The sequence below is a fragment of the Phalangium opilio genome, unplaced genomic scaffold, assembly GCF_054372755.1.
Source record: "Phalangium opilio isolate 3A_F unplaced genomic scaffold, DU_Popi_V2 ptg000009l_1, whole genome shotgun sequence".
In the NCBI taxonomy this organism is placed as follows: domain Eukaryota; kingdom Metazoa; phylum Arthropoda; class Arachnida; order Opiliones; family Phalangiidae; genus Phalangium; species Phalangium opilio.
In genome coordinates this window covers 6906953-6967900 of record NW_028324146.1, presented here as the reverse complement: position 1 = coordinate 6967900, position 60948 = coordinate 6906953, and the positions used below count along the sequence as shown (strand labels likewise).

The 60948-nt window shown below is 36.6% G+C and overlaps 3 protein-coding genes and 1 long non-coding RNA gene across 4 annotated transcripts; 1 reads left to right on the top strand and 3 right to left on the bottom strand.

Annotated features, from left to right (window-relative positions):
• Positions 1 to 13624: 13624 nt before the first annotated feature.
• Positions 13625 to 17303, bottom strand: LOC149713588 (uncharacterized). Its single transcript, XM_089849334.1, has 3 exons — positions 17298 to 17303; positions 14865 to 15044; positions 13625 to 14133 (listed from the first exon to the last, which is right to left on the bottom strand). The coding sequence occupies exons 1-3, from the start codon at positions 17301 to 17303 to the stop codon at positions 13975 to 13977; spliced, it is 345 nt and encodes a 114-aa protein (XP_089705460.1). The 3' UTR covers positions 13625 to 13974.
• Positions 17069 to 26001, bottom strand: LOC149713586 (nose resistant to fluoxetine protein 6-like). Its single transcript, XM_089849333.1, has 10 exons — positions 25386 to 26001; positions 25102 to 25257; positions 24648 to 24741; positions 24488 to 24580; positions 24068 to 24239; positions 20467 to 20546; positions 20228 to 20401; positions 17990 to 18113; positions 17617 to 17791; positions 17069 to 17163 (listed from the first exon to the last, which is right to left on the bottom strand). The coding sequence occupies exons 2-10, from the start codon at positions 25250 to 25252 to the stop codon at positions 17069 to 17071; spliced, it is 1158 nt and encodes a 385-aa protein (XP_089705459.1). The 5' UTR covers positions 25253 to 25257; positions 25386 to 26001.
• LOC149713587 (uncharacterized) lies at positions 18675 to 19274 on the bottom strand. The gene is made up of 2 exons (XR_016369284.1): positions 18994 to 19274; positions 18675 to 18925 (listed from the first exon to the last, which is right to left on the bottom strand). It is a non-coding gene; the product is annotated as an uncharacterized LOC149713587 (long non-coding RNA).
• A 15978-nt stretch (positions 26002 to 41979) lies between the features above and the next one.
• LOC149713585 (ATP-binding cassette sub-family C member 1-like) lies at positions 41980 to 54857 on the top strand. Its single transcript, XM_089843965.1, has 10 exons — positions 41980 to 42066; positions 42223 to 42382; positions 47144 to 47301; positions 47377 to 47514; positions 48235 to 48316; positions 48420 to 48586; positions 48934 to 49109; positions 49465 to 50035; positions 53652 to 54439; positions 54516 to 54857. Exons 1-10 carry the CDS (start codon positions 41980 to 41982, stop codon positions 54625 to 54627), a joined length of 2439 nt encoding a protein of 812 aa, XP_089700091.1. The 3' UTR covers positions 54628 to 54857.
• Positions 54858 to 60948: the final 6091 nt, after the last annotated feature.

The following is a 60948-nucleotide window of genomic DNA, read 5'->3' as shown; positions in this document are numbered from 1 at the left end:
CCCGACAACAGCGTGAAAAGTAAGTAGAAGGGAACGTTGACGCTGCTCAGGTCCAAATCAGCCGCGCTTTTCATCGGTCTCTTCCAAGTGACATGCCCATATAAATGACGCATCTCAAGATCCAGATAGACCAACGCTTGCGTTTCGAATAACGGTTCCACGCTGCAATAAAACATTCCTCAAGCCCCTTAATTATTTTACGATAAAATTCATACCGACATCAGTTGGACGAGCTCGTGAATGATGGGGTTGTTTTTCATCCAAGTGGCGTTGAACATGAGGTGCAAGTATTCGAAGGCCAGTTCTTGTTGCGAAAAGTAAAGTCCTCCGTGGCTCAGAATGAATTCTTTATTCTCGTAATCGAAAGTCAAGAATTGTCCCAAGAACCAAATCAGAAAAGTGTCTCTCGTGATCAGAGCTTTTTCTCCAGAAAGAAGAGGAATGTACGCTTCAAGCGCAAAATATTCCTCAGGCTTGGTGTAAATATTCTCCTTATCCAGCGCGTCAAGCCATTCTTTAACAACTGGATCCCGCGTTGCCTATATAAATACGCAACAATGACTTCCAAAAGGAGAATAATTTAACACGGAAACGTCTATTTACCAATACTTTCAGATATTCGAGGGTTCCAGATTCCTCGAACATGACAGGTGGAATTCCCGATTTGATCAAGTCCAAGAGAGTGTCGATGCAATTGTAGCTTTCCGTCGTGAACTCCGTGCGCAAGAAACAACCCAAGAAAAACAGAATGAAAGTCACTCCGATCAGCCACGACGAAGCGAGCAGACGACGAGTAACGTGCGGCAAAATGGAGGGAATAGCTGTAGGGAATGTATTTATGTCAGTTTAAAGCGCTAGCCATCTTTCGTAATGGGATGGTATCCTTCGCTAATTGGATTGTGGAAATCCGAAGTAATGGGAAATTTCTTTATCAAATGTAAACGAGCGCTGGATTGCTTACGTTCGGCGCACAAGAGCGAGGCGTTCTCCCAGACATTTTCCAGGGATTCTTGGGCCAGCTTCTTGACAACTTTCTTAGTGGGCAACGATTGGTATTTGTTTGTTACGACGGAGTGAATGACGAGCAAAAGTGACAGAAGCATCAAGGTAAACACCATTAAAATCACCACCTAATTAAGCGAAGAATTTAATTCAATCAATTGGGAAGCGAGTCGATTGCAAAATTTACTGGAGTGTCCATATTTAAGAAGGACAAGGATGTAGACACGACTCTTTTGGGAGAGGCCGACACGATAATCATCCTAGCCGTTTCGAACACCGGAGAAGGACTGAAATACTCCTGGCGGCCATCGAAAATCGTGAGAGGCCCAGGAATCATGATAAAATTTGATTTCTAAAACCAGAGTATAGATTAACAGGCAAACTCGTACAGTTAAATTAAATTAGATCTGATTTATCTTTCAGTTCACTTACGTTGAAAGCATTTGGCTCATTGTATAGGTTGGTAACATCGTGAAAGCTAATTTTATGGTCTTCGTAACATAGTCTAAATCATCGACAAAATTGTGTTACTATGAGATATAAAGGTAAGCTTAAAATTGCCCATAAATTATCTAAAATAAAATTCCTTTCAGGGAGTAATTAACATCTCAAAGAATATAAGAGACCATGCATTTGGTTGCTTGTGAGATGAAGGGTTTCTTGTTTACGATTCGAAAAGAGTTGAAAACCGATTAGATTACTCAAATTTTTTAAAGTATAAACAAAAGCTTCTCGATTATAGGTTAAAAATTCAAAATTAATCGAGTCGCACAAAGCAAAGAATTTGTCGATTATTCGTGGACAAATTTGACCGAACTAGCTAGCGAGGACTTAGACGCTAGCAACGCAATTCTTTCTCGCTCTAGTCTCGACACAATTTAAATTTCAATGAAATTCAATGTAATATGAAAAATACCGCATGTTGAAGGACCGTTTTAGATATTCAGCTATAAATATGTAAGATGACTTTGCACGCTCCATCCCCCACGATTCCTGACAAGAAATATTTAAACATTTTTTTCCACGAAATAAAATCATTCTCCAAGACACGCCACCGGATGTCCATAAACTCACCGTAATTGTCGTCACATTTAGTGGAGTTTCCTCGGCGTACCTATAAAAAATTATTTTCCAATCGACGACCACATTAAGATTTTTAATAGACAAAGAATTACTTGTATTTAAAATATCGGTTATTTCCAAGAAATTTAAATGGATTCATTGTCATTTTGGGTTCTACTTAAATGCAAGCGTGTGCATTGCGAAACCTCTGAAGGCTGCAAAGTGTAGCTGATTGATAAGCGATTGTTTATACTATCATACAGCGACAAAAAGAGTGTGTTAAGTCGTAATAAAATACATAGGATTAGCTTAGACTCTCTAAACTCAAACAGAAATGTAATAAATGTTATTTTTTGTTTGGACATTTAATTCACTTGATGGATTTAGTAACAGCATAAGTTCATAAGATATGATCCATAAGTATGACGCTAGCAATACTTCGTAATGCTAGAGACTTACTAAGAGCTAGTTCAAGAACGACAAGCGACAATTGCAGACTACACTCTGTGTTGCTGACTTTTTTAAACTGGACATTAGGCCAGCGACCTCCCTGTCCTGTAATAAATAAACTGGTCCATGACACGTCAGGGCACGTTGTCTGCTAAACTAAAGAAATGGATAATTAAAATAGTAGAGTTAGTGTCTGAACTCTGGTTACCCTTGAATTTTCTTAGTGGTCCCGTGGACCCCTGACCCCCCTCCGATTTAATTTTTAAACTGGTCCAGGCAATTTTTAAACTGGTAATTTGCCCTGTGTCACCGCCTTATTTCCCACGCTGGTCGCAGTCCATCTTTTATTTAGTCTGTCCTATCCTTTGACAGCGCCGCACCGTGCGTCGCTTTAAGAGAAATTTATGACTTTTCTCCAACGTTACTTCATGACAAGCTCTCTCAGTAACCAGTGACAAGCTTATTGAACATATCTTATGAACTCACGGTAAGAGACTCTAATTGTTGGTTTTAGTAGAAATAGGATGAGAACTTATTCTTCTTCTGGTTTAAGTTAGCCTCTAGAATAAACTTTCGCGTAAACTTTTAAGTGCGCGGTTTTAATCCAGGATACTACTGTCGAGGTCAATCAACGCTTTTAATTTGATAAGAGGCAACTTAAGGCTCTTTCAGATACGATCCAACTTTTCGACTCAGCTTGATGGGTCAACTCGACTTGAATCAACTAGTTGGATCGTGTGAATAGACGCTGGATGTGTTGAATCACCAAAAAAGTTGGCAAGGAAAAATTGGACCAGTGATCCAATTTTTGCTGACTCAACTTTTTAAGTTGATTTCTCCAGCCAATCGAACTGAATTACAAGAAAAAAGCCTTTTTCGGGGGTTATTTCGTAAGTGCCAAGGTAGGTGGAGCTTAAAAAGTTCCATTTGGCGGTAAAAGTTTAGTCGTGTGAATAGGAAATATTTAATTCACTTTTCCCTTCAAAAAATGGGCAAGTTGATACAACTTTTTGACCCATCGAGCTGAGTCAAAAAGTTGGATAGTCTGAAAGAGCCTTAAGTGTTCATAAATTTGCTAGAAACTTAAGGGTAAGGTGAAGACAAAATTAACAAACCTAGAATCGATAATATTTTAAGAGATCTCAGAGAATAAGTACAATTATGGCATCAAATCATTCTCGACTTGTACCGTAGGAGAGTTTTGGTATAACGCGTTATTATACTACTCACTCGCACTTACTAAACTGTTGCTGGGGTTCAAAACGAATCGCGGAAAAATTAGACGAAATCTGGAAGCTTGACTCAACAATGAAATTTATTAATTACTGTTATAGTTATTAAACGACATCTTAGACCCGGAAAATCTGTTTAATAGTTCTAAAAGTTTTATCGAATCGAGATTGGCTAGAGTTGGACATAGAAGAGAATCCGTTAAGTACGGAAATATTCACCCTTTCAAGATTGAGTTCTATTAGAAGCAGGTTCATATTACATGTCATTTAATGATACTACGGTTGGATGATTTTTGAACAAAGTTAGTTAATTATCCTCCTAATGGAGTAAGTTTATTAGCAATTGAGCTTGGGTTTAACTTAATGGTTTCAAGCCTCCTTTAAAATAGAACGTTTGAACTTTGGTAAGGAAATTCGATATCAGAAACCAAAACTTACTTTACTAGTTTAAAACTGAAGTCTAATTTTAACTTTAAATTTAGCTCGAAATGTCAAATGACTCGTTTTTAAAATCCAAGATGACATTTTACATTAAAATAAAATAAATTTTATTGACCATTTGTAATAAATTTCGATTCTATCTGCGTAGTTTTATGTTACAGCCGGTTATTTGTATTTTGTCGTGCAAGTCAAAGCGTTCACGAAGACGACGGTCAAACTAATCAATCAACAAATGTTTGAAACGAAAGTAAGATGATATAGTTTGGATATTGACGAAGCAGAAAATTTTTTATTTACAATATAATCTTTCAACTTTTAAAAGAAAATTCAACATCCCTAACTTACTTTGCTAGTGTGAAATGAAGTGTAATTCGAGAATTAGCTGGGAATTAAATCAAGTATCATTTTGTATTTGAATTGGTAATCGATCGTTTCCACGAATTTCAAATTCTAAAAGAGTAATTTTCAAGTTTAAATCGGTAAACTACAACCGTACTTTTTGCCTAAACCCAGTTCTGATTCAGGTAAGACAATTAAGTCAGTGCTAGAAGTTCCATAATTAGGTTCACACTCGAGTGAAAATTGTAAATTTAAATCTTAATGACATCATTAGCCATAATTGCATATTTAGTAAATATGTTTGTGGAAATCCTCTGTTAGAACTCCAATAAGGAATTTATTTAATTTTTTTATACGTTTAATTTGTAATGAATTTTATAAGCTTACTTTATTAACACCATTAAAAATAGTAGTTTAACATCCCTTTAAAAATATAACTTTGAAATAAAATTGTCACTAAAATATTCGGTCTTGGTTTATGATATACTGAAATTTTAGCTAGAAAAATATACATAGAAAGAAAAATCTGTATAAACCTATGACTAACCAAAATACCCAAAACTACTGTAGAGGATGAGGAGCAAACTCTCCTAAATATTATAAGAAAATCCAGAGCGTTATAATATTTGTAACCGAAATGACGTTCTAACGAAGCTCTCTATAGAGAGTAAATAATAAGAAAGAGTTTATAAATTTTTGAAGTTTTACAATGTTTTCAATAATAAACTCTCTAACTCATCCTGATCTCATCTAATTATAAAATCCTCCTCTCGACTGGATGATATTTACATCCTATAGACCGGCCAGGGATAGATTTAATTTTAGAAGTAGGAATGGAGAACGGTTTATATTTACTTCAGTCCGACTCATAGCCTAGTATAGAGCCCCGCCCTTCAACACGTAACGAAAAGTTTAAATTATCTTATTGGCTCACTTATACTACGTTTTGATGAAGTGGCTGACGGTAACGGCGAAAAATACGTAATTCCATTTTTCCTCTGTTGCTATGACCCGCCTTATCTTTCATATACCCCGTCCCGTGGAAGGGGTCGTGGGACTTTGACGCGCTCAGATTATTCTGTTCTCCATTCCTACTTCTAAAATTAAATCTATCCCTGGACCTGCTTTAGGGTTAATTATGCTCTATGCCATCATTTACAATGGTAATCCAAAATGAGCTGACTGGAAACAAAGGGTTACTTTGCTGCTAGTGGAATTTAAGTATTTAACTAACTTTTTGTCTGAGGAGTATTTTGCTTTAAATACGCTCTTAACATTGACAACTAGCTTTTTGCCAAAAATATCAAGAGAATCAGGAAATACACGGAAAAGTCGGCGAGTAATTTGTTTCTGATATAGGGTTGGTACCGGTAATTGGGAACGATTCTAAATGTGAACACTTTTTCTTTAAAATTTTGTAACTAATTTTTGAGCGGCTCAAACTCCTTTTAAAAGGGCTCAATTTGTAGATTGAATATCGAGGATTACGATAAAAATGGTTAGAATATTGTAGGAATACATGGATGAAAGATACGGACCATTATACGCACCAACTCGGACTAATCAACTTAAGTTGATGCCAATTTTAGGTGTTTCTTAATACAGTACCATCGGGGAATAAGCTTTAGCAAGAGTTACAATAATCCCACGATAGCAAAACTTTAACCATTAGATAGATCACGTTTTTCGCTATAAAATTGATATTATAATCAGAGCTGTGCTAATTAATTAGTTAGCTAATTTAATTTCTAATTAATTAGCAACATTTACTAATTGAAAATGGTAATTGAATTTTAATTACCTTAGTGCTAATTGAGAAGTAATTCTAATTAATTAGTATGAATAGGAAAGGTAATTATCTAATTAAAATGTAATTAGATTTAGGATTAACTAATTAGCCAATTTGATTTTCAATTAATGTTTTAATTTAGTAAAAACTAAAAATCGAGGATTTAACTCTTGATTCATCTATTATTTGAATATGAAAACGGCCTTATTATATCGATGTGGAAACCTTAGTGCTACTCTAAATATTTCAGCTCCTCAAAACATGAGAGAATACTAGTACTAGTAGAAAATTTCGTAAATCGTATCTGTCCCATTTCGAAATTTCGACTGTTTTTCCTACTCGAATTTATAGCAGTGCCCATGGATTTACTACTCAGAGTCCATTATAGGAACTGTGGCAAGAAAATGAAGAAATGAGACAAATTTTAATATGACGGAAGGCTCTAGGCCTGCCTCACTTTTCGTGAATAATTCACGGCTTCCGTACCCGTTTTTCAATGGCATTACCAAAGTACTAAATCCACGGGCACTTTTAAACTTTAATGTTTACTTAAGGTTTACTTTTTTTCCTTAATTAGACAAGTAATTAATTAGTAAATTAGTAATTCTAATTAATTAGTTTGATAAATAAATGGCTAATTTCTAATTGAATTTAATTAGTTTCCATGTCTAATTGTTAATTGGCTAATTAATTAGTTCATAAATATTTACCTAATTGCTAATTCTAATTCAATTAGTAGTCAGCTAATTAGCACAGCTCTGATTATAATCTCTGAGTTCGATTCGGAATTCGATTCAAAAATAGAGTTGGAAAAAACCAAGTAAAAATTGCAAATGTGAACACGACATATCAATGTTAATTAGAATCATTTTTAAGCAATTTTACTTAAATATAAAACGTAACAGTGGTATAAAAAACCTACTTTCGGATAATATTAACTTCAAAATACATCATTGACCCAAAAAAATACTCAAATTTCGCGCCTTTAGTAAAGTTATCAATTTATCCGTAAGAGGGCCGTAGCTACCACTACTTATTGGGCGGGAAAACGGCAAACCGAGTCAGCTGTTATGCTAGGGACTGAATAAAATGTGACTTCTCAACGTATTATTGAGCATTTTGACTCAGGTATGGTTTTCAACTATATTATCCAATTATTACTTATGAAATCTGCGTAAACTTTAATCTAGGTGCATGAATTTAGGCCCTACGTATTGGTAGCTTTTTTCCTAGGACCTATTTTTATTCCTCCCATTTGATTAGCATTGGTGTTCCCAATTGGGTCCCGCGTTCACTATTTAGGGTCAGGGTGTTTACATTTACCAGCGACTGTTCACATTTGGGTTCCTCTAAGGGGTTTTGGAAATAGGATATTGTGCAAAATTTAAAAGAGTTAAAAAGCTGAAATCATAGCGAATTGTGTCTAAAGAATCATATTTCATGTCCTGAAAGTTTCAGGTGTCTAACGTTAGCGCCACCGAAGTTATTCAAAGATTTGTAAAAAGTGTTCCCAATTACCAGTACCAACCCTATATATATATTCTTTTTGAGGCAACCCTGAGCAGGATGACCTTATGCACATATTTCTGTACGTTTCCATGACGGTGTCTTGATGCTCGTGAATGAGTTGCTTCCGGTGATAGGCTAAGATTAATATGATGGTCTAAATCGGGGCGGACTAAGGCCGAGGGAGATTATGATATTTCCCGTCTGGAGCTTAGCTTAAAAATCGATGACGCATTAAGTCGCTTCAGATACTAGGGTTGGCAAAGCGCGGCTCTGACCACGCAACGAGATTTCCAGTGAAATGAAACCAGTTATTAGATATTATAACAGCTGGTTAAAAATGTTGTATAGGCTGGGTGTTGTTACACCAGTTGTTTTTACAATCATAGGTATGGCTAACGAAAGATAAAATGTTTCTACTATTATGTTGGGTTCAGGTTCGGTTGGATTAAGTTGGGTTGAGGATTAGTTAGTCTTAGGTTATACTGGAACGAAAGATGTGTTATAACTTCGATATCAAACTTTTGGAAACAGTCAACCATATCAGTTACAAAACCTTGTCTTGAGCAGGAAACTGGAGACGGGATCGTGAATCTTCCTAAGTTTGGGAATATTCTTATCAGTCAGGTGCGATAGAGTATTATAAAGCTCACACAGTATGGGATACGCGTGTTAATCACCGCGCTACTTCTCTCACAGAGTGTTATCAAGGCGTTTTAACAACTAATAACAAGTTGTAAAAACCAAAATATTACCTCTCCGTGTCAAGAGGAGGACTACTACCACAAACTTATTAACCTTGATGTAGAATTATTTCCCTTTGAAAAGGCCCAATTGTCTACGCCTCAGCTGTTAACTCTATATTCTCATAGCCAGGAGCAGATGACAAAGGAGTCTCCGACGCTAGCTTCCACAATGTAGAGGGCAATGGGATCCGTGAACGTCACGATTATTAACAAAAATCTATACGCCAGTGCCACCTCTCGTAGGAAATTTGAGCTTTATTTTCCAACCAATAGCGTGGCTGCAAAGTCTCGAAAAGAGATCTGGGAAATCACGTCTGGAGCCTCTCTTTAAAAAAACGTATCGTCTGCTTATAATTAGCCTAGGCTTTAACGAGTATTAGAGTTAAACAGGTCATGCCGGGAGTGTGGCGCACTCCTGTAAGCCAAGCTTCTGGGCGGCAAAGTTTGAGGGAATAAGACACATGTCGGTGATCCTAACGTGTAGGTGCCGACTGCCCCGTATCCGCCGGAGGTAACTTGACCCCCACACCCCTTCCGTCAACTCCTCATTTCCTTCCCTGATTAATCACACACTGAAACCTGATTAATCGCATCCTTGTCGCGGACGTGAGAGCCCAATTTACATTGAAACCCCACGAAGAAGAGTTAAACAAGTTGGGAAACCAAAATAAACCTCTCCGAGTCGAGACGCAATCAAGAGGTTATTTTTAAATAAATATAATTGATAATAATTATTTTAATTGTCATTAATTTACCTTAATTCTAGTTAAATCGATTTAACGAACTTTATTCCTCAAATCATTTTAAACAAAGCTATTGTTTACGATTGAATTCAAGCGTATGCCTCTATCTTTAACAATTTTTGGGAAATTTAGGGTAAATAAAGCGATTGATTCACAATAAATGATATGAAAACCCGCAATTGCGTTAACCTTTGGTGGAAGCCTTGCCACTGAGAGGCTAGACGATTCTCGTAACCCTAGTCTAACGCCGCGTACTTCATAATCATAATCCTAACGATGGGAGTAGGAGCCAAAAATTGCTATCTGCGAACACGTTTGCTCCAATTTGCCAACTGCGAACGCGGTGAGACACACACTAACACGTCCATTGCAATACCCTATCCGTGACGTCGTCATCACTCGGAAAGGTAAAAATTAAGTACGAGTAGTTACCCGGGACTTCGCGCGCGTATAATCGAAATATGTTATATTAATATATGTATTATAGACATTATAGTTAAAATATATAATCAGCAATACATAGTTTTATTTAACTTGCAATTTTCTGTGCCTTTCTGCTTGAATTAAAGAGCAGATGTAGAAACCGCCCATTATATTTGAACTTAGGACGAGCGAAGTGACACTAAGGTAGCTATCAACCTATTCGCGACGAACCCGAATGTTAACAAGTCCTCTAATATGCCTCGTGTGAAAGAGTAGACCAAAGACTTGATTTACAAATACGAAGATTTTTGCATTAAAATCTTGTTTTATCAAGATAAAATAGAACATGGGTCAATATTGCATTGTTTTTTGGGGGCCAATCAATGTTTGGGAGCCCGTATCTACGTAAATGAATGTTGTTGTCACTTTCCAATCAGTTTAATCAGAAGTGAGATGATACAAGAAGTACTGAGCTAACCAAATTCTTCACTCGGCGAAAGTGAATATTCTTGATAACACAAGAACGGTTGGCCATCTAGTGGCGGTTTCAAAATTTCCCCTCCAAAACGTGAGACGCTCGCGGTGGTAGACGGCCGAACTAGATTCAAGGAGCCAGGCCAGTGTTCCGCCGCTTTAGGTTGAGGGGAAGGGGGTGGGAAATTATTTGGAACTCGACCAATTTTTTTCTCTCTAGTTTTAGCGCGTGGGAAGCGGCATAAAATCCTCAAATTTGTTCACTAGTGCCAGGATCTACTATCAATGCTAGAGCCCTTCACTTCTAGTCTCATCTCACTTCTGGTTTAATCCAAAGAATACACCCTCAATTTCATGGCAGACTTTTAACTAATCTAAATTTTTCAAGCTAATATTAAGATGTTGTTGAACATTACGAAATAGATCTACTATTATAATGGTTAAACATGTGCCAGCAAGCTCAAAAGGTACTTGTAAGAGAGGAGCCGAGAGAAGTTTTTGAAAACGTTTTCTTCAAGCTCGAATTTTTTATAAATTTTCACCTATACAGATACATTTTACATGTAATAAAGTAACCTCGTATATGAATCACGCAATCTAAGCGCGAGTTTACGTAGAGCAGAATATCCTTTACATATTAGTAATTACACTCTTGTAAAAACCTGTACACCTGTCATGGCCTTGTTTAACTTAATTTTTGAATACAACTGTATAGATTTGTAGACGTAATGCAAAATAATGAGCTTAGCTCGATTTTCGACTTAGATAAACTATGGAACTGCTTGATCTGTCGCAGCTTAATTCTGTGAGACAGAATGAATTGCTATACTTTAATAATACCAACAAGACGGCCCAAGGGCTCGTAATAGTAGCCATATCGTACGAGTGAATAGCGCCTCTATACCCTACCCTAATGAGGGGATAACCCCTCTATACCTTACCCTAATGAGTGAATAGCGCTATCTTTTTCAGTGCTTAAATGATGTACCGTGCATAAAATCAGAGTTAATAGCCCCTCGATTCCCTACTCTAAACAGTGATAAAATTATAACCGTATAAATTTACTTATGCTGTAATTCTAATATTCCGGCGAATCGAAGAACAGATAGTTTTAGTGATAATCCCCTCGATGAGTTTACAACATAGACTTATGCCGATTCACACTTATCGCATATTATAAATTTCTAACAAGGACTTATGCCCAGAAACTTTTGAAAGAGAAAGTTTAGTTATAGTGATTACGCATTTTAGTGATTATCCCCTCGAATTACCTTTAGCAATGCTAAAATGATCAAACGCATAACGCTCATTTAACACTATGTTAGCTCTATCTAAACCCACATTTAAATTAACCGCCAAAACGTTCCAGTCTAACATAACATAAATGACGATAGCTACCGAACGAGAACGAAACACATGAGGAGCGCGGTAGGAAACGGGGAAATCGTTATCTATTTAATTAGCACATAAATAAAAAGAAAATAAATATAAAAACCCCAAACATACAAATTCATAAGTATCCGACCCCACAGATAAAAATTCAAAAGTATCCGACCCCACAGATTAAGAGGTACCCCACCCCACATCACCCAGACATTTTAGAGATAAAAATAAATAATAAAAAACTCGAACTTTCTATCAAATCTCCATGGTTCAATGGTAGAATGTCTGTCTATTGCGCCAGCGACCCTGGTTCGATTCCCGAGTCTGACCTGAAAAATTTTTAATTAAAATTAAATCTCTAACCGAGCCCAGTTACCCCAATGGGTGGGTTGTGGTAATATAAAGTTCCTTTTAAGCTAAAATCTGACGATAACGAAAGCGAAAACTCCGGCCACAAGTACTACTACTACTACTACTACTACGGCTCGGGTCAAACTAAGAGCCTATCGTATACTACGATATGGCTAAAAACGGATTTATGTACTAAGAACGTTGGATCGTAGCTTTAGCCTGTTGTACCATACTCGCATACTTTATTGAGAAACTTCGTCTGCTTATATTTTGACTCCACCTACAAATTCTGTATATAGCGACTTCTAGAGATCGAAAATGTCATTCTTATCTCTATTTTCGTGGTTAAGTGTTTTTTACCGTAATTGCGCCAGTGGTAAAAAAGCAAAGTGGACAACAATAACTCCCGATTTAGTGGAATTAAGTTTTAAAGTTTAGAATCTAAGTAATTGATGTTGAACAAAAACTAGATACTTCAACAAGTTGGGAAAACCAAAATATTACCTCTCCGTGTCAAGAAGATTATATAAACTTAAGTATCCAATGAAAACGTTATTATGTTTCTGAGTTGGGGTTTCCCATTTTTGTTGTTGTTTTGAAAAATATATCGCAATGCACGGGCCTTGATAGATATAGGAGGCAATGAATGAAATATATCGCAATGCACGGGCCTTGATAGATATAGGAGGCAATGAATGAAATATATCACAATGCACGGGCCTTGATAGATATAGGAGGCAATGAATGAAACATATCACAAGGCACGGGCCTTGATAGATATAGGAGGCAATGAAGGAAATAAATCGCATGCACGGGCCTTGGTAGATATAGGAGGCAATGATAATCTCTCTCTTTGCACGAGAGGTTTATCTTTAATATTTAAATAAATATAATTATTTTTAATTATTTTAATCTTCAATAATTAACATTAATAATAGTTAAATCGTTTAAAATAAAGTTATACCTATTATCATCTCAAACTTTGCTAATATAGACGTTTAAAGTGAAGGGTACCCCTCTTGCCCGCTTTTTTCAAATTTGGGGTATATATACGATTCGTTTCCATTATAATAGTAAGGAAAAAGCGCAATTGCGAAAACCTTTGGTGGAGATCCCACCTTAGGGAGGCTAGACGTTTCTCGTAACCCTAGCTGATCGCCGCGTATATCCTAAAACCAAACGATGATAATGGAGTAGAAGCCAATGATACAGATTGGTGTCTATGTGGAATAGACGGAAGACCAGTGGATGGTGGTGTCAGAAGCCAGTGTAAGTGCAGACTGGTGTCTATGTGGGATTGACAAAGAACAGAAAATGGTGGTAATTAGAAGCCAGTAAGAACAGCCTGCTGTCCGTGTGGGATGGACAAAGACCAGAAGATGGTGGTGTGAGAACTCAAGTAGAGGAGTGACTGTGAAAGCAGTTCGGAAATGGCGAACACGTTTGCTCCGATACGCAAACTGCGAACGCGGTCACGTGGGTGTAACAACGGACAGACAGACACACAGACACACACACAGACACACACACAGACAGACACACACACAGACAGACACACACACAGACACGGCCGTTACAGAACCTCTCCTGGACTACGTCACACGGAGAGGTAAAAATGAAACATCAATTATTTATATTCTTAACTTTAAAACTTAATTCCACTAAATCGGGAGTTATATCGCATTGTTGTCCACTTTGCTTTTTTACCACTGGCGCAATATCGGATAAAAATATTTAACCACGAAAATAGAGATAAGAATGACATTTTCGATCTCTAGAAGTCGCTATATACAGAATTTGTGGGTGGAGTCAAAATATAAGCAGACGAAGTTTCTCAATAAAGTATGGGAGGATGGGTAGTGAATTTGCTACGTTCAACGTTCTTCTTATATAAATCCGTTAATTAATATTACTAATATAATACCCCTTTAGACTTAATTGATTTTTATTCAGTATATTATTGATTAAATACGTTGGGAACCATTATAAAACACCCCTGGCGTTATGGGTACACAATAATAATTGGTTCAGGTCTATACAACTTTCCCATTTTCGTTCAATTCCTCATATTTCGGTTGTGTTTTGATTGATCTGCAAAGCTTGATTATTCTCGCCATTGGTAATTCGACGAGTAATGCCAGAAAGAAAGATAAAATATCCAACAAAGCAAGATATCCGAAGAAATCTCTGAACTGAAAAATTAAGAACATATTAGCCGGGTCCAATCATAACCATATTTATACCTCTTCCTATTGTTTCAACACGAAAAAAATTCTGCTAACACTATTTTCATCGTGATTGATGTACTTGATTCAGCTTGGATGGATCAAGGAGAATAGAGGTAAGAGGGAGTGGAAAAGAGGATGGGCGACCTGTGGCAATCAAAGACTCCCATTGAGCACGCTCCTACCCTTTGGTAAGCGATTGTTATGTGCTGGCGTGTAGCACCATTGTATGACAACAAGCTCCTTGTTTTAAAACAAAGGGTGGCTCCGTTGGTTCCCTTAAAGATAATTTTTCAACTACACAGTGGCTAAGCTTGGTAAAGGTTAGTTTAGCCAAAGTCAGGAACCAATCAGACCTGATGCACTAGGTCTGATTGGTTCCCGCCTTTGGAAAGATAAAATTCGTGTCCAGAAAGCTAGCCGGAATGCTAGGGGTGGTAATGGAGCCACCTGTTGCTTTAAGAGACAGAGGACACCCCACCAAAACTCTGAGAATGCTGATAGGACTTGCCAGCAACCTTGCTTTTTGGGGCCTGAGATTACACAAGTACGATAATGGATCAACCCCCCTTCTATATGTGCTCACTCTTTATTTAACATTGAAGATGCTTATTGGAGGTTGCCAATATTTGACTATCGTTTTAAAGCTAGACCCTAGACCTAAAGGATCTTGGATTAATTTGTTCGAATGTTCTTACCAATGTACCATAACTAAAGTGATTAGGCGTGTCAGTCTCAACCTTGTACACCGTTATTACAATAGGATGAACCCTTACAAAAATCTTCTTAAGAGTTCTAAAGGAATTTCTTTGGAACCCTACGGAGCCCTTGGGAACATTTTCTAAAGAAACTATTTCCAAAGACTTCCATGGAATTTCCTAAAGAATTCTTGAGATAAATTTCCAAAGAATCTCTTGGGATTATATTCTAAAGAAATTATTTTGGAATTCTAGAGATAAATTTCCAAAGAATGTCTTGGGATTATTTTCTGAAGACGTTCTTTAGGAATTCTAGAGATAAATTTCCAAAGAATGGCTTGGGACCATTTTCTAAAGAAATTCTTTTGGAATTCTAAAGATGAATTTCCATAGAATGTCTTGGGATTAATTTCTAAAGAAATTCTTTAGGAATTCTAGAGATAAATTTCCTAAGAGGTCTTGGGATTTTTTTCGAAAGAAATTCTTTAGGAATTCTAGAGATAAATTTCCAAAGAATGTCTTGGGATTACTTTCTAAGGAAATTCTTTAGGAATTCTAGAGATAAATTTCCAAAGAATTTCTTGGTATTATTTTCTGAAGAAATTCTTTAGGAATTCTAGGGATAAATTTCCAAAGTAGGTCTAGGGTTGTTTTCCAAAGAAGTTCTTTAGAAATTCTTGAGATAAATTTCCAAAGAATGTCTAGGGAATATTTTCCAACGAAATTCTTTAGAATTCTTGAGATCAATTTCCAAAGAAGGTCCATGGTTTATTTCCAAAAGAAACTCGTTAGGAATTATTGAGATAAATGTCCAATGAAGCTCTAGGGTTGGTTTTCCAGAGAAGATCTAGGGTTTATCTTCCAACGAAATTCGTTTGGAATTCAAGAGATTAATTTCCAAAGAAGGTTTATTTTCCAACGAAATTCGTTTGGAATTCAAGAGATTAATTTCCAAAGAAGGTTTATTTTCCAACGAAATTCGTTTGGAATTCAAGAGATTAATTTCCAAAGAAGGTTTATTTTCCAACGAAATTAGTTACGAATTTTAGAGATGAATTTCAAAGGGCCAGATATATTCCAATTATGCTTTACATATAATTATCTCAAAATATTTTTACCCAAATTGTTTAGCTAAAGTTTTCCTCGATAGACATTAACTTGATGGTTAAAAAAAATTAAAAACGTTTCACGAAGGCTTGTCCCGTAGCTAAGGCTAGGCAAGCCCTGAAATGGAATGTTATATTTACCTATTTTTTTATTATATTTTTTTTTGCCTTCAATAATCCTTGAGGTGTTTATGTAAAGGATAAAATAGATTAAAAGTAAAGTAAGAGTAATTAAAATCGTTATGTTTAGATTTACAGGGAATCTAAGCTGTCAGTCGGAATTTTTGCTTAATTCTCTTATGGCATGTTTTATCTTTATTTCGAGCGTAATTAGAGTCCAAAATAAATATTTTTTAAAAAACATTGTAGAGGAAATTAGGTTAAACGCGTTTCTGATACTCGAAAAACTCTCAGTGAATATACATTATTAAATTTAACAACGACGTCTGTATCTACTGCTTGGCCGTTAAAGCCTCCAAAACCCACTTAGTACCCCATACAATTGCACAAGGTTTAAAACTTTCTGCCGTTTACGGATGTTTTTAAGTCGATTAAATGTCTGACTTTTAAAGCAACTTCCCTCTCTATAAGGGGTGTAGTTCAGCATATAAGAACTACACTTCCTGTATTGGGATATGGTTCTGCATGTAAGAACTATCCTCGTTTCAAGTGGCTAAATTAGTTTACCCACTTCTCTATATATTTCCCAATAAAATTCCAAAGATATTTCCCATGAAAATTCCAAAGATATTTCCCAAGAAAATTCCAAAGATATTTCCCAAGAAAATTCCAAAGATATTTCCCAAGAAAATTCCAAAGATGTTTCCCAAGAAAATTCCAAAGATATTTCCCAAAAACATTCCAAAGATATTTCCCAAGAACATTCCAAAGATATTTCCCAAGAAAATTCCAAAGATATTTCCCAAGAAAGTTCCAAAGATATTTCCCAAAAAAATTCCAAAGATATTTCCCAAGAAAATTCCAAAGAGAAAATTCCAAAGTAATTTCCAAAGAAAAAGAGGCCAATATTCCCCAATTTCCTAAAGAACGCCTTAAGGATTTTCAAAGAAATTTCCCAAGGAATTTTCTTAAGAGTTCTTAAGAAGATTTTTGTAAGGGAATCAAGTAGGTACAATATGTCAGCCGGCTTAAAGGAACCCAAACTTTCAAGGAAATAAGGGCATCAGCTGAGCCTGCATGGAAAGAAAATAATAATTTATTTTTAAGCTTGACCGTTCCCGGGCTTGATAGTGCTCAGAATTCTTCTCTGGTTAAAGTTAGTTAACAATATTCATAAAGTATTTATCTTTATTAATATTGTTTAAACCTCCATTCGGAAATCAAGGGAGATACTGTTCAATTATAAAAAACTATATACTGTATATGGGAAGTCATTTGAAATGATGAAAACAAAAGTCATTCGACTACACTGAATTGGTGAAGTTCGTGGATTTTAGAAATTCGTTGTTGACGTACTTACTAATATAAATACAAATATAAAAGTTTATCTTTCATTCACGCGAATCTTTTATACCTCTGATTAAACTTATCGTGAACATTTTTGGCGAAAATCTAGGTATTATACAATGATTCAGACTTTTTCGATCACTATTCACCCACCAATTTGTCAATCATAAAATACTTACATCCGTGATTTGTTGAACAAGCAAAAATGACCCAAGCGACTCCAGTGGCCCATATACTCCTCGAAAATGTATTAAACAGCGTGTTTATAATTGGTCCATGGTCAAGAAAGTAAAGAATATAGACAGGTAGAAGAAGAGCGAAACAAGAGAGTGTCCATCCTGACAGCATTTGCTTCTGGTAATTTAAAAGAGACGTTAACAGTCTAAAACAATTCTTCATTTATCGCATCGAAGGATAACTTTGTGAACTTAATTCTGGTATAGTAGAATACATTACTAAATAAATTAATGCTTCAAGTAGAAAATATGTTAAATTGCACTTGTTCCAAGTTCGGATTCTACTTTCAGGATAATAGTAAATGCGTTAACTTACTCTGCTCAGTTTGTTCCCAGATTGTTCAACAAATAACAAAACATATCCTAACAAAGACCCAATAATGTACGTTGGAATACGATATTGTGGTTTAATGTAAACAGTATCAAAGTAATTATGCGCTCTAAAAAGGAAATTAAAAAGTAGATCAAAATACTGAGATATTTTGGCAATATTTAAAAAACCGTTTATGCAAAAAATTTATTTGACTTTGGCTTGTTAGATCCCTTTTCATATAACTAATATTAGGTTTTGTGGGGATTCGTGTATTGAGGCAGAAATAGTGTCTGCGGTTTGAACAACTTGTTTTTTTTTTGAAACGGACCCCGGGTATGTAGATCAGACCAACACCTTCCTTTGTGGACTACCCCAATACTGCCAACGGATGACTTCACCATACAAAATTATAGACCTCTAATACAGGACCAGGGGTAAATAACGAAAGGAGTTAGAGACGCTAGCTTCCGTAGTGTAGAATACAGTGGGACTTTCAAACGTAGACACAGAAAAGAGAAAACGCCTCGGTCGCGCCGTCTATAATTCAAAATAAGTATGATATTTTCCAACCAATAGCGTGGCAGCAAAGTTTCGAAAGTCATGCTGGGATATCGATTTCCTCCTGTCTGCTAGTTTTCGTCTGCTACTTTCGTCTGCTAGTGTTCGTCTGCTTACGACTAAGTGACAATTAGGCTTAGAGTAAAGTTTATTCATTAAGGTGCACTTGAATTAGAAACATGCAATCTTAAAGTTGGTAAATTCCTTTTTCGATAATGAAATGGAATTAAAGTCGTTTTTGCATCCTTCAATACAGTTTTAGTTGTTTTAATTTCTTTAGTCACAGATACAGTCGATGATCCTGATCCCACAGTTCCCACTGGCACTGACTCGGAAAAATCACTAAGCCTTAGCTCACTGGGCCGACTCTGTAACCGCGCACTTACGGCAAAATGTTTGAACACATTTTGAGGATTTCCCCGGCTTCAAATTGCAAATTGTTGACTTACCTTTCTTCTTTAAATCGCTGTTTACTCGCGATTGAATATAATAACTATATTGGGTTGATTTATGAGACGACTTCACAACATCGACACCCGCCATTTTACTTTACCCAGAATACCTTGCGGTGCGAGATTTTAAGGCAAAACTTTTAAGGTTCTGGTCTTATTTACAATACAGTTCCAAAGATGGCACTACGTTAGTTACAAATTCTATGACGTTTCAAGGTCCCACTGTATTCTACACTACGGAAGCTAGCGTCTCTAACTCCTTTCGTTATTTACCCCTGACAGGACGTAAATAAATACGTTTTGGACTTAGGGTTTTATGTATGTAAAGGAAAAGGTACAAAAGGTGTATTGGTGAATATGACTAAATGGAACAAAATATTTTAAAGCACAGTCCTACGATTAGCCTTAAAACTAAGGCCTCAAATTGCAAACTCTAATCTGTTTGGTAAACACCACGACGTATCTACCATCTTGCTGGAGGCGCTGTGGAAGACGACTGTCCGTGTCTTGCAATACATTTGCAAGCACTAAACTTAGTAATGACGCGGGATGTCCAAGTAAATGTCTCCAGTGGTATTTTCATCGAAGAATAAGGGCCCACTAATTCGGTTTCCAAGTGTTCCCACCCAAACATCTACCTTCCATAGCATTTGATCGTAATGGTGTCGAAAACAGTTAGGATTTCTTTGGGTCCAGTGATGTACGTCATGCCGGTTTACCAAACCATCCCTGTGAAATGTATAGCTTCGTCAGAAAACAGTACCTTTCTGAAAAATAATGGATCGTCTTCATTTAGATCACGCATGGTAAGACAAAGGTCTTGCCGTCTTATGTAATCCTTGTCCGTTAAAGCTTGATGAAGGTGGATATTTATAGTGCCTCCAGCACGATGGTAGACACACCGAACATTTACGTTGAGGTGTTTACCAAACAGATTAGAGGTTGAAATTTGAGGCCTAAGTTCTAAGGCAAATAGTAGGACTGTCCTTAAACACCCTGTAGTTGAGGTCTATAATATATTGTTGTGACGTCATCCGATTTCAGGATCTTTTCCTCATTGTATATGGCTTCATACAGAAGTACTTTGTTGAACTGGTAGCTTTGTAGGCCTTTTTAAGGTCATCGGGTCCATGCATGATGTTCCGTTTTAACCCCAATATTAAGCAGACGATACTACGCCCCTCCTTTCGGAAACGGTCCTTAAACCTCTAACTATAAGTGTTGAACCTACTTGCGAGCGTTTGACGATATGTCAATCAACAGTCCGGAAATATTTCGTCTATTATTTATGTAGCCTGTCGGTTGGAAACCGTTGTTCCAGGATACAGAAATTGTAGTGAACCATGAAGCAAATATTATCGTAAGAGCGATAACAAAACCAATTTTTCTTTTGAACGTCTTGGAGCTATGGTAAATACGCGCCACTAAAACCACAAGTATTGAAGCATCTTCAAAAACAAGGGAACAAACCTTTTTAAGTATATTAAAAACAATGGAGCAATTACAAAGAATTGGATGTCACAGCAAATGTACCATCCCCAACCTAAGCACTGAAAAGGTAAATAATTCATCAGGATATATGAAACCAGCGTAGTGAAATAGGTTAAATGGCTTGTTTCTATTCCATGAATTACAATACGTTTCTCATAAACTCTACAAAACTAGTCCTGACCGACTTATACCAAGTATTCTGTCAGGGGCGTGCCAACCTTTTTAGTGGAGCGGGGGCAGAATCCATAATGGTAGAGAAAGTTGTGTAAAATATTTTGCACTAGCGTTATTAACCTTTAGCGATCTTAACCTCTCTACAAAATTATACAAGATCAAAAATCATTTTGCAATACTCCAATGTTCTAAGGTTGTACAGGACCCAACAATGATCTAAGGCTATATAGTGTCTCGCATACGCTATAAAGTTACGAAGAGTGCCACACAAGCTTGAGAAATGCCCATGAAATCACGTGCATCACACTAAATAACTAGCTAAGTAACTGGGTTACAACGCATAACACCCTTGGTTATTACATAAGGGCACGCAGTAAAAATTGAAGAACTTCAAATATTTTATTTATAAGTATTACAAACATGTTAATGATATATTTTCTCAATCTATTCCAAAAACTGACTTCCTCTCACTTGATCTCGAGACAAACTCTTTAAGTACATCATCTAAATTCAACTGAGACGTGCGTTTCTCGTGAACGTTTAGAAGCAAAAGGTGCGTCAACCTTTTTTGAGTCATTTTTGATCGCATATACGTTTTTAATCGTCGAAGACTGCTGAATGACCTCTCGCCAGATGCAGACGATGCTGGGACAGTCAGCAACAATTGAAGAAATATAGTTACTTGATCCATAAGAACTTTAACAGTTTCTGGCTGTTCAGCAAGTAGTTTTGATATTTCCAAAGGCGTTTCAAGCTTCCTATCACTTCTTTGAGTTAGACTTGCTAACATCAATAGCTGTGCTGATAATTTTTCCACTTCAAAGTCGGATTCGTGAAGTCCTAGCTTTTCTTTGAGTTCGTCGAGCGTAATGGGTTTACTTTGGCACGCATTTGATAAAATCTCTTCCATAGCTAACAACCTATCCATACCAGGTTGTTTAAAACGACGACTAATTTCCGAAGTAAGCAAATCTAACACTTCATAATAACTTTTCCGAAGTCGTGATTTATTATCCAATTGAACGGCATGTGTTGGATTAGAAGTTTGTTCGTAACGGCGTGGTACCTTTTTGGTTCGCTTGGGAAAAATTTCATCCTCCACCTCAAGAGACAGCTCTTGTGCTTTCTGACCGGAAGAACTCCACAAAGTCTCAAATTCTTCTTCCGTTCTAATTCTATTCAGTGTTTCTTCTAGAATTTCTGCTGAACGCTTTGCTCCAGTGACTGTGTAATTAGGATTCTGCAAAGCCATTGCTAATTGTTCACATGGCTCAAAAACGGCAACTGCTACATTGATCATCAGAAGAGTGTTTCTTTTCTTCATCATAGTTTTATATCCATTTAGAACTGCTCGACGATCATCACGAAGACGGCCCTTTTCATCCAGAAGACTGTCAATTGTCTCTTGAATTCTCTTGTAATTTGAAATAAATCTCTTAATCGATTTTACACGTACGGACCATCGTGTGGGGCAAAGCGCCAAAAGATTCTGTGGAGTTTGCTGAGAAGCAGCTTCAGCGTCATCGCAAGGATCAATGACCATATTTAGGTACAAATTTTTTCTTTTGGACGATTCTAATATAATATTGGAAACATCTTTCACAAGGTTCATAGCTTCGCATATCAAAGAACATTTTCGAGCAATTTCTTGCAGCGCCAAATCAAGAGCGTGATTGCTGCAGTGCACATAGATAGATTTGGGTTGTTCTTCTGAAATTCGACTTTGAACACCTTTGAATTGGCCTGACATATTGGCCGCTCCGTCAAAACAGTGACCTCTCAATTTGTCCATACTGAATCCCAATCGCAGTAACATATCTTTAATGCATAAAAATAGATCTTCGCCGGTCGACGTAGGTGGCTTATACATTCCTATGAACGTTTCTCTGATTTGTAAGGTTTCACTACATGTCCATCTCAAGCAAAAACAGAATTGTTCATCACCAGAAACGTCGGTAGTACCATCCGCGATGACTGCTATAAATGGGCTTACTTTTATTTCTGCTACGAGCTCACGTTGTAATGAATGCGCCATAATTTCCAGTATTTCATTTTGAATTTTACCATCCAAGAAATTATTTCTTTTAGCTAGCCAAGCCTTTAAAAAAGGCATATCCTCACTTCTTTCTTCCATTAGTTTAAGGAGATTACCACTTTCGTTTGAGCCTCCGTGTCCCCGTAATGCCTGTCCTGTACGAGCTAAATATCTAATGGAACTCACCACCGTGCGCATAGCTTTTCTGTTTTGAATTTTTTGCTCGAGAGATTGCTTGCTCATCAGTTCAACGACAGATTTGTTCCCCTCTTTCTTTAAAATGATAGAGCTGGAAATGTTGTGTAAATCGCTTTTCTCGTGCATTCGAAATCTTTCGAGACCTTTCTTCCAATTTCTAAAACCAGTGTGTGTAAAAGCTGTTTCGAAAATATGCGTTGATGGAACTTGCATACTTAACGACTTAACGCATATGTTGCACAAAACAAAGTCACTCGTTCTATCATAATAAATCCACGGGAATTGTTCAAACCAAGAGTATACGAATGATCTTCCATTTGGATCCTTTGGAAATGAAAAGTTTGAAGAAGGCATACTTTTATCACTTATATCTGGTGGTAGTCCGCCTTGAAGCTTTGATTTCGTATTGCTTTGAATTGTTACTGCATCTTGTTTATTATTTGTATATCTAGAATCACTGGAGTGACTGGATGTTGAAGCTCCAAGGTTTTCTTCAGCTTTTGCATTTTCTACATTTGTTAAAGTTTCTTGTGTAACAGTGTCTAAATGATTTATATCGGTGACTTTTAGTTTCGTCTTACTATCATGGAACCATGAATCCAGGGAAGTTTGTTTGTCTCGTTTTCGAGACATTTTAGAAGAACAGACCAAAGTTACGTTTTGCTTTTATTTCAGTCGCGATGACTAATACACATAAAAACCAACAAAACATTCATAGCTTGGAGCAGTCCATTTCGGTTTGCCCCGTATCATGGGGGTGGAGACACAAAAAAAAAATACTTTACACTAAGGGCTAAATTCACTAAAACTATATATTTTTCCCCTGTAAGAATAAAAGGGAGGCATACGTCAAATAAGTGTGAACATTTTTACATTCAGAATAAATAGGATATGTAATCCCTAGTGATACCAATCAATTAGGTTAATTGTACGCTGGGAAATGAAAAAAATCGCTTACAATGAAATTTTGTACTATTCAGACTCGGTAACCAGAGCGGGGGCGGCGCCCCCGCAGGAAATTTAGAGCGGGGGCCTTCGCCCCCGCTGCCCCCGTGGTTGGCACGCCCCTGTATTCTGTCTTAACCTTTTCGATATTGCAGTGGAGTGCTTTTACAATGCCTATTATCGTTGCCAAACTCATAGACTAGGATTCAAGTTTTCGTTATTAATTACTTGCTGTTCCATTGGATTAATATTGGAGATGTAAATCAAACTCTGCCACCAGTTATTATAGCATACTTCCCTCTGATGCTCGAGATAATTCCAATTTGCCGTAGTTCCAAAAAGTGGTGCACATGGCAATGCGTTGAAGCAAAATAGAACCATCATGAGCGCCGGTGTCAACCTGTAAATTACAAGCTCAAAAATTATTTGGCAATACTCCCTGTGGTTTCCAATGTGTTAAGGTAGTACAGCACTGAATAATTGCTCAGAAGAAGGGTATAAAATGTGTAAAAGTATGCCTACGTCGGAAATGCCAAGCCAATCCCAAGTTTCATGGTCTGAGAGACCACTTTTAGGAAGTATTTTACTGTTAAAATGATTATGAAAGCCATTTCGTGATTTTGAATTGGAAATATTTCTTAATTTTACCTCATATATCTGAGAATGTACAGTTTGAAAATATTCCATTTTGAATCTTTTACGGTTTGTTCTTTCAAGAAAAGGTACGAAGTAAGAAATCCACTGGCAAAGGGAAAACCATTAATGAAAATCGAACGCTAAATTATGTAAAATTAATATTAACTCATACCTCATTAAGAAGAAAGTATCAATAGAGAAGCTTCCGTGCGTAATCACACTAAAATGTGGCATAAATGACTTAATATACATGTCGGGTGCGTTGTCTGAAAATTATAGAAAATTATTTTCAGTTATGTCAGGGATAGATTTAATTTTAGAAGTAGGAATGGAGAACAGAGTTATGTATGCGCGCGTCAAAGTCCCGGACCCCCTTCCACGGGACGGGGGGTATGAAAGAAGAAGCGGGTCATAGCGAAAGAGGTAAAAAGGAATTACGTATTTTTCGAAGTCCCCATCAGTAACGTCATCAAAATGTAGTTTAAATGAGCCAATAAGATAAACATGTTGGGGGTGGGGCTCTATACTGGGCTATGAGTCGGACTGTCGTAAATACTAACCGTTCTCCATTCCTATTTCTAAAATTAAATCTATCTCTGGTTATATAATAAACAGTTTAAACGTACCCATTGAAGTGAAACCAAAAATGAGCGTATGACAAATTATAACCCAGGCCATGGTAATTGCGCGAATTCCGTGTAAGCAACTGAGATCACCAGGCCTACTTGATGTGTCGAAGATGATACTTGTATTCTTTATTACGGAGAAACATCGCATGATTTCTAAAATTGGGTTAACAATTTTAAACGTTATAAATAAGTTGAGGAACAAAAATCTTTCACGAGAGAAGAAATTGTTCAAATTTCCTAAATCAATATTGCGATTATTTTCAAAATTAAACCCAGTTTACCTGTAAAGACTTTTTTACCCCCAGATTTTTTGACTGAGCTTTGTTGTTTCGACACGTGTTCTAGAAGTTTCGAAGAACTAGACTTTACATCATCAGGAGTTGAATTAACGGAAATATTAGGGAGCGTCTTAAGTTCAATATTACAGGATTGGCTTAGTTTGAAATCCTCAAATGTACCCACGATCAGTATAGCAAACAGGAAAAGTAGAAGAAACCTGGAAAGTGAGAATAAAGAAGAAGAAAGATGTCTTTGAATAATTTAACGTAGAGTCTTATTAATAATTTATTTACTACTACTACCACTACTACTTTTACTACTATTACTACTATTACTACTATTATCCTGTAGTATAATTTGAATTTTGTGTTTTTTGTATCATCCAAACTGTGTATAATCCCGTGAGTTGTTAACCAACTTTTATTATGCACAATAAACTTCTCTTTCATTCATTCATTCATTACTACTATTACTACTATTACTAAGGGGGGACGTGTCCCAAGGATGATAGGGGGTGGATACGAATTCTGAGAGAAATACGCGCCGTAACTCCGGACGAGATTGGGTCTGGTGGGACGCTAAAAATGGGGAAGGAATACTCGGGACGAAAGGCAGGTGGGCTACCTCAGAACTAGACCCTACTTAGCGCCATCGTCTTGGCCTAATTTTGCATGCATATTGCCAAAGTCATTTTAAACTTTTTTCTCATAAATAAAACTTGCAATTGAAACATTAAATTTTATAGACAGTTAATATTTAATAATTATTGTTTCGAAATTGTTCCTAAAATAATAGTACACGTAGTTGACGCTGCAATTGAGAAACGCCGGTAGGGATTTATTTGAACGCGCTGGGCGTCAGCTAGAGTTCTTTCTTCCGCTTTCAAGACACGAGAGAGAGAACCGAGAGTATCGCCCATTATTTAATTGTCGATGAAAGCCTGAAAATTTTTTTCGGGCCTTGGCCATTTTTTAACATGGGTTAATTTTTACGTTTTGATGGTTGTTCCTCATTGAATATTATCAGAAGTAATATAGTAGGCAAGTTTCCCAGAGTGTTATTAAACACGGTGCATGGGGTATATAAATTTATATTAAAATGTATTACTTCTGATATTATTGATCTTTATTATGTTCTGAACTGCAGAAATTTAGTGGGAATAGCTTTGATGCTCGTAAAGTAGTCGAATTTATTCGACAATATGAGTTCATTTATAATCCAAAACAAATCATTCCTATCATTATGTACCGCTTTGTACGTCCTCTAGTGTTTCAAAGGTAGTCGGCCCGACTGGTTGGGTGGTGTGAACGAGTGACCTGACTAGACTAAATCGGGTGACAAGTCGGCCTGACAAGTCTATGATTTGTCAGCTGACTAAAGTTGGGTAATGTGAACGGGCCTTCTGACTTGACCTAACTAACCCTAACCTACATTCTTCTATCCCAAACGAACCAAACCTAGCCTGGAGAAACTTAGGTGCAAATATTTGGTAAGCGACTGATTTCAAGTTAAAATATTTTGAAAAACGTGAAAAATTAATTTGGAATCAACTCAATTTAAGCAATTTATTCTCCTACAGTATTTAATGGAATGGTTTATAAAACAATTTTCCAAACTTAACTGGAAGCGCATTTACCTAACCACATCATTCAAATAACCGTGTATTTCTCATTTAAAATTGAGTTTGCGAATCGATAATGGCCCAAGGTATGTGGATCCCAAAAATAACGTATCTTTTAAAAGATTATTTTCAAAGATAAACGTTAGACGCTTCCACGATAAAACGGATAAAACTCCAGCATCCTCTGCACAGGTGTAGTCATAGTCCTAAATGGACCAGCATAAAAAGGATGCATTAAGACAGGGGAAAATGATCTTAGAGGAATATGTTAATACAATTTTCTTCCTCTTCTCACCTTACTATCATCAGTGCTCACTTAACTTTTGAGTGACCTTGATTTACTAAAATACTATCGCTCCTCCAAAGAATGGATTATGTACCCATAAAGGGTCCAGTTTCCCTTTCACCTTTACGGTTTTTAAGATACTAGAAGAAAAGACACCTGGTGTGGTTCGTCAGCCCATCGAGACGTCTTAGTTACGTTATGCAAGGATTATTTAAAATAAAAATTTTAAATAATCCTTGCTTTATGGGACACCATTTTAAAATTCAGTCGAAATGTATACGATACAATACTGCGAAATGTGTTTTTTTATTTTTTCAGGCTTTGTTCCTCAATCTACCAAATATTTCATTAACTTAATAGGTCAGAAAATTAAATATTGAAATATTTCAAGTATTCTTTAATGGCTGCAGGGAAATTTTGGAATATAATTATCTTTATCTTTAATTTTAAGTAAAAGTTCTTACTGACTGACTGACAGTCAAAGCCCAGCTCGACAGGGGCGTGCCAACATGAGCCAACATTTTTTACTTTAGCGGGGACAAATGGCTGCCTAATGTTTAAGTCCCATAGAGTTGAAAATTTGAGCGGGGGCCTTTGCCCCCGCTGCCCCCGTAGTTGGCACGCCCATGCAGCTCGAAGACAAACTGCTCTCCCTAAGAAGCTGAACACCAGTTTCGCTAGGACCCTAATTTACTCATTAGTCTTTAGTAGTTAAAAGATTTAATCGGAGAACTCATTGTTCAAAGCTATGCAGCGAAATGAGTGACATAACAGAGAAAAATGCCAGTAGGCCTAGTTGAAATAAAGGAAAATTTTATTATTGAAGAAGCTATGAAATGGAGTTTTGTCATATAGGAAAAATAGGTTTTTTTTCCTGTCTTGTACAATTCATGGGTCAACAAGACTATATAGGATAATTTTAGGACTAAAATTGTTCATGGTATGACTATTTTTGTGTTAAAATTTATAAAAATCAATTGAATTGGGAAAATAAAATTAAGGAACTTGGGAAATATTTAATTCGTTAGTGGACACGTGAAAGTACAGTAGATAGCAAAGACGCTAATATGCCAGTTGCCCAATAAAACAAAAGATAATTAGTCCCATACGTGGAGGGATAAGTACATTATATATTATACTAAAAACAACAAATATGTTGGAAAATGTATCTTGTTAAAAAATAGGTTTTAAAAAAGGGTTCCCTGCTATGGGTCAATGGTCAAAACATCAACCTTAAATTACCTTAAATAACAGATATTTTCTAGATTAGAAATAATTCAAAGCCACGCAGTTACTGCGTTATGATTTTCTATACATAGCCATTTGGCTGCGATGAGGTGACGTAGGGAGTCGAGTGTCAAAAGTCCACCGATATTTGTTGGGGTCCTTGAAATTATTCTTAAAGTAAGTTTCGATGGAATTTTTATAAGATGGTGTTGGTTGAATTGAGAAAAGGGTGAAGGCTCGAGGCGTAATCTTCAAAAGGATCATTGATTTTAAATTGAAAGTGTATAAAAGCGACCTTTAAAAATTTTCGACAAATTCACTTCACCCTAGCCAACTTTCTCTATATCCAAAAGTTTGGAAATTACAATTTTTTTCTCTAATTTTTCGTTTTCGAGGGACTTGGAGTCGCGTAATAGCATTTTCTGAGCTTGCCTATTGATTTTCTTTTACCATTTCACCAACTCCTTCAATTCTCTACTTTTCACCCTAAAGGCACTTTTACACTTTGATTTAAAAAGTAAGCGATAAAAAGGAACACAACGAAAGACTTGAGATTTCTAGGCGTAAGTGCTCCTTTAAGATCTTAAAAGTTAATGAAAACTTACTTTGTAGAGAAAGCATTGAAGATAAAACATAAGATGACAAAATGAATTTGCTGAAGTCCAGTATTCAAATTTTCAATATTAAAGACATACTTATAAAATATCTACTCGTCATCTATTTTATTTTTTTTTTACCAATATTCCACTTGAAGAAAATATTTTCCAACATGATTAATACTTGACTCTAGCTCTCAGTTGTGCAAGAAAATAGGCTCTTCAGGGATCTGTGAAGGTATAGGCCTAGTAGTGTATCATTTCGACTAAAATTGTTTTGATAGTTTGAAATAGTTGAAAATATGTAAAATAGGAACACGCCCTTCGATTTAATCGTGACTTCCCAACCTAAAAAAATTTAAAGTATTTCAAATGAGATGTGATTGCATTCGCTAATGCTCAATCACAAGAACCACTCTTAGATAATTTAAAAACTTCTCCTTTAAGGTTTCCATAGGAAAAATGAATGGGGATCGACATTGCTATTAAGATATTTTCACTATAGCCATCTAGCTTCAAAATAAATCGTAAAGGCCGCTTTTAACATGTTCAAAACGAGTAAATACAAATTAAGTCGTTTCAAATCTTGATTTCTCCAATGATTTATTTCTAGTTTGTTTTTGCCTGCAGAGGGTAAGCAGCATACCCCCTATACTATAGACTCGGCAAATATTCGCTGGTGACTCGCCGAATATAAGAACGCACCAGCTCTATTCGAAAACAAGGTAGCATTGATGGGCATGCACTTACGAATAAAAATGTTCAGGCGGTGACGAGGAAAAACCCTGAAAGTACCAAATCTAAAAGTCAAAGAAAAATAAAGGTCTATCCGGGTCTTTTCGCTAAAAAAAAAATCAGGAAAATGTTTCAAAGAAATACCTCGTTCAAACACACGTAAAAACAAGTCACGAAAATCAATATTTTCCTATTAGTTAATAGATAGGTGTGGTTGTGAGGGCATCTTAGTTTCGTAGTTCAATACCCATGTTTTCTAACACAGTACTAAAAGTAATATACGAGATAGATCATTTCGTTGTAGTTAAGAGGGAAAGACATGGGAGGGGGGCTTTTTGGCGCCTGCGCTGTAGTCTTTTTGTATCATGACCGTGCGCAGAGACGGAAATGTATCAACCCCCTTGTATGTGTCCATACTGCGGTTTGCCTCCCTCCTTTTTAGCCACATCGTATGATGAACATCTACGATGTGGGTCTTAGTTTGACCCGGCGTTTGTTGGCGGTGTTGGTGGTGGCGGCGGCGTCGTGAAAGAGAACTGCCTTATAGCGTTTTCCTTTGGGTCCTCGCGGAGCGCTCCCATGGAGGAATAAAACTAGGAGATCCTATTCTCCAAAAACAGTCTTCAACGAAGCTCAAAACTACTACTATCATTTTTATTGCTCCTTGGGATCGCTCCGCGAGGACCCAAAGGAAAACGCTATTAGAAAGTATAAAATTTTTCGATCGTCATTAAAGGGAGAGTGAATGGGAGAGAATTGTGGCGAGGTGATATTTTTCGTTCGTGTATTTTAAAAGGAAGGGAATTATAACAGTAAATTTAAGAATTGGATTTATTTGTTCTAGTAAAGTTAAACATTGAGAATTGTGTTTTACGTTTGCTCGATATATTTAAAGCGAGAGAGAGGATCCAATATGACATCATTGTTTTGCCATTTAAAGTCCTATAAATAAGTTAAAAAAAATTACCTATTTTATTATGAAAACTAAAATATTTTGTCTAAACTTTCTCCACCACTTTATTATGCATGGGCCTTGTATATCTCGTTGATAGTGTATGTTCAATCAGATTCCTAGTCAAATGCTTAGTAATTATATGATGGCTTCTTGTATGTATGAAAACCAACCTTCTTTTGTATATTTCCAGTTTGATGTGAACGTCGCACTCGAAATCTTATTTCCTCTCTAGTTTCTTAGTCGACCAATCAGAGATCAAGTTTATGAACTTATATCACTTCGCTTCCGAGTTCCGCCAGTATCCTCGATAATACCCATCAGTATATTTTGTCTGGACACGAAAAAGGTGGATTTCTTAAAAAGAGCAAAGACGAAAGAAAATCCAGAAAAACTGCAAAGACCAATAAAGATACAACTGGCAGTCTCTCGAGACTCGAGCTAAACCGCTTCAAAACTATAAGCCAGCATTTCTTTACATTAATGTTTCGAGCGACTATTTGTCGAGGCTCTACACAGTGGAGACAAAAGTTACTGAATTCTATCATTGAAAGTATAAGACCAAGAGTGTTAAGGAGTGATCTCCTTACCGGCATTGGGTAACTAAGGAAACTTTAAGGCGTGGCCTGTGAATTTAATTCTCGGACGAGAAACGATTCAAGAATAGCTGTTGAAGTAGGGTCTGACAGACATTCCGACGAGTTTAAAAATGATTCTACACTTCCACAAACTATTATAAGATACATTTCACAACTCCTTCAGTCCATCTACGACCCTAGCCATTTACTGAACGTCAAAACGATCCTCCTGCCACGATTTTTGAACTATCGAAGCTGTCACTTTTACCAGTACCCTTTACGATTGCCATATCCATGGCGTCGCGTGAACTGCCTTTTCGAGTGCATCACGCAGACGACAGAGTAAACATAACAAGTTTGGAAACCAAAATAAACCTCTCCTAGTCGAGACGCAATTCAGAGGTTTTCTTAAATAATTAAATAGATATAATTGATATTATTTTAGTCGTCATTAATTTACCTTAGTACTAGTTAAATCGTTTTAAGAAACTTTATTCCCAAAATCATTTTAAACATAGCTATTTTTGACTTTTGAAATCGAGCGTATGGCTCTTTAGCAATGTTTGGTAATTAAGGGTATATAAGGCGATAGATTCACAATAAAAAATGAGTAAACCCGCAATTCCGCGAACATTTGGTTGGCTAGACGTTTTTCCTAATACTATCCGATCACCGCGTACACGTCTTAATCCTGTCGATGGGAGTGGAAGCCAAAAATTGCTTACTGCGAACGCGGTCAGATTATTGTGAATACGTTTACTCCGATTTGGCAACTGCCAATGCGGTGACAGACACACACACAGACACGACCAGTGTTATACCTCTCCGTGACGTCATTGTCGCTCAGAGAGGTAAAAGTCCCTGAACTTTCCATGACATTTTTGGCCTATTTTAAATTCCCCGACAATTTCTTCCTCATAATTTTTTCCGAATTTGCAATTCCCTGTTTTTCAGGTTCTCTTGATTATCTCTGACTTGTGGCAATCCTTCCATAACCGAATCTACATTTCGTCCCAATCGCTCCAATACTTCCCCTTGCCCGTATTTCTATTCCATTCCAGATGATGGAAGCGGGGAAGGTTGGGGGAGAGTTGGGTGTGCGGAACACGGGAGTATCTTATTTCCGGCACTCGCGACATATTTCTAAAATTATTCGGAAAGCAATTTCCGCGAAAAATAGGCGGAAGACCACGGTGGTTCCTCTCAATGTTTCTCGGCAACACTACACAATGGAAGAAGCAATGTTACAGAACTCTTTCATAGTAATCCTAAGTAACTATCGAAATCAGGACAATCATACTTGCCGGCTGCTTGTATTTCCCTAATATTATTGGCTTTTTTGTGATCATACAAAAGTCTTCATTTGATAAATAAACGAATATTAATATACTTGAATTCGATAACAAAAAAAAAAACGATTAAAAATTTATTTGAAACTAAATGTGATCGGAATTTATTCAATTTTACTCAAAGTTCGATCCGATCCAATTTTATTTAATACATGATGTTGTCCAAATTTAATGCAACTATTAGAAAAACTTCTTTCAAATTAAAAAAAACTATTTGAAAATTTCTTTTAATTTAATTAAAGTTTTAGAAAAATCTTATTCAAATTCAATTAAAATCTAAATTTCATCAAATTATGATTTAAATTTAATCAAAATGTGATTTTAATTTATAATTAAAGGGTATGAGAAGCTTTGTTTGAAAAACCTCTGATATATATAGCAAAAGATAGAACTAATTACTGTGAATTCAAAAATATTAAGCTTTTAATTCTCCGATTTCTGGATATTTGGCAATATGCATTTGAAAATGCTTCATATGAAATTATTTTAAATCCACTTTTTAAGAAAGGCTAAAACGTTTTCTTGTTTTTGACGTCACACACGCGAGATGGTGCCACTCTCTCCGCTATCAGACCCAGAGTTTAGACAGGGGAGAAGCATGGACAGAGCTCGAGACGCGTATAGGATTCCCGCGGTTATTTCCTCAACGTCATAGTGATGTCATAAACCAGACGAACAAGCTCGACAAGACAAAATATTTATATATCGAAACTGAGTTTTCGTAATTTTCCAATGGATTTTAAAAACAAGTTGGGAAACCAAAATATTACCTCTCCGTGTCGAGAAGATTATATAAACTTAAGTATCCAATGAGAACGTCGACCTTTTTGCCCTTATCCTTTCCCGCGCTTTGCGCTTCCTCATTTCATCCTTACTCTCAACATTATCTTCCTCCATTTTACGTACAAAAATAAAATACTCACAAAAAGAAGCGGCAAAAAATATATCGCAATGCACGGGCCTTGATAGAAATAGGAGGCAATGAATGAAATATATCACAATGCACGGACCTTGATAGATATAGGAGGCAATGAATGAAATATATCACAATGTAAGGGCCTTGATAGATGTAGGAGGCAATGAAGGAAATATATCGCATGCACGGGCCTTGGTAGATATAGGAGGCAATGATAATCTCTCTTTTTGCACGAGAGATTTATCTTTAATATTTAAATAAATATAATTATTTTGAATTATTTTAATCTTCAATAATTAACATTAATAATAGTTAAATCGTTTAAAATAAAGTTATACCTATTATCTTCTCAAACTTTGATAATATTGACGTTTAAATTGAAGCGTACCCTCTTACCAGATTCTATTCAAATTTTGGTATATATATGGAAATCGTTTCCATTACAATAGTTAGGAAAAAGCGCAATAGCCCTTTTCGCATGTCGGAGGGTAAAAGTGAGGGAAAATTCGAGGCGCATGCGTGTTAGTAACAACGTGGATTAAATAGCAGACTACGGTCTTAGCTTCCGCGTATTTCCTCATTATTTTAGAGGCATCAACTTTGCCATTAAATCTGATCATTTTCAATACATTTTCTTGATTTTTTTTCTTAGAAATTTGGAAAAAAAGTGTAATAAAATTCATTTAAGCCAGTGGTTTTTTAGTTAGTTCAATTTTGTAGCATTGTTCAATTATTTTTTTTTTTTCATATGATTCTTAAGCCTTTGCACTATGCCTGGATGCTGTGTTGTGGACTTGTGGTAGTGGGTGGGATGCAAGAATCAGTCGTATAAAGTAAAGAGGGATGGTAAAACAGTGGAAATTAAATTTCACATAATTGCTGTGAAAAGGAGAACGAGTTATAAATCGAAAATGTTGGAACTCCAAAGACGGGGATATGTAACATGCATTTCGTTAGTGTGTATCGGACCCTGGTCGGGAATCGGCGGCCCTCGCGGGGAAAGCGCTCTTTTTTTGAGGGGTTGCTCTCGTGGTTTTGCCCGGCGCTGCTTGGATACCGACATTATTTATGTAGCCGACACTAAGCCTTGGTTATTAAGGGAAATATTTTCGATATTATCATTTTTCAAAGCTTCAATGAGCATGTGTTTTAAATATAATTCCCATATTTTTACAAACTTCTTTAAGTTCCAATATTTTTATTTTATCACAGTTTAGATTCAAATTTACTCCGTTATCTACAATCCCAGCTATTTCCCCGTAGGCCGATGGCGTCGTCTGATATTTTATCCACGACGCACGACAAGCGCATGCGTGCATAAAATTACGAAAAGGGCTATTGCGAAAACCTTTGGTGGCCGATCCCACCTTAGGGAGGCTAGACGTTTCTCGTAACCCTAGCTGATCGACGCGTATATCCTAAAACCAAACGATGATAATGGAGTAGAAGCCAATGATACAGATTGGTGTCTATGTGAAATAGACGGAAAACCAGTGGAAGGTGGTGTTAGAAGCCAGTGTAAGTGCAGATTAGTGTCAATGTAGGATTGACAAAGAACAGAAGATGGTGGTGTTGGAAGCCAGAAAAGTACCAGACAGGTGTTCATGTGGGATGGACGAAGACCAAACATGGTGGTGTGACATAAGTGAATCATATAACAGCTCCCTATAAGTACTGGACGTAGGTTATGCTTTTGTAAACAGCGTTTTCTTCCAAGACACCCAAGCCCGCCATCTATAGCTCAGTTTTACAAGTATAGTTTTCCCATTAACCCGGATCTTGAGTTAGGTTAACCTACGGAAGTTCCGGTTGATGATAATGGCTGTCAGACCGCCATCAGTGTCGTGATTAGTGTGAAGCTTATTATCGCGTTATAATTTTGATTTAGAATGACTTATGTTAGGATCAATGTAACTAATTGCAATGGTTGCATGCCCACATTAAAGAGACATCTGAACACGATCTATGTGATATTAAAAGCACTTAACCGCAAGCAACTAAAAAAACGTTTTGTAGAACTGAAAATATTGACCAGCATCTTTCGCAAACGGAAAACGTCAAAGCATTGAAAAAATTTGTCACACTTAAAAAAGGAAAACAAATTTCTATGTCGACGCACAGAACCTTTAATTAGTAATAAATCGGTCCAACTATCCCCGCTAAAAACCTTTAAATCGATCGTTGAAAGCTTAGCTCAGTGCTGTACTAGGGATACATTAAAAATATTATAGCATGATGAAGGCTATTTTGATCATTTGAACTCAAATTAATTTCCTTTTCAACACAAGCGTTTAAAAATTGTGCGGAATACCTATAGACCGCCAATTATTTTTTAAAATCGGAAAAATAAAGTGGACTTTGTATGGAACAACTTGTTTCCTTCCGCGCTCTTCTCTCTCGAACCTTTCCTCATTGGCTACCACTTACTTCCGTTTGCTTCGCCCGCAGCCCGCTTATTAAATGAGAAATACACGGTTATTTGAATGATGTGGTTAGGTAAATGCGCTTCCAGTTAAGTTTGGAAAATTGTTTTATAAACCATTCCATTAAATACTGTAGGAGAATAAATTGCTTAAATTGAGTTGATTCCAAATTAATTTTTCACGTTTTTCAAAATATTTTAACTTGAAATCAGTCGCTTACCAAATATTTGCACCTAAGTTTCTCCAGGCTAGGTTTGGTTAAGTGGGCTAAAGATGGAAGGCCAAGACTAATTAGTAACAATTGATAATCATAAGTGAGATTTCGCAAGAAGAACGTATGGGCGTATAATATAAATTTCCGTTGAACCGATTCTATTCTTTGTCGTAAATAGGAACTACATCCACTCCATGCCAATGAACCGTAAACAAGTCGCGATCGTACTAGACTGAGGTAGAGCAGTTTAAAATGTTTTAACGATCTTAGAGACCGACATAGTTTTAAGGACACGCCTAGAGTTCGGCGACAGCGATTAACTGTAATCGTCACTTGCTCGCGAAAAAGCAAGGCACGATCAAAAATAACGCCTAGATCATTTACCTGAAAGTGTTAAATAGACCATTTTTAACACTGCTTCTTAAAAATATTTCCCACTGACACATTTATTACACCTCTATGAGCTATTTCTTACATCTTTTAAAAACAATATTTTTAAAAGGTGTTCTTTAAGGTATGTTATCGATTGGGCGTGTTATCAAAACAGCATTGTCCAAAACGGCTTTTTCATAAACGCGTTTGCCATTATAGCCATTTCTCGTTTCAGCGCATTTTGATTACAGCGTTTATATCTTGAGCGTTGTTTCGTATTGTTGAAGGTATAAGTATTAGAGCTCGGCATTATTAATCCATTATCCACGTTATTTTATCAATAATCCAGAATTATCAACAGAAGTTGTATATTAAATCGAATTATGTCCACAACATTTATCTATAAATAATCGATTATTCACTAATTTACGGATAACGGATGGATAATGCCGAGCTCTAATTAGTATTGATTTCAGCTTCAGGTTTGAATTTTAATGGTTGTCAAACAAACAGTTTGGTGGTCTAGTGTGTTAATGCGTTTTAATGTTTGGTTCGGATGGGTTATTTGAACTCCTATAAATTACCTTCCAATTTATCCAAAATATTCTCCCATTAATTAGCTGCCACCTTTTCCAAAATATTCTCCTATTAATTAGCTGCCACCTTTTCCAAAATATTCTCCTATTAATTACCTACCACCTTTTCCAAAATATCCTCCTAATAATTAGCAGCCACCTTTTCCAAAATATTCTCCTATTAATTAGCCGCCACCTTTTCCAAAATATTCTCCTATTAATTAGCCGCCACCTTTTCCAAAATATTCTCCTATTAATTAGCTGCCACCTTTTCCAAAATATTCTCCTATTAATTAGCTGCCACCTTTTCCAAAATATTTTCCTATTAATTAGCTGCCACCTTTTCCAAAATATACTCTTATTAATTTGCTGACACCTTTTCCAAAATGAATTCCGCGAACCAGTCCATAACCTGAGGATCACAAACGGTTATGAAACGCTGTAGTGCTAAACCGCTGGTTGGGAAAATAGCGCTATATTGAAAAACGCGGAAACAGCAACCGCTGTTTTGGGAAATAGCGCTGTATTGAGAAACGCGGAAACAGCAACCGCTGTTTTGGGAAAAAGCGCTGTATTGAGAAACGCGGAAACAGCAACCGCGGTTTTGCTTCCACGCGGTTTTGCAAACCGCTGTTTTGGGCACCGCTTTATTCCAAAACGCTCTTTTGAAAACCGCTCAACTACCCGTGAACCTTCTTTAAGTGTTTGTATGTTCTTCCAATATTCTTCAAATCGCGTGAATTTGATTTATCGAAGTGGGAAATAGTGCAGAAAAGGCGTGAAATATTGTAGGAAGCCTGTACACAGCGTGATTTTAATACAAATTGACACCTTTACCACATCGTGCTACTTTCGATATAGGTGCTATTTATACATTTCACTGTACACACACAAATATTTAGTGATTTTTAACACCTTTAAAAGCAGTTATTAAGAGTCCGCATTTCACACGGACCGAAACCATAATTGGGAGGTCTCATTCGACCAAACTCCCGCAATTTAGGCGGTTTTCGAAAAGTGATAATTAGCCTCAAAAGACTACACTTAACGAAAGTATTCATTGCCAAAAATCCTCTGATAATGACAGAGTTGCAAGGTGATACATTGTGTAACGATTTGAAGGCTTATCTAAATATAAGGGAAAGATGAAATAAGCCATAATCCATTACATATCCTTTGTTATTATTGTAACATGATGCTTAAAAAGATAAATTTATATTTAAATTATGGTAAATAAACATGTTCCAGTAAATTGTTGAGATATTTATGGATTTTTAATGAAAGGTTTGTCTGTAGTTCAAATTTACATCAGCAGAATCACGAAATTTTAGTACAGAAGAAATTTTGTTATTATATGGGTTTTCATAGCTATTAATTCAACCAGAAGTTTATGACTTCTTATCCTGGGAAGTATTGGACTCTAACCATATCCGGAACCATCTCTGTTAGCCAACTTCTTATTAGGCCCGATCACCGCGCCACATACGGCATTTCCCTCATTTTGAGTTGGCAGGCTGATTTGCGCGCCAGCAGCGGGCAAGAAACGAAACTTTAAGGTGTGTCCTGTGGTTTGTGGTAACGAATCAGAAACGGTAACATGAACAGCTGTTAATAGAGTTTGCTAGAAATTCCGGTCAAACTAGTGTGGGGTCCTAGGCCCACGGATTGAAATGGATTTTCATAGAGTTCTAGCCAGACGGATTTTCAACGATTGGCGCTGAAGAAGTTTTGAACACGCCCCACAGTTTGAGTGCCACAGCCTCTCGGCGTGGGATTTTTTTCAGTAGATTAGATAGTTTTCCTAGTGGCGAGGAAACTTTCGACCCTCTTTTACGATTGCCATATGCGATTTTGACTTGCAGGGATGGATACTATATAATGCCTTAGTGTCCAATACTTCCCAGGATAAGAAGTCATCAACTTCTGATTCAACCGATAACCAATACTTTGGGCCGTATACGCAGAGTGTGGGCGTCGTGAGCACTTAACGTTAAATTAACCTTGTTTCCTTGTTTAATTTCAAACGGTGTTTTAAAGGTTTTTATTACCGAAATTGTCCGGAAAAACTAAAGGCGACGAAACTCCATTTTGGATGTTTTTAATTTGTAAAAAAAGTGTTTTCTTAAATTACACTCTTTTGAAAATTCCATTTCGCTAAATATTAATTATTCACAAAACTATTTCATATTAATATTAATCATAATCATAAATCAATGAAAAAATGCGAAATTGTTCTCTCACCGCTCTCGCGTTAATGTATGGTACTGTATGAGACAGTTTAACAATATAGCAATTAAAAATTTACAGAATTGTGCTAAAAATACGAGTTTATAAAATTTAAAGTCTGAGATCTACCCTTATAACACCCTTTCCGAGTAATTCCAGATCGATTTTACACCTTTATTAACTAAGCTTTTTGTCGTAGATAATGGTCACCTTTATAATACCAATATAACACCGTTTTTGTTATTCATGTGAAAATGTTAGGCGTTATATAGGTGTATTTAAAAAGTACACCATTTTCACTCCAAAGAAACACTCAATTTTTTTGTGTGTATAGGGGATTAAGTTTTGTCGAGATGGAACCCTGCTATGAATATAACACTAATTGCTATACTGCGGTATGGCGGATAATCAAAATATAATTAAACAGTGAAATCATACGACTACTCGATATTTGACTTATGCCTCGTGAGTGGTCAAAATGTAGCTACTGTAGTGTTTTTTACGTCATCGGTTTTGCTCTTAAGTCTAGGAAAAATACTTGTATTTCTACTACTATCCTACTAAAAAAATCTCCAGTCTTAAAGGTATTGTTCGACACGCTCAAAGGTGTTGAGCGACATTCTTAAAGGTGTTAGGTGATACTCTTAAAGGTGTTATGCGACACTTTTAAAGGTGTTATGCGAGTCAAATTTGGACACTTTTAAAGGTGTTAAAGCACACCCCATTTTCTTAGAGTGTACTAAATATACAGGGTGTTTCTGGAAAGTCTGGCACAAATTAACAGGCATGTTCCTTGGGTCAAAAGGAGTCCGAAAGGTCCTATGACGTTTTGGGGTAAAGCGCTCCGTTGCGACGTTATGGGCTCTCAAAAGTAGGCCGAAAAACAAGGAGATTTTGCAGAATTATAGCACTAGTATTGTGGTTTTGACCCAATTGTTTTCGATTAATGAGCATAAGGCAATGATCGAAATAAGTTCAAACCTAGTGGAAGACCGTGAACGTGTTAAACGGCCAAAAGCTTTAATCCCTTTGTTTTTATTAATGATTGTAATTAAAGGTAAGGAAAGTAGCTCAGATATCTGTTACTTGTTTGTTCAGATGTACTAGTAACTGACCAGTCTTTTATTCTTTATTTCAATTAGACACATTACTTTTACAATAATTCGAATGAGACACATTACTTTTACAATAATTCGAATGAACCCCATTACTTTTACAATATTAATTCGAATGAACCCCTTAACCTTTACAATAATTCGAATGAACCCCTTAAATTTTACAATAAATCGAATGGAACCCATTACATTTACAATAATTCTAATTTCCCCCCTGCTGTGTTGGTCTAAACATTAGGGTAGTTTTCAACGTCAGAAGCTGTAGATTTTTTACAGACGGCTTAAATGTGTGTACCTTAACGTGCTTCATGGCGTACGCGCGCAAGTTTGCTTAAACGTTGATGGTGCCCATTTTGAACAATTTTTGTAGAACAATGTAATTAGGTTTCAATCGAATTATTGTAAAAGTAATGGGGTTCGATTCGAATTATTGTAAAAGTAATGGGGTTCATTAGAATTATTGTAAAGGTTAAGGGGTTCATTCGAATTAATATTGTAAAAGTAATGGGGTTCATTCGAATTATTGTAAAAGTAATGTGTCTAATTGAAATAAAGAATAAAAGACTGGTCAGTTACTAGTACATCTGAACAAACAGGTAACCGATATCTGAGCTACTTTCCTTACCTTTAATTACAATCATTAATAAAAACAAAAGGATTAACGCTTTTGGCCGTTTAACACGTTCACGGTCTTCCACTAGGTTTGAACTCATTTCGATCATTGTCTTATGCTCAATAATCGAAAACAATTGGGTCAAAACCACAATACTTGTGCTATAATTCTGCAAAATCTCCTTGTTTTTCGGCCTACTTTTGAGAGCCCATAACGTCGCAACGGAGCGCTTTACCCCAAAACGTCATAGGACCTCCTTTTGACCCAAGGATCATGCCTGTTAATTTGTGCCAGACTTTCCAGAAACACCCTGTATTATTTATTAACGGTCTTCAAGTTTTCAAAGATTCGAAAGTTTGATTTTTTTGAACATTTCAAACTATTCGATAGTTCTATGGTTAATAATTTTGAATATTATCAAAAGTATACGTAATATTTTCCAAGTTCCGCGACTTGAAGTTGGACGGCTTAAAAGAAGGTATGAAATTAGGTACAACGGGTATGACCAGGCACATTTCGCCGGCTTGATGGAGACTTTTGGTTTAATATCTATACTTTTGATATTATATATCATTCGTTTGTCATCGTGCTACTGTAAAGGAAAGTTTTGTAATTCTATTTGGAGACTTTAAACAACGTCAACTAATTCCAGGTTTTAATATATTAAGAACAAAACATTTTTCCAACAAACGAGCATTGTTTATAGTAAAATAATCATACAGGATTGTCACGTTGACCTTCTCTTTAGTTGAAATTTCTCAAAATGGCGCAATTCTACTAACTAATATTTACAGGCACATGTCTCAGTTAGAAGAATTGCAAACTTGTTGTGTCGTGGAGAAACCAAGCATTACGTGGAACAGATGGCTAGCGACGTCCAACATGGTATGTCATTTAATAAGGGACTTGAATCAAACTAGATACATCCCTTATTATTAGGGTGGCTAGTCCTACACAAGCAGTGAATTTAAGCTCAAAATGAATTGTGGTTAAAACCTAACTTGAGTGCGGAGAAAAAGACAACTGAACGAAATTCTTCAGGCGCCCACAAATCCTGAGAAAAATATCCCCCAGCTTTCCCTTAGTTGCTTCACATCTCAAAAAAAGTTATTTGTGCGGTGGCTGCGCGAAAAACGTGGGGCCCGTTGTTACGGTTACAAAGTATGGAAAACGTTAACCGTACACTCTAAGAAATTGGAGTGTGATTTAACACCTTTATAAGTACTTTATATGGGTCCAAATTTGACACCGTTACAGGTGTACATTTACACCCCTGAAGGGATTTAATCACACTTACACTCTAAGAAAACGGGGTGTGCTTTAACACCTTTAAAAGTAGTTTATATGGGTCCAAATTTGACACCGTTACAGGGGTTCATTTACACCCCTTATAACACTTATTTGAGCAATTGGTGGCAAAGATAAGTATAAAATTGTGCATCAGAGGTGCAGTTTAACACCTTTTTATCTCTTATATCGCACGGAAAATGAATTTTTACTCTCGTATTAGTGTTGTGCAACTCCTTAAAGGGTGCGGCATAGCACCTTTCAGAGTGTCGCTTCACACCTTTAAGAGTGTCGCGTAACACCTTTAAAAGTGGGAGATTTTTTGGTAGGATAGTAGGAGAAATTCTAGTACTTTTCCTAGACTTAAGAGCAAAACCGATGACGTAAAAAAACACTATAGTAGCTACATTTTGACCACTCACGAGGCATAACTCAAATATCGAGTATGGTTTTCCTGTTTAATTAAATTTTGATTATCCGCCATTCCGCAGTATTATTAGCAATTAATGCTATATTCATAGCAGGGTTCCATCTTGAGAGAACTTCATCACCTATAGGGAGGAAAATTCTCACATGCAGAACTATACCTTTTTAAGCGAGGGTTGTTGCGTATAAAGTCATTTTTACGGGTTTATAAACTTCTGAAAAAGGCAGACAGTTTTCAATTCGTACAAAAGCATAGAGTATTAAATTAGTTTTGGAGGCTATAATATTCAAGCAGTAGATATAGACGTTCTTGTTAAATTTAATAATCTCTTTTCACTAAGAGTTTTTCGAGCACCAGAAACGCGTTTAATCTAATTTGCACTACAGATTTTACAAAAAAAAATTCATTTAGTACTCTAATTTTTCTCAAAATATTGATAAAACATGTCACAAAAGCAAGTCACCCACTTTGGCTTCTCAAGCTGGCCCTACTGTGAGGCCAGTATCTAACCTAGTCTCGGTTTTTAAGAGTATCGCTTAACACCTGTAAGAGTGTCGCCTAACACGTTTAGCATAGTTTTATGAAGGTACAACACCGCCAGATTACCAATTTCTTTGTTAATTTTATTTAAAGGATAAAACTGTTTTCTTTCATGAATATCATCTTTAAAAAAGGTTTAACAAGTACGTTTTTCAATAATATTTTACTGTTTGTATTGACTTTAATATTAAAACATTAATGAAAAATAAATGAAAGATCTTATTTAAGAAACCAGCAGTATTATAATTTTTCATGTTTAATTTCGAACGGTGTTTTAATAGTGTTATTTTACACCGAATTTACACTTTAAATTGGCCTCTAAAAACTCAAGCTAATAAAACACTCTTTTGGGTGTTTTTACGGTGTTTACACCGTTTTAACACCTTTTTAACACTTCCATTTCTTAGAGTGTACAAACATTTGAGCAAACTTCAAATGTAATGCCACTGTATTTTTTAGGAATTGGAACATCATTTGCGGTAAATTTTTGACAGTATTTGCGTAAAAAATGGAACATATATATTGATTGATTTTTTATTGCTCAAACTATTATCACAAGGTGAATAATCTAACACCAAGGACCTAGCTTTCCAGCTTAGAAATGAGGGTATTGTGTGTCCGGTTCTCTCTAACGAACGTCTCATCTCGTGCGTTCCTAAAACTTGATATCCCAAGGCTAGGCCGAATGTATCTACTGTAGAGAAAATGGTGGTTGAACACCCGAAGTTTTTCTCTCCTAACATTTTTTCTCGGCGCCAACTAACATCAGCCGCGGAAAGCTGGCTCTCACTAAAAAAATTCCACCCCCTTATAAAAGGTACGAAACTTCAGATTTGGATTGGAGGTTGGGTCCGCTTGCGATGAGCTTCTCGGCCAATAGAGAGACGGAGATCTTATTAGACGATCAGAGTTTACGTTACGGCGGAGCAAGTTACAAATAACGAAACGGATTTAGGGCTCTCAAAACAAACTCAGTATCCGTGCCAGAAAAAAATAATTCTGTCGGCTTCTAATTTATCCATTATGTCGACTTAATCACCCTCTTTAAAAACGTTAGCACTCCACACGATACGCCGTTGCCATAAAAAACGTAAACACCGTGGATGAACCCTCCATGCTCGAACTTACTCTGATAAAAAAAATTAACCCCGCCTGTTTTACTTCACTCTCCACCACTGTGGATCGCTGCTTCAAAAGCTCGTTCTCGGTCGTGGCCGAGATTTTAGAAATTTTATCTCTCCATTCACGCGAGCTCCGTTGAAAACTTTAAAAAGCTTAACGTCAGAACTTTCAGACACAGAGGCTACGGCAAAAAATCTTATATAGGAAATTGGTGTAAGATTATTCTACTTGTGCTATTATTCAAACAATTGAACAATATTTCGCATTCGAATAACATTACAGTCTGTGTATTTGACGCCTTATATTAAAAGTGAATAGGCTACAGAAAGTATAGAAATTGAAGTCTGTGGCGCCTTTTCCTGTGGTTTTAAAGAAAACTCTTGAGCAGACGACGCGTAAAAGATAAAGTCAAACCAGATTGGCGGTATTCGAACTTCCCTCCGTTTAGAGCAGCCAATCGTGCTTCAAAGCAATTACATCATCGAAAGTAGTTCGAGTGAGGAAATGTAAAGCCCCGCCCATTGACATGCGCGATAACCACTGGATGTTTTACTTCCAACAGCAACACGTAGATGGCGAAAAAATCTACTTTTTGGCGCGAAATTTAAAATGCTTAGTTACAGATCATTGGTGTTGCTATAGGTAACGTTAGTTCAAATCATAATGAAAAGGTGAATATTTGTGTTTTATGTATATTTCCTGCCACGTACACATTATTTATTACTAAACAATAAAGGGTTTACATTTATTATTATTAATCCTGACGTTATGAAAAATGGTTTAAATTATTGGTAGACCGAGCGATGATGCCTTGATTGTAAAATACCTGCCCTTGCGTCTTTGCAAGTTCACGTCTTTTTTTTCAATAAAAGACTAACAGTTTTCTAATAGGTAATTTGTTTGAAGGATCATTTTTCTGTGAACGTTTGCAGTTAATTGCAGGATGAGGAGAGTAGTCTTTGTAAAGAGCGGCTCTTGGAGTCAATTTAGCTCCCACAAAAGTAAATAATGACGATAATGACTTGTTTTGTTATGGTCTTAACTTTGCATTAATTTTGCCCAAGCAAAGTAAGTTTAACACACATTCATTCTACTTCATAATTGCGATTACTTACGTTTTTGGCCAATTCAATTAACTTCAAGCGTAGCACTTTACAAAAACGTCTCTCCTCAATAAATAACAAAAACAATCCTGATTGTAAACGAGCAAGAGATGTTATTAAATCCAAACTTGTTATACATTTCCTCTGTCCATTCTTTTATTCATCTCAGACATAGATATTGTGAATGCATCAGTTGGTTTTGGGGCTTCAATTGAAGGAACTGCATTTGGGAGTTTCTTTATTATTTCTACCAAAGCAATTCAGAGAAAAATGATAATGCTAACGAAGTGGCTATTAGTAAACCATTAGTCTTTCATTGATAGAACAAGACATTATCTTGCAAAAGACGGAAGTGCCGGTATTATCCTTTTAAGGCATCATTGCTTGGTCCACCGATATATTTAAACATTGTTTCCTAACGTTGGGATTATTTGGGAAATATACATCCATTTCAGTGTTTCTGCAACTCGGGATTGGACATTTACAACTCATATTTATTTAAGAAATAATAAATTTAAATCCTAAAGACAACTTATTCCCATAGTTATACAATAATAATAAAAAACTCATGGACTTAAAAATATTAACTTATATTGTTTAGTAATAAACAAAGTGTATGTTGTTTAAAACATGGCAAGAAATATATTTTAAAATCTATATAATACCACGAATATTCATCTTTTTATTAAGATTTGAACTAACATCATCTATAGCAAAGCCAATGTTCTAAAACGAAGCAATTTCGGCAATTTCAATTTCCCGCCATCTACGTGTTGCTGTTGGAAGTAAAACATCCAGTAGTTAGCGCGCATGTCAATGGGCGGGGTTTACCTTTCCCCACTCGGTCTAATAGTCACGTGTACCAGGAACTATAACTTCAAGAGGTAGGGATACAAAGGTACAAGTGATTCGCCGCCGCGTTACTGTGGTTTTCCGCTAAGGCGGGGACGTTTAAGAGAGCGAGAGAAATAACACGTTTCATAACAACGCGGAAGTTCTTCACTTTCTGTACGTAGTAGCCTATTCACTTTTGCTTATATGCAATGTTAGGACCCGGTCTATGAAGTCAACATCAATTTTTTATTGTGACTAAAATATATTCAATATATTTGAATGAATCGTTTGGAATTTAATCATTATATTTGTCAAATAACGTCATAAGGTTTTTTCTAAATATGAGACATTGAACATCATGATGGATATTGATTTAAACAATTAGTGGAAAGTGTTGTGAATAATCTATAAGATGTAAAATTTCGTACATTTCCCCTGTACAATTTGTGCAAAACATTGAGCTTGTAGAGTCCGCATTATCATAATAATAAATTTTTGAAGAAAACCCCGCAAAGATTCGACTATCTCCTTTTAAAAAAGCCTATCAAGGTGTGGCTTTTAAAGAGAAATGAAAGGCCTAAAGTTACTTTAGATCGTTTCCAAAATTTTTTGTCAATGTTAATATAAAATTTTTCTACTCAAATTTCAGCAATTCAGATTAGAAAAGGAACGTTTACTTGGAACCTGGATGAGAAGGAAGTGCCGTCTCTTCGGGACATTAATTTGAATGTGTCCCGCGGCTCGTTGGTGGCCGTGGTTGGTCCGGTGGATTCTGGCAAGTCTTCCCTCTTGTCCGCTCTGGTTTCCGTAATGTAGAAGGTGGAGGGGGAAGTGAGAGTGGCCGGAAGAGTGGGATACGTCACTCAACAACCCTGGATCCAGAACGCCTCACTCAGACAGAACATACTCTTAGTCGATGACATGGACCAGGATAGATACAACAACGTCATACGCGCATGCGCCCTTCAACCAGACCTCGACCAACTACCCTCTGACGACAAAACGGAGATCGGAGAAAGAGTATGTATCATTAAAACCAAAAATGTTTTGAGAAAACACCTTAATTATGAGCAAAATTTTCTTTCCCGCCGTAATATCGTCAGGGTAAAAAACAAAGACGAAGTCATTGACAGTAAAAAAGGAGTAGAATCTGGCTTCGGAAATTTTCTGCAATGTCCTTTTTATTCTCCGAGAAAATGAAAAGGAGATGAATTTTCCGCGCTTTTATAATGATAACCTTAAATCTTAACTCCCACATAGGGAGAAAGGGGAATGTTGGAAAACTAGGTTATAACTTATCAGGCGGCATTACCATCTGCCCTCTAGTGAAAATTTTGAAAAGAAAAAATAAATCGTCCGCAATCAGTACGAACATTTTTGAAAATAGTATTTTGTGTTTGGAAAGAGGGCGCAAAATAATAACTCAGTACTGAAACAGTAACCCATGTGACGAGAAGGAACCAAATTAATGCCGTTCAACCTCCTTTTTCCCACTGTGCTAGTTTAGGCTCGCGGAGTAAAATCAACCCTCAACACGTTTCCATTTCTTTTACACCCTCATGCCATTTTAAGACGGGGGTTTTAAAACAAAGAAATGTTGTTATTCTCCTTTGCTTCTTAAAGACGTTTAGAAATAAAGATCAAACGCGCGTGATAAAATTAGGGCGAATGAATTTCATAGGAAGTAACACTAGAGCAGTGTTTAAATTCGGTGCGACTTAATATGATTGCACTATCCAGTCTTTGGATATTCTAATAATAATGAGTGCATTTGTGGATGTTATCGATCACACATGCCCAAACGAACGTCTTCCCTATCGCTGTACTCGAAAAACCTGGCAAAAATACGTTTATTCAAATTATTCAAAGTTCCAAACTATTGCTTTCTTTAGTAATGTCTTAGTTTCCTGATTTTACATGACTAGGTATCAATTTAAGTGGTGGTCAAAAGCAAAGGGTCAACGTGGCCAGAGCAATTTATCGCGATGACGATGTTTATCTCTTCGATGACCCGTTGGGGGCGGTTGACTCGCATGTGGCTAAACATCTCTTTAACGAAGTCATCGGACCAAAGGGATTACTTCGAAAAAAAGTAAATAACATTACCCATATATTTTCTATGAAAGCGCCAAGCATCCATTATTCTAAATAAGATATCGACGTATCTTTTCTTTTAATTCCACTAACACCAATAACAGTTGAATATCGCAGTCCAGAAAGTAATCAGTGTCTTTATTGTGAAATAAATACAGATTTTGATTTAAATTCGAGCAAATTCAATAAAAGTGGCTCGAAACGAGTTCAAAATATATTTATGCTCAGCATGCTCCAAGTTTCTAGCTAAGGCAAAAGAAACATTTTGAGTTACTGTCTTTTGAAAGTTGCTTGTTTTTCATAGTTCTTTGCTCGCTCGACAAATAGGTTTTCAATCTATTATAGACGAGAGTTTTGGTGACACACAACTTGAGCTTCATCCGAGAGGTGGACGAGATCTTCTTCATGAACAACGGACAAATCATCGAGAGGGGAACCTATGACGAAATCATGACTCGTCAGGGATTTGCTAGAGATTATTTGGCGCAACACATGGGCCACGAGAATAAAGAAGAACCGTCGTGAGTAAAATTGGAGCTGTATCCACACTTTCTAGCAAAAAGCCAAAAGCTTAAATCCATGTACTTTTCGAGTTAACGAATCTAATTTCTTTACGAATAACTGCAATGTGGCGAGAACTCTTTAGTATTAGTTTAAAAAAAACACGCTTTGCTTATTTAAGAATTTTGGTAATGAAATTTTTGTAGCACGTTAAACATCAAAGTTAAAAGATATCATATTGCATCCCAAGGAAAAGTCTCAGATGAAAATGAGTCAAAACTCGTGACTAAAGAAATCCTAAAAGAAGGAAATGTATGTACTTTTCAATATACGAGGGAAATTTGGACTTTTCTTTGGTTGTTGAACACTATAAAGCTTTAAACACATTTTCTATCTTGATAATGTTAATGCGCATGGGCAGATATCCGTATCAGAATACAAGCAATATTTTAAAGCCTATGGTATAACATGGTGTTCGATCATCGAAGTAATAACCACCACTGCTGCAGTCTTAAATTTCGCGTCCGTCTACTGGTTGTCTCTTTGGTGTGCGGATTCCAAGGAAGATTTTAAAACGAGCAAAGATCTGAAAGCAACTCGTGTTGTGGTCTTTTTCATTCTTGGTCTAAGCCAAGCCATTTTGACATTTACCGCTATAATCATGAACGCCTTTCGCTGTCTACGAGCGGCAGAGTGTTTACATGAGAAAATGTTCGCCAGTGTATCTCGTTCTCCCATGTCTTTCTTCGACACGACCCCCATTGGAAGGATACTCAACCGTTTCTCCCAAGACATCGACGCCCTCGACCAGCAATTACCTCCACTGTTAAGACTAACCAATAGAGGATTGATTTTTTTAGTGGTTTTCCCGATAGGAATTGCAATATTTTTACCATTATTCATAATTCCCTGCATTGCTGTTGTCGCTGGATACTTTTTATTTCAGGTAAGAACCCGATTTTAGTCTCCTGTCATAAGTATTTTTTCTATATCACACTCAATTTTTAATTGTTGAGGTTAATTACGGAATTCTTACTGAGTGAACGGTAGTCGGTTTCGATCTTTATTAATCTGGCGGTTGGCTGCATTTCAGAGCTTGGAGTGCTTCAACTGAGATTATTAAAAAATATAAAACATATCAATTAGCATTAAATACAGAAAATTGTACTATCTATATTTCCTAATTCTATTAGAGGTTTTATATGGTTTTTTAGAAAGTTTTATAAGCGTAGTAGGCCCCTTAAAAAGGCTGGAAAGACCAAAATTCAAGAGAAAAATTTAGTTCCACAGCGTCGATAATATTAAATTTACAACTATTTTTATGATATTGTATCATAATGTATTAAAGTTCAGTATTATCAGACAATAGACAATTTATATTATTATATCAGGGATAGATTTAATTTTAGAAGTAGCAATGGAGAACAGATTAATCTGGGCGCGCGTTAATCCCGGACCCCCTTCCACGGGACGGAGGGGGAGTATGAAAGAAGAGGCGGGTCATAGCGACAGAGGTAAAAAGGAATAACGGATTTTTCGCCGTCCCAGTCAGAAACGACATTTAAACGTAGCCAATAAGATAATTTATATTTTCGTTACGTGTTGGAGGGAGGGGCTCTTTACTGGGCTATGAGTCGGAGTGAAGTAAATACTAACCGTTATCCATTCCTACTTCTAAAATTAAATCTATCCCTGATTATATAAACTATAGCTAGCAAAAATAATAAAAACACGGAGCCGGAGAGAGAGAGGGGAGGTGAGGGGGATTTTCAGTTAAGCCCCCTGTGAGGTCACTGTGCACTGTCGATGTGGCGAGGAAAGGGGAACTCGGTTTACCAAAAGGAGTCTGACCTGGAAGTTTTATGGGAACAGAAGGAATGGGAGAGAAGGTTAGGTAGAGAGCTTGAAACAAACAAGACGACCCAAGGGCTCCTAATAGTAGCCACATCGTACTGTACTAAACAGGCGTACAGAAAATTTGAATGAATAGCCCCTCGATGCTCCACCATTAACTGTGCTAAAATGATTACCCGTAATTCTGACTTCATAGAGGAACAAAACATTTGAGTGATTAGCCTCTCCATGACATATCTTTCACCGTTTCACAGTGCCAAATTCCTTTCCCAATGAGTGATTAGCCTCTCGGTGCGTTTGAAAGCGTAACATTCTTGATTAAGGTTTTTTAAATTCTTTAAGCAGTGGTAAAATGATTGGTCGTAAGCGTTATTTCAATAAATGTAGTTATGTTATAATTGTACTACCTCGAGTCCACAAGCTAGTATATATTTTCCTTTTCTTTTAAATTTTTTCTCGATTTCTGGAGAAATAGACGTAACTTCCAGTAATAAACACCGTCTTAAGACCATTCTAAAAATAACATCAGTATATAGTTCCTTTTGCTTTTAAAATTTTCCTCGATTTCTTTGAATTTTGAAATAGGGAAGCGGGATTGAATGCGTAAAATCCTTATTGTCGAAAGCTGACAGAAATTTTAAAGGGAGTAGGAAACCTCCCATTTAAATCAATGCAATACCATCATCCTATCTCTCGCCTTAAATACATCGAATAAACGTAAAACACAATTCACAATGCTTAACCTTACTAGTACAATTAAATGCAATGCTTAATCCTCTCCTATTCAGTCTCACTTCAATGACGAAAGAAAAATAGCACCTCATCACATTCCTCTCCCATTCACTCTCCCTTCAAATGACGAACAAAAAATTTTGTACTACCAAAGGCATTTTCTGTACACTACAACGTCGCCTACAATGCCGCCAACAGGACAGGCCTAACTAATACTCACATCGTAGATGTTCATCATATGATTATGCTAAAAATCCAAAAGCGAGATAACCTTTCAGGCTAGTCAAAAACTTTAACCACGAGTGTGTTAATTCATTTCCCATTTTGTAGAATATTGTAAAAATTCAAATGCTTAAAGGGTCATCATACTTGTGAAACTTTGTCTAACGTAAATTTCCATGTAGGTCAAAATATTGTATAAATGGTATTTTAGTATTATGGCAAAAGTAATATAAGAAACCTCCCTACGGGAGGAAAGTGTACAAAGGCGAATTTTTCCCGATACATCCTCGTACCGCCAATGTCCCCGCGCACTTATACGGCCGTAAACAAAGTTTAAAAAATAGGGCTGGGCCGCGTAGAGCGTAGGAATACATTCTCTGATCTCGCGATTACGTCGGCTGCTTAAGCGATTGCGTCGGCTGCTTAAGCGATTGCGTCGGCTGCTTAAGCGATTGCGTCGGCTGCTTAAGTGATTGCGTCGGCTGCTTAAGTTTGTCAATTTCACAAACTCATTGTAATTTTAAACTTTTCCAATGAAATAATTCATGCAGTATTTTTAGATTTTGATGATAATCAATCATTAATAGACAGGCAGTGACTAGATTGTAGGATTTTCATAGGTCTTTGCGTAAAATTTGAAATAAACCCTTACTTTGCCAAGGTATATGACTAACACTATACATAGATTTCAAAATGGTGTTATTATCTTTCTCGAAATTTTATTCTTGTATTCATAATTTTCATCTTCTTCTTGGCTTCACAATAAACTAGATTTTCGTTTCGAAATAAAAGTATGTGAATATTTATTAACAAAATCAGGAATCTCCTGTTTCTTTAAGACAGACGGCTAAGCAGACTACACTAGTTTGAAGCGCTTTTTCCTCTTTCCTTTTCCAACGACCATATCGAAAGACTACCGTACCTTGTCCATGAGCAATAGTGTCTGAATATGGTATTTGGCGGTACGAGGATGTATCGCGTGTTTTAACGTTATGCCTATGGCGTCTTGTATACTTCCCTCCCGTAGGGAGGTTTCTTATATTACTTCTGGTAATACTCCCTGTTATTTTTGCCTTGTGTTGCTGTGTAAAGAAATCCTACAAAACCTGCGGCTTAAATTTTCTATTTTCACAAAATAAAAGTAAAACTAAAATATGGAAAACAGTTTTCGGAAGTTTGATGCCTGTAATAATTTTGTCGCTTTGTCGCTATCATTGAGGGATAACAATAGGATAGTGTTTACACTAGTTGCGATTAGAGCTTTGAATAATTATATAAAAAACACTTGGTTTGCCCAAGCCTTAAAAACAAAACGATAAGAGCTTTTCCAGTTGACTGAAGCGTGGATATTTTTTTCTATATAATTTTAAAAACAATCCGTATTTTACAACTCCTTAGAATTTAATTCAATCTCCTGATTTTACTGGTAATGGATTTATTTCCTATAAATTAATTGAAATAAAAAGTTACTTACCTCAGATTTTTCAACAACAATTCACTTATATGTTTTTAATGATAGAATTATTTGAAAGATAAAACACGTTCTCCCTTGAAAAAAAAAATAAATTTCATGATAAAATGTTTTAGGTAAATGGAATTTCCATTTCCTGGCTTACATTAAAGCCTTTCTCAGATCTTATCTTTGAAAGTTATTACATTCTTTAATATAATTGTCTAACAAGAATTTCACCTGAATTTTGAGAATAAAAATTGGCGTCTTTTCAGTCACGTGGAACATTATATAGTACTAATTTATTATATTGAAATCACAGCTTCTGCAAACTCTGAAAGTCTTTATCGCTGCCACTACGGGATTGGAATCAAATGTAGTCTCTATAGAAAGAGTTGACGAATACTGTCGATTGGAGTCTGAAGCCGAATGGGAGAAGCCAGAATGTCAACCTCCATCTGACTGGCCTCAACGAGGACAAATCATTTTCCTGGACTATAGTACTAGATATCGCGAAGGATTAAATTTGGTCTTGAAGGACATAGATGTCAGGATCGAAGCCGGAGAGAAGGTGGGCGTGGTGGGGCGGACAGGCGCTGGAAAGTCGTCGCTGACGCTGGCGCTCTTCCGTCTCATCGAGGGGGTGCGTGGTCAGATCGTCATAGACGGAGTGGGGTTGGAGGGATTGGGCTTGTCCGATTTGAGATCGCGGCTGACCATCATCCCCCAAGAGCCCGTCCTCTTTTCGGGCACGTTGAGACTCAACCTGGATCCCTTCGGGCAACAAGATGACCAGCGACTGTGGGCTGCCCTTGAACACTCGCACCTGAAGTCCTTCGTGGCGTCACTTGAGCAGGGACTGGATCACCCCGTGACCGAAGGAGGACAGAATCTGAGCGTTGGGCAGCGTCAGTTGGTTTGCTTGGCTCGTTCCCTGTTAAGGAACACAAAGATCCTCATCTTGGATGAAGCGACTGCCTCGGTCGACATGGACACCGACGATCTCATTCAAGAGACCATCAAGAAGGAATTCGCCGACTCTACCATCATCACCATCGCGCACAGAATTAACACCATTTTGGACTACGACAAGTCAGTTCATTTACCAATTTAAAGGCTTATTGCTTCAAACTGACAAACTAACATTTTGTCCTTTATCTGTTCGTAGGGTGATGGTTCTCGATCAGGGTAGAATTTCGGAATTCGACTCTCCACATGCTCTCTTGAAGAATGAGCAATCAATGTTCTACGACTTGGCCAAAGATGCCAACATACTCTAAATCACCTTAGTTGTAAACTTTGCAATTAGTGTTTTATACATTATCAGTCCAAAGAATCACTCGTTATTATAATTATTCTGCGTTGTAGCAAAAGGCATAACAAAAAGTAGGCTCTATATTTGTCTCGAATATTCAGTTTTGTTTTGATTTCATTCTTGAAGAAACTAAAAAGTGAAGCAGTGACTTCCTTTAAAATGTGCTTAACGGAGGAAGATTCCATTTTTATTAATAAAAACACGTGGCTGAACCAACGTACCCTGGAGAAAATTGTTTATAATTTAGAACCTAATAAACAGGCCATTAAGCAAAACCTTAGTGAGATAAGTCCGTACCTTGGTACGGACTTATCTCACTAAGGTTTTGCCATTGCAATTAAACAAATCTAAAGAGCGATTTCTGAAACTTTATTTTGACACCTGCGATAAAGTTTGGTACTTTTTTATATTGAAGTGAATGGATATTTCATAAACTCGTTATTTCCTAACTTTTCTTTTAAAAAGATAATTAAATTAACATTGGCAATTTTTCATTGTGAACGCTCGCAGTGAGTGAACCGTTTGGATGTTTACATACGAACTGTGTTTATGGCTAGCAATCACACCAACGCTAGCCAAACGCTTACCTCCAATAGCAAACGTTTTCGACACTTAACGTTGGCTCATGTATAAGGTTCATTTCTATTATAAATGAACACCATATTTAGATGGCGCTACTAAGCAGACCAATAGCTGGGAATAGCGAGGGGGACGTTTGGAGCACAACGCTCTAGGATGCCGTAGGCATCAGGTTGTTAAATATTGTAACTCTTTAATCTGTAACTCGTAATAAATAAGTTGGTAATTAGTAATAAAATAGCATCCCAATTATTATTACCTACATACACGACAATTTCAGTAGTAATATTCATTTGAAGTAGGAATTAGCTCTCATTCCACGCATGCATTTAAAAATGTCCATTCTTAGTTCTGGCTCGTTTTTTGAGAGAGACTGTTTAAAAGTTCCACTAAGGGACTGAAGCATCAGTGGAACCAAGCATGAAGTTTAAGCGTGGGTTATTTAACCGTGAGTGAGCAAAGCAAGCTTTTTACCTCTCCGAGTGACGTATGTCACGGAGAGGTTCTAATTTCGACGTGTCTGTGTGCCAAAATATACGCGACGGAGAAAATATAGCTTTTCTCCACGTTGTTACTGAACGCAGCCTAGGTAAATAAGTTTGTAGGTAGTGCTTCAATCACCCCAGAGAGGTAATAATTTGGTTTCTTAACTTGTTTGTAGTAATATAAACATTTGGTGATAATACACGGGAATAAATTAATTCTGTCTGTCTGTCTGTCTGTTGTTACACCCACGTGACCGCGTTCGAGGTTTGCAAATCGGAGCAAACGTGTGCTCAATTTCCGGAAATTTCGAAAATTGTATTGTATTACACTCCATTGCCTGTCTAACAACACCATCCTCTGGTCTTTGTCCATCCCACGTGGACACCAGTCTGTACACACTGGCTTCTAATCACCACCCTCTTGTGGTCTTTGTCCATCCCACATGAACACTAGTCTGTACAGACTGTTAAAAAAGTCTTTGCGCGTTGCGTTTTTCGCACATAGTTTACTATATTTCAAAAACTATTCAAGCTAGCGCTCTGGAATAAAGTGCGTTATAAAAGTTTTGCATTTCTCTTTCATATTTTACCCGTTCCAAAGTTGTCCTTTGCATACTTATACCGGAAACCGGAAATGTCAAAATTATCAACTTTGAAAATATTGGATTCTCGAGGATATAAATGCGATTTTCGGAATCCTTGGGGTCGATTCATATTTGAAAAGTGTTCACCAAATTCAATTCGGATGAATAGGTCACGAGTAATCAGCCTTTATTCAAAATCTGGCAAACTTGGTTAGATTGGCGATAATTCATAATCGAGTATCGAATCTTTGTCGTAATAATGCTTGTTAGATGTTATGACACTTTATGCATATATATATGATTGGTCTTTTGGCGCAATACTTTGAAACAAATCAGACGTTCATTAAAGGGATGGTGAAGTGGAAAATAAAGTCATTTTTTATTAATTCTTCTATAAGACCAATCTGCATCGTGAAACATCCAGGAAATAACACCGAACGATTTTTAAACGACAATTAGTTTGAAATTTCATGGATAATTTTAAATAGGGATCTCCGACCAATCGCGTAGCGCCCCGCCTTTTTATCAACAATTTTCTCTTGGCACGCTCCGTGTTGAATAAATTTATCGCGAGACTTGAAAAAATTTGCACTATGTGACAATTGTGGCGCGAGACATGGAGTGTGCCACGAAAATTTTGTTAACGAAAAGGCACGGCGTTACGGGATTGGTCGGAGTTCCTTTTTTGAAATTATTCTTAAAATCTTAACCTAATTTGAATATTAAAATCAATGGGAGGTATTTCCTGAATTTTTCATTATGCATACTGGTAATCAATAAAAAAATCACTTTATTTTCCACTTCCCACTCCCTTTAAGAGAAAACTCGCGTCTTTTGAAGAGGAGAAGCGGTTTGAAAATTTTGTTATTTGGGCCATGATATCATAATATTTAGAACTCATATTAATTACGTCTAGGTCTTCAGCCCGATTCATTGCAGCCTAGAGAAAATCTCACTCGTGATGGCGTATGCGCTTCACGAGATCCCTTCAAATAGACATATTCGACTATTCCAAATAAGAAACAACTTCAGAGGAGAGGGCTTCTATGCTAGGAATGTTCGCTACGCGATTGAGCTTCGCTAAACGGAGCCTGAGGTTGGCTATAGCCTCCCCCGTTTAGCGCAAATTTGAGGCCAGGGATAGATTTAATTTTAGAAGTGGGAATAGAGAATAGAGTAATCTAGGAACGCGTCAAATTCCCGGACCCCCTTCCACGGAAAGGAGGGGTATGAAAGAAGAGGCGTGTCAAAGCGACAAAGGTAAAAAGGAACAACGTATTTTTTGCCGATCCCGTCAGTAACGTCAGCAAAACGTAGTTTAATTGAGCAATACGAAAATTTAAACTTTTCATCACGCGTTAGAGGAAGGGCTCTATACTGGGCAATGAGTCGGACTGAATTAAACACTAACCGTTCTCGAATCCTGCTTCTAAAATTAAATATATCTCTATTGAGGCTTAATAATAAAGCCGACCACAACCAAAGCATGGGCAAAGGCGTATTTCACAACTGACGTTCAAAGCTACCGATGGAAAAACCTAAAAATTAAATGAAAAAAAAAATTAATGCCGGTAAGAATGATCACAACTGAAAATAACAGCTAAAACGAACCCGAACTTGAAGTTGGCCTCTCTGCGCTGCTGGTCTGCTACTCCTTTCGTTTATTTTCTATGGCAAAAATACTAACTTTGGGAGGTATTGGGATATTAGGCCATTTGTGTTTTAAGACTTTTATTGTGAAGGAAAGATAACTAGCTTTTTAAAGAAATTTTGGATAACTATTAATATCATTATTGATAACTAGTTAAAAGTTGAAAAATATTTATAAAATTTGGACGAAAATTTTCAAATAACAAGACTTCCTTCGAGTTTCAAATTGAAGAATGCTCGTGTGCTTTATTGAACTATTTTATACAAACAAGACAGTCACTTTCAGCTTGAATTGTTGCTTGATATTTTAGTGGACATCCCCTAGCCCTTAAAGGGAGGATGAAGAGGACAATAAAGTGATTTTTTTTATCGATTCTTCTTCTAATTATAAGACCATTTTGCATAGTGAAACATCCAGGAAATACCGTCTGCGTTCTTGAACTATCTATTACAAACAAGACTGTCACTTTCAGTTTCAATTGTAGCTTAATATTTTACTTAACCTCCCGTAGCCCTTAAACACATTTTTAATCTTTTATTAAATGACAGAAATAAACGCTAAATCGGGTTCAAGTCGGGCCAATCCAAAGCGTTAATTCATTCGTTCTCCAAAAATATTGCAACGAGTCGGGACGTATGGGTTGGACAATTGTCCTGCTGAGCCTGAAACCATACACTAAAACAATGTTTTAAGTTAGTCAAGAATAACTATCAGGTGATTAATATTAATACCGGTCATGACGTGGGCTGGTTACTCATACGGAGAAAAAATACCAGCGAACAGGGCGCATCTCTATTTTTAATATTACAATGCTTTACCTCCTAATTTCATTAGAGTTTATGTCTGTCTTTTAGAATACGATTAAGAATGTGTTTAATGGGAGGGTGAAATGAAAAATCAAATAATTTTTTATCGATTCTTTTACTAATTTTAACACCATTCTGCATAGTGAAACATCCATAAAATATCTCCGAATGGTTTTGAAACTCCAATTAGGTTAAGATTTTACGGAAAATTTGAAAAAATGACCTCCGACCCATCGCGTAACGCCCTGCCTTCCTATTGACAAAATTCTCGGGCCGCTTCATGCCGAATGAAATTTATCGCGAGATTTAATAAAAGTTGCTTGCGATGTGACTATCGTGGCGCGAGATATAGAGCGTGGAACGGAAATTTTGTTAACAGGAAGGCAGGGCGTTAAGCTATTAGTCAGTGGTGCTTACTTCAAATTATCTTTAAATTCTGAACCTAATTTGAATTTTAAAATCATTCGGAGACTGTATTTCCTGGATGTTTCACTGTGCATATAATGGTCTCATAATAAGAAAAATCGATCAAAAAATCACTTTATTTTTCATCTTCATCCTTCCTTTAACGACTAGGGGATGTCCAATAAAGGCAACAATTGAAACTGAAAGTGACTGTCTTTTTTGTAAAAAATAGTTCAATAAAGCACTCGAACATTCAATTTGAAACTCAAAGGAAGTCTTGCTATTTAAATATTTTCGTCCAAATTTTATAAAAAAATTTCAACTTTTAACTAAATATTAAAATTTATTAAACAGGGTCGTTTTTTCTTTCCTACACAATAAAAGTCTTAAAAAGTTAAAACACAAATGGCCTAATATCCCAATATTTCCCAAAGTTAGTATTTTTGCCATAGAAAATAAAAGAAAGGAGTAGCAGACCAGCAGCGCAGAGAGGCCAACTTCAAGTGTTTACCGTTCGGGTTCGTTTTAGCTGTTAGCTGTTATTTTCAGTTGTGATCATTCTTACCGGCATTCATTTTTTTTTTCATTTAATTTTTAGGTTTTTCCATCGGTAGCTTTGAACGTCAGTTGTGAAATACGCCTTTGCCCATGCTTTGGTTGTGGTCGGCTTTATTATTAAGCCTCAATAGAGATATATTTAATTTTAGAAGCAGGATTCGAGAACGGTTAGTGTTTAATTCAGTCCGACTCATTGCCCAGTATAGAGCCCTTCCTCTAACGCGTGATGAAAAGTTTAAATTTTCGTATTGCTCAATTAAACTACGTTTTGCTGACGTTACTGACGGCATCGGCAAAAAATACGTTGTTCCTTTTTACCTTTGTCGCTTTGACACGCCTCTTCTTTCATACCCCTCCTTTCCGTGGAAGGGGGTCCGGGAATTTGACGCGTTCCTAGATTACTCTATTCTCTATTCCCACTTCTAAAATTAAATCTATCCCTGGCCTCACATTTGCGCTAAACGCGGGAGGCTATAGCCAACCTCAGGCTCCGTTTAGCGAAGCTCAATCGCGTAGCGAACATTCCTAGCATAGAAGCCCTCTCCTCTGAAGTTGTTTCTTATTTGGAATAGTCGAATATGTCTATTTGAAGGGATCTCGTGAAGCACATACGCCATCACGAATGAGATTTTCTCTAGGCTGCAATGAATCGGGCTGAAGACCTAGACGTAATTAATATGAGTTCTAAATATTATGATATCATGGCCCAAATAACAAAACTTTCAAACCGCTTCTCCTCTTCAAAAGACGCGAGTTTTCTCTTAAAGGGAGTAGGAAGTGGAAAATAAAGTGATTTTTTATTGATTCTTCTACCAGTATGCATAATGAAAAATTCAGGAAATACCTCCCATTGATTTTAATATTCAAATTAGGTTAAGATTTTAAGAATAATTTCAAAAAAGGAACTCCGACCAATCCCGTAACGCCGTGCCTTTTCGTTAACAAAATTTTCGTGGCACACTCCACGTCTCGCGCCACAATTGTCACATAGTGCAAATTTTTTCAAGTCTCGCGATAAATTTATTCAACACGGAGCGTGCCAAGAGAAAATTGTTGATAAAAAGGCGGGGCGCTACGCGATTGGTCGGAGATCCCTATTTAAAATTATCCATGAAATTTCAAACTAATTGTCGTTTAAAAATCGTTCGGTGTTATTTCCTGGATGTTTCACGATGCAGATTGGTCTTATAGAAGAATTAATAAAAAATGACTTTATTT

Coding starts and splice junctions, on each gene's coding strand:
- LOC149713588 (XM_089849334.1), bottom strand. Junction 14,134..14,864: donor ACTTTAGTTATGGTACATTG/GTAAGAACATTC, acceptor TTAATTTTTCAG/TTCAGAGATTTCTTCGGATA.
- LOC149713586 (XM_089849333.1), bottom strand. CDS start 25,252: ATGCGATGTTTCTCCGTAATAAAGAATACAAGTATCATCTTCGACACA. Junction 24,742..25,101: donor TTTTGGTTTCACTTCAATGG/GTACGTTTAAAC, acceptor TATAATTTTCAG/ACAACGCACCCGACATGTAT. Junction 17,792..17,989: donor CTGGGAACAAACTGAGCAGA/GTAAGTTAACGC, acceptor TTAAATTACCAG/AAGCAAATGCTGTCAGGATG.
- LOC149713585 (XM_089843965.1), top strand. CDS start 41,980: ATGTCTCAGTTAGAAGAATTGCAAACTTGTTGTGTCGTGGAGAAACCA. Junction 48,587..48,933: donor AGGGATTACTTCGAAAAAAA/GTAAATAACATT, acceptor AATCTATTATAG/ACGAGAGTTTTGGTGACACA. Junction 49,110..49,464: donor GAGAATAAAGAAGAACCGTC/GTGAGTAAAATT, acceptor AACACTATAAAG/CTTTAAACACATTTTCTATC.